Source organism: Glycine max, chromosome 3 (assembly GCF_000004515.6).
Source record: "Glycine max cultivar Williams 82 chromosome 3, Glycine_max_v4.0, whole genome shotgun sequence".
In the NCBI taxonomy this organism is placed as follows: domain Eukaryota; kingdom Viridiplantae; phylum Streptophyta; class Magnoliopsida; order Fabales; family Fabaceae; genus Glycine; species Glycine max.
The window spans coordinates 2,944-75,032 of record NC_016090.4 but is presented as its reverse complement, the minus strand read 5'-3'; the positions used below and the strand labels follow the sequence as shown (position 1 = coordinate 75,032).

At 36.2% G+C, this 72,089-nt stretch overlaps 3 protein-coding genes, 1 long non-coding RNA gene and 2 pseudogenes across 5 annotated transcripts in view; 4 read left to right on the top strand and 2 right to left on the bottom strand.

Annotated features, from left to right (window-relative positions):
* The window catches only part of LOC100791604 (bifunctional protein FolD 1, mitochondrial), a 5,063-nt gene extending 2,210 nt beyond the window's left edge, over positions 1-2,853 (bottom strand). The window contains exons 1-3 of one of the 2 annotated variants that reach the window (XM_006576212.3): positions 2,701-2,853; positions 1,741-1,968; positions 513-829 (exon numbers count right to left, since the gene is read on the bottom strand). In XM_006576212.3, the coding sequence (XP_006576275.1) occupies positions 513-829; positions 1,741-1,933 (510 nt within the window). In that variant the 5' untranslated portion in view covers positions 1,934-1,968; positions 2,701-2,853. The remainder of the gene's footprint in view (positions 1-512; positions 830-1,740; positions 1,969-2,700) is intronic. The other variant, XM_003521439.4, reaches the window with a different exon arrangement.
* Positions 2,854-20,695: 17,842 nt separating this feature from the next.
* Positions 20,696-21,347, bottom strand: LOC102670312 (uncharacterized). Its single transcript, XR_003266548.2, has 3 exons — positions 21,208-21,347; positions 20,995-21,060; positions 20,696-20,893 (listed from the first exon to the last, which is right to left on the bottom strand). It is a non-coding gene; the product is annotated as an uncharacterized lncRNA (long non-coding RNA).
* Positions 21,348-28,052: 6,705 nt separating this feature from the next.
* On the top strand, positions 28,053-29,008 carry LOC100775797 (probable E3 ubiquitin-protein ligase ZFP1). The gene is made up of 4 exons (XM_003521326.5): positions 28,053-28,184; positions 28,318-28,383; positions 28,505-28,672; positions 28,865-29,008. The coding sequence occupies exons 1-4, from the start codon at positions 28,053-28,055 to the stop codon at positions 29,006-29,008; spliced, it is 510 nt and encodes a 169-aa protein (XP_003521374.1).
* A 1,443-nt stretch (positions 29,009-30,451) lies between these two features.
* On the top strand, positions 30,452-38,459 carry LOC112997635 (pentatricopeptide repeat-containing protein At2g22070-like; annotated as a pseudogene).
* On the top strand, positions 38,020-44,648 carry LOC100802559 (ankyrin repeat-containing protein At5g02620-like; annotated as a pseudogene).
* A 1,307-nt stretch (positions 44,649-45,955) lies between these two features.
* On the top strand, positions 45,956-65,359 carry LOC100779006 (uncharacterized). Its single transcript, XM_003521165.5, has 8 exons — positions 45,956-46,207; positions 54,224-54,588; positions 54,654-54,827; positions 54,910-54,988; positions 55,074-55,133; positions 58,072-58,193; positions 64,858-64,929; positions 65,033-65,359. Exons 2-8 carry the CDS (start codon positions 54,284-54,286, stop codon positions 65,133-65,135), a joined length of 915 nt encoding a protein of 304 aa, XP_003521213.1. The 5' UTR covers positions 45,956-46,207; positions 54,224-54,283; the 3' UTR covers positions 65,136-65,359.
* Positions 65,360-72,089: the final 6,730 nt, after the last annotated feature.

The following is a 72,089-nucleotide window of genomic DNA, read 5'->3' as shown; positions in this document are numbered from 1 at the left end:
ATAGATTGAAAAGAAAAACAGAGGGTTGGCTTGCTTTGTTGGTGCAACAAATCAAATCAAAAGAAAAAAGTGTTAAACTATCACAGAAAGTTTTGAAGAAAATCGAATAAGGGAACAAATCAAGAAATATTATGAAATTTAAAAATCACAAAATAGAAATTATAAAAAAAATCTCTGCTATGACAAAATAAATACATCTTGAGATATCTTCTGATATTCTAACAAAAACAAAATCAAATTCTAAGATTTCTGTGAGTGTTATTTTGGAGTGTGCTTTTTTTTTTTTTTTTTACAATTCACACGATAAATTGGTAATTCAGAGGCTAAAGCCCTCTCCTTTCAGAGTAAACCAATTGTAATTATAGGTCCTAGCTCAAAAAATACTTCACTGGTTGACCATTTCCCAAAAAGAAAAAAGTTTGAAATAGTACGCCTTTTTCTTGAATATGAACACTCAGCAAATACTGAAGTCCATCTAATTTATTGTAAAAAGTCATAGATTCAGAAATTACTTGCGGTAGAGGAAGTTGCACAAGAATACCATGAATGGATGGATCTTTGTTAAATCTCATGATGGCATTTTGAACATCTGTTACTGCACAATCAGTGGGTAATTCAGTCACCAAAGACTTGATTCCAACTTCTTCACAGGCCATTATCTTGTTGCGAACGTAAGTTTGAGAATCCCTTCTTTGGCCCACTAAGATTACAGCTAATCCAGGAACTTTTCCTAGGCCTTTCTTCATTTGTCTTACCTTAGCAGCTATTTTTGATCTGATTTCCATGGATATCAACTTTCCATCAAGCACTACAGTAGTCTGCTCATTAACTGAGGCAAACATCAATCTCAATTCAGTATCTTACGGAATGAAATGGAAACAAGTAAGTTAAGAATGCATAATACAAGATAAAGAAAACAACGGAAATTTTAATAATCTATTCATAGGTATAAAAGCCAAAGAGTTTGAAGGACATTGTGTAAAGCTACACAGTTAATCTCATATTCATAGCTTTTATTGCAATCAATCAAGGCTGCTAATTACAAGGTAACATACAGAGCCTAACAGTTTGTTAGCACTTAGCATATGATTTGGAGAAACAAATTAAGAGGATTGTTACCAACACACTCTCTAATACACACCCTACTATTAAAATTTATTAAAAACTACAAAATCATGAGGTTCATTAAATAAGATGGGGGAACTACAAAATATTGTGATTTTCAATAAATTTCAACCAATAAAAGAGAGTGTGTTTAAAAGAGTGTATTCCAAGCATTTTTCATAAACTGATCCAGTAGAGCTTATTGTAATGTTGTATTCTTCTTAAGCATGTGAATCTTGCAGAGCCGTACTTCTAGCCACCATGTGGTTTATTTTGCTTTCCTTTCCTTCAAAGGTCTTAAGAGGACCATTTGTAGTTGTTGCCTTTCATTAAAGAAATGATTGTTACACACTGATGAAATTGAATAAACCTAGTAATCAAATATAGACCCTCTTGATCTGTCAATACTTGGAAAAAGAGAAGAGTGACTAGACATTTTACTTTGGAAGAGAATTGGAAGTAATACACATGTCTGGAGGAGTCTACAAATGACAGCAAAACCCAGGTTTTACTCAATTAAGTAAAAAAACTAAAGTTGAACAGCAGCAAAACATCTAAAGTTATAAAATTTAAGAACAAAACAAAAGTAAATAAAAGTATAGTCATTCCAAGGGAATAAGATACTTAGTTACGTACAGCTTTTATGTATTGCTGGAATACTCCGACATGAAGAAATAGGACTCCAGATGTCAGGAAGGTCCAGAGATGCAAGAGGTGGAGACATTAAAATTTGGCCTATTTGATTACCTTTCAAGGTATGAAGAAACCTTATTCTTAGTGGAATACGCTTTTTTAGATAATTTGTCCATGTAACAGTGACCAAGCCCATTATACTTATGAAGCTGTCATCAGCACCATTGCTGCCTGCAGCAAGTTTATCATGGAATCAATTATCTCTCTGTGTGTATTTTACTCTTTCTATACAAGGTTTAACAATAAACATAGGCGGTGGAATTGAAAAAAACAAGTACATGTGTGGAGGTCTTTTACACTGTAATTCAATCATAAACCTTGACTTTTATAATAATTGCTTAAAATTCATAGCAAGAATGATTTCTGATTGGCTTTGTACACTGACCATGCATACTATCAATCTTTATAACTTTAATTTAGGTAGTAGTTAAGAGTTAAACTGAATTGACATACGTTTAAACAAGGGAGAAAAGTTCAAATGACATGGTGAACCTATACAAGATCGTGGACAAATAAAAGTTACCCAAGGGCCAAAGCCTGAGATTCAAATTGACTGTAACTAGATAAGCAGACATACTGCCAGCCTACGACACTGATGCAAATTTTTTCAAGCATAGAAAAACATATAGAACCGTAAATGTATAATATCACGCAGCCTAGTCAAATTAAAACGTTTAAAGACTAAATATACGCCCTTCTTGATCCATTTGCTATGTGAAACACAGGTGAGATTGAGATGCATTTGTCGTTCTAACAGTATTACAATAATATGAACAGATGGTAGATTTAACTCAACCCTTTCAGTGATATGATAAATTAAACTTGAAACACCCTATGAATTACGAAATTAACTTAATTTGACGGCAAAGAAAAGCAATCAGAAAAAGGATGCTATGAAGGCACCTCAGTCACAGACCAGTTGGGTGTTGTGTTGTCGTCGTGATTTTCCGGGATAAGCAGTTTAAGACTGCTCGCCGCTGTGAAGCGACGAGGGCTTTAATTTGTATACGCTCTTCAATCTCCTCCTTTGAATTTCTTACTAATATATCTGACGGTTAAAAATGACCACTAAAGAAAAAGCCTCTTTAATGGGTTTGGCTAATACTTTAAGTAATTTTTGTTAGGGGTGTTTGCATTTTGTTTCCATTTTTTTTATCATGAACCAAAATTTAAAAAATATGCAATTTAGTTTGATCTAATTTTCATTTAAAATAAAATTTAAACTGAATCAAATCAATCTTTTACAATTTAGTTAGTTCGTTTTTTACAATTTTTGTCGCTATAAAATTGTTGACCATTTTATAATATAAATTTACTAAATAAAGCCTTCATACTTACTAACATATTCATATTTTCAAGTTTTCATATTTATAAATAGATGTCATATCTCATAGTAAAAATTATCATTGATGCCTTTATAACACTTTTTAAAAAGTCAAAATATTATATAGTACTAGCAATAAAGTGAACATAATACTTGTTTACCCAAGTCACCAAGAATGACATGAGTAAAGTAAAACAACCCAACTAAATAATTGTACTCTCCATGAATAAACAAAGGGTGTTGCTAGGTGCATCCAGCATTTTTTCAAAATGTTAAAACTGTCCCTCATTTGTGCTGGGTGTGCGTGAGAGGGTGGTTCGTAAAAGACTTACGAATCAAGTTGATTCATATGTTGATATTTTAAGCGTACGGATCAAGTTGATCCATATGCTGATATTTTAAACATACAGATCAACTTGATCCGTAAAATCTTTATGGATCAACTTGATCTGTAAGTCTTTTACGGATCAACTTGATCCATATGTTGATATTTTAAGCATACGGATCAACTTGATCCGTAAAATCCTTACGGATCAAGTTGATCTGTAAGCCTTTTACAGATCAAGTTGATCTGTATGTTGATATTTTAAGCATACAGATCAAGTTGATCCATAAAAAGATTATAGATCAAGTTGATCCATAAGCCTTTTATGGATCAAGTTGATCCGTATGTTGATATTTTAAGCATACGAATCAACTTGATCTGTAAAAGGCTTACGGATCAAGTTGATCCGTAAGCCTTTTATGGATCAAATTGATCCATATGTTGATATTTTAAGCATATGGATCAAGTTGATCCGTATATTGATATTTTAAGCATACAGATCAACTTGATCTATAAGCCTTTTAAGCAGGGACATTTTTGACTTTTACCATTAAGTGCTGGGTGCACCAACAATAATGTTGGGTGCACCTAGCAACACCCTAAAACTCCATGTAGGTGTCACACCCACATCCTTTGTTAATTAACTCAAAATCTCAAAACATATAATAGAACACTACACCATGTGTTACATGGACATAAAACCATAACAAATTAACAATAGTCAACAACCTAACACCCATCAATAGGTCTTGCCAATAGCTACATCATGTAAAAATTAAAACATCATCAATTAATAATTCATGGAGTTTTAGAAAGTAACATAAATAATTAAGTGATGAATCATACCATACTTCAACTCCAAGTGCAACATCTAATCAAACTTAATATCAAAGTTCTCTTCATCAAGTGGTGGAATTGGGTCATGTTCTAAAAATATATAAAATATAATAGTTAATATGAATACAAAATTAGATTTAAAAAAAACACCAATAAAAGTTTATAATACAACAAAAAATACATATTTTAATTCTTTCAATGTCGTCCACAAGCTCTTTAATATTAGTTGAACATGGAGAGGTACACACCAATTTTGTGTACAAATCAAAGTTTCAACGTTCTTTGGGGAGAGATAGCTCCTATAACAATTAAGTACTCTACCTCTCATACTAAGAGTAGACTCTTAAGCAATAGTAAACGACATGGGCAACAAATCTCTAGCAATTTGACTAAGAATAAAATATTTGCTAGAATTAACTTTCCACCACATCAAGATGTCGAAAGTAATACTTTTCTTCTCCAAATTCTCCACGAGATACAAATCTACTTCATTTTTATGATTATTTCAATTAAGATTCATGTCTTTCTCAAATTACATAGAAAAAAATTTCATGTACATCAAATTTATCAATTTCCATATCAAAAGAGGGTTGTGTAGAATTTTTCAGCTTGTTTCCTATTTCAAGTAGAAAGCACATACACACTACCCACTTCACCTAATTTAAATATCTGAGTTTTCAGGTTGAGAAAGAAGTAGTGCAGTAGTAATTTGAAAGTTGTAAACTAAGTTCAAAATTGGAGTAAACATATGTGGTTAAGATTTGTTTTGCTTACTTAAAATAAACAAATCCTTTCTCTGTGGATATGTTCTTTAATTTCTGTATGTAGTATGCTTATGTTTTACAAAACATTCTTTTAAATGTTAAAATTACTCTGTGCTTCTAATTTTGTTATAGTAAATGTTGGACTCCTATTAATTTGTAAATTGCTAATGAGATGTGTTTTGGACTCTCTGATAGCAATCCTTAGGAGGAACCTGAACTCACAACAGCGAGACCCACGAGGGTAGTTACCAGGCCCAAGTATCTACGTGATTACGCAACTTGAAGAAGACGCATGCAGCACGTGTAGATAGCTAACCATAGGCACATGTGTATTAGAAAAGGTCGTTAGAGTTGTTAGGTTCGTTATTACGGTTAAGGCCGTTGTGCATGTATTACTTGCAGTATATATATTATTGCATAATGACAAATAAAAGGCATGCAAACACTTAATACCCAGTCATTGTTTTCAGGAGGTGCCTTTCCTTGCCTCGAATAAAGGCTATACTTTCCTCTTCCTTCGTTCCTTTCCTTACTCACCCTCTGCCCACCTAACACTGGTCCAACCTGCTGCGGCCACCATCGCCATGGCCGACCACGCTACCAGAAAGACGACGACGGATAGACTTGAAGATGCAATCGCTCGTCTAACCAACAGTCAAGCTTTGCTCTCCGACAAGTACTCTGATCTCTCGGGGAAGGTTGATTCAATCCTCGATCACCTTTGACTAAGAGACACTAACCACAACCATGCAAGCTCCAGTGTTCAGTTCAGCCAACGCAGCCCTGTTAAGCTTGACATTCCAAGGTTCGATAGCCAGGATCCACTAGGATGGATATTCAAAATAACACAACTATTTGATTACCAAAACACACCGGAAGAAGAAAGGATTACTGTAGCTTCGTTCTATCTCGACGATGCCGCTTTGAGTTGGTACCAGTGGATGTTCCACAATGGATTCATCACGTCTTGGTCCGGCTTTCTGCAAGCTCTAGAGTCCATGTTCGCGCCGTCATTTTATGATGATCCAAAATGAGCTCTCTTCAAACTTTCATAGCGTGGATCTATTAACGATTACTTAACAGAATTTGAGAGGTTAGCTAATCGTGTGATAGGGCTTCCCCCTCCATTCCTGTTAAGTTGCTTTATCTTCGGACTCACACCGGAGATTCGATGGGAAGTCTTGGCACTTCAACCAATTTCTCTTCCTCAGGCAACCGCACTTGTGAAGCTTTAAGAAGACAAGTTGTGGGATCGACGATCGTCGACGTACCGCTCCAACAACTTTCAGCCACCATCATCCAACTCCACCATTCCCAACCCAAAACCGAAGCAACAGTTCATCCAACGAACCCCGAAGGAGATGGCTTTCAGGAGAGAGAAAGGTCTCTGTTACAATTGTGATGAAAAATGGAGTTCTAGTCATCGTTGCAAGGGAAGCATACTGCTCTTTTTCACGGATAGCCTTGAGTCAGAATCCACTAACCTAGAACCAGAGATTCCAACAGTTAGCGAAGAGGCAAACTCCGGCGTGCCTGAACCCACGGCAGATATCAACCTCCACGCTTTGTCTGGCCTTCCATCATCAGAAACCTTCCGCCTTTACGGTGTTATCAACCATGCACGTCTCACCATTCTCATTGATAGTGGGAGCACACACAATTTCCTTCAACCTCGCATCACGCAATTCCTCCACCTTCCCACCCAGTCCACATCTCCCCATTGAGTGCTAGTAGGTAACGGCTCCGTTTTCGATTGTAACCAGCTGTGTCCAAACACTCACCTTTCACTCCAAGGCCACCCCTTCGAAATCACCTTCCATCTGCTTCCGATAAGTGGCGTTGACGCAGTCCTCGGCATAGAATGGTTGAAGCAATTTGGGCACGTAACTACTGATTACACCACTTTCATCATGAAGTTCAGTCACCTGGGCCGCGATATTGAGTTACACGCAGATGTGGAGATTGGGCCAGAACCCGCTTTGGCACCCCAAGTTAAACGCCTTGTGCGAACCGGGTCAACCTCGGCCTTGTTCCATTTGTGCCTTTTACCTGTCAACCCAACTAAACCACCAACAACCCGTCTTCCTCACCCGATTCCAGCCATCGAACACTTACTCCACCAGTATCAACAACTTTTTTAGACTCCCACCCTCCCTCCTCCGCGAGAAGTAGCTCATCGCATTAATCTTCTCCCCGCCACTATGCCCGTGAAAGTACGACCCTACCGTTATCCACACTTCCAGAAAGTCGAGATCGAAAAGCAAGTTTCCGAACTTCTCGCCATTGGCCTGATACGTCCGAGCAGAAGCCCATACTCATCCCCCGTTCTCCTAGTAAAGAAGAAGGATGGAACGTGGCGACTATGTGTGGATTACCGTGCGTTGAACTCAGTCACCATCCATGACAGGTTTCCGATACCAACAATTGACGAGTTGCTTGATGAGTTAGGTCACGCATCGTGGTTCTCCAAGCTAGACCTCCGGTAGGGGTTTCATCAGATTCCTATGCGTGAGCTCGACGTCAAAAAGACGGCATTCAGGACACACAACGGGCATTATGAGTATCTCGTTATGCCCTTTGGGTTGTGTAACGCTCCCTCCACCTTTCAGGCCGCCATAAACAACCTGCTCAACCCCTTCTTGCGCCATTTTGTCGCTGTATTCTTCGATGACATTTTAGTATACAATGACTCGTTGTCATCCCATATCCAGCATATGGAAGTAATCTTCTAAGCATTATTGTGAGGTCAGTTTTACTTGAAGCAAGCCAAATGTTTGTTCGCACAAAAACAGTTGGAATACTTAGGGCATGTGGTCTCCGGCAAGGGAGTTGAGCCAGAACCTTCCAAGGTCCAAGCCATGGTCCGATGGCCTACACCGACCTCAGCCAAGGATCTTCGCATGTTCCTAGGACTCACTGGATTTTACCGAAAGTTCATTAAGAATTACGCATCCATTGCAGCTCCCCTCACCACCTTGCTTTGTAAGGATGCATTCGACTAGACTCTATCTTCGCAACCTGCATTTGACCAACTTAAACTGGAAATGACAAGTGCCCCAGTTTTGGCCCTTCCTAATTTCGCGGAACCCTTCGTCGTCGAGACAGATGCGTCCGCCACGGCCATGAGAGTAGTGCTTATGCAACATGGGCATCTGATAGCGTTCTTCAGCAAGCTCTTCGGACCTCGATTAATCCACGCTTCAACATACATAAGAGAGCTACACGTCATCGTCACAATAGTAAGGAAGTGGAGGCAGTACCTCCTAGGGAGGTCGTTCACCATTATGACAGACCATAAGAGCCTTCGGGAACTCATGACGTAGGTTATCCAAACCCCATAACAATACTACTACCTCTCTAAGTTGCTCGGGTTTGATTACAACATTCAGTACAAGGCTGGCACCACTAACACCGTCGTAGACGTGCTCTCTCGCATTCTGCCCAGTTTCGGCCAAATGCTCCTGCTCTCCATGCCCCCACCTTGACTTCATAGATGACCTTCGACAAACGTTGCAAACCAATCCTGAATTCCAAAAACTTCTTTCCTAGGTTCGCGCCAATCCTTCAACCTACCCTGAATATCGCATCCATAATGACCTGATATTATTCCAAGGGCGCATCTAGTTGAACAAGGGCAACCTTGGCATTCCATCTCTCCCACTTGAATACCACGCTACACCTTTAGGTGGGCATCGCGAAGACCACTCATCGTCTCGAGTCCGGTTTCTTCTGGTCAGGACTACGCCAAGACGTTAAAAGTTTTGTAAGGGAGTGCAAGGTTTGCCAACAAACCAAGGCCAGTACCAGACGACTGGCGGGGCTCCTACAACTTTTACCAATCCCAGAGGGAGTATGGGAAGACCTATCGATGGACTTCATTACTCGTCTATTGCCATCGCATGGATTCACCGTTATCCTCGTCGTCGTTGATCGATATTCGAAGGGAGTACATTTTGGTGCATTATCGACAAGCTTCTCAACCTTCAAGGTCACGTCTCTATTCCTGGACTTGGTTTGCAAACACCATGGTTTCCCTCGCAGCATCGTTTTCGATCGAGATCCGATAATCGTGAGCTCCTTCTGGCAGGAACTGTTCCGGCTTAGCGGCACCCGTCTGTGTATGAGCACAGCATACCATCCGCAGACCGACGACCAAACCGAGGTAATGAACCACATCTTAGAACAGTACCTGCGCTCCTTCGTCCATTCCCATCCGGTAAGCTGGTTTCGTTACCTGGCGTTAGCGGAATGGTCATATAACACTTCCCTTCATTCCAGCTTAAACCTCACTCTGTTCAAAGTGAAATATGGCAAACCACCTCCAGCGATGCCCCATTATCTTCAGGGGATGACCAACAACGAAGCAGTTGATTCTCTGGTAAGTTCTCGTCAATGAATCCATGCAAAGCTGCAACGCCGGCTAAAGAAAGCACAAGATACAATGAAACACTATGCAGACGCCAAGCACGAGGATGTCACGTTTACTATAGGTCAATGGGTTTATGTTAAGCTCAGACCTTTCTGGCAACGCTCAATCGCCGGGTTGACTCACTCAAAGCTGTCAAAACAGTTCTTCGGTCCCTTCCAAATCATAACACGAGTGGGAGAAGTCGCATATCGGCTCCAGTTACCGGAGGAATCACGAATCCACCCAATCTTTCATTGCTCCCTTCTACGTGCCCATAACGGCTCTGCACCGTCTTCCTCGGATTCCTGGCCTCTACAGGTTATCGGTTAGAAACCAGTGTCGCAACCCCTCTGCATTCTGGACTCGAAGCTTGATGCTTCAACATCTCCACCAACTCAATTGGTTCTTATTCAATGGATGGGACAGCCTCTGGAAGATACTTCCTAGGAGCCATGGCTCGAGGTACGCGATGCTTACCACCTTGAGGACAAGGTGGTGTTTGGAGAGGGGAGTATTGATAGCAATCCTTAGGAGGAACTTGAACTCACAACAGCGAGACCCACGAGGGTAGTTACCAGGCCCAAGTATCTACGTGATTACGCAACTTGAAGAAGACGCATGCAGCACGTGTAGATAGCTAACCATAGGCACGTGTGTATTAGCAAAGGTCGTTAGAGTTGTTAGGTTCGTTATTACGGTTAAGGCCGTTGTGCATGTATTACTCGCAGTATATATATTACTGCATAATGACAAATAAAAGGCATGCAAACACTTAATACCCAGTCATTGTTTTCAGGAGGTGCCTTGCCTTGCCTCGAATAAAGGCTATACTTTCCTCTTCCTTCGTTCCTTTCCTTACTCACTCTCTGCCCACCTAACACTCTCTTAACGTGTTCTTAATTGTCTTGCTTATGAAGTGTAAAACAGAAACTAACGATCTATCTAGTGTAAACTTGTTATTGCAGAACCAAACACAGGGGTCTATTTACTTTGCACACCCTAAGGGCTAAGATTGTTTCTGTTTGTCTAACTATTTCAATTGATTTATAGATTAGTTTATAAACTTGTTTTTTTTTTAATCTAACAAAATTATTTCAGCAATTGAAAATTACATTCCTTAGTTGTTCTGCCTCACACTCAAGATGCTTTTGCTTTTTAGTCTTGTTTAAATATCTTGATCACTACCAGCAGACTTGCATTCTTGGTCTTGCACAATAAGGTCTCAAACTGAAAATATTTGCCTACGTTACTTATCTCCAATCTATTTTATCTCTATTCTTGATATTTGATATATACTTCATAATGCAATTTTTATCTTCTTGAGAACTTTTAATTATCATGGTTTAAAAAGGGTTCTTTAGTAGCTTTTGCATAAGCTTTCTACTCTTCGATATTATTTATGTCATTTTTTATTAGATTATTATGTTAGGATTAGGGAAGATTTCATCATTGCAGTGATATCCAAGGAATATCCACCAAGAGAGTCTAGGGACTAGGAAGGAAAAAATTCTATCGTGAAAGGTTAGACGTTTTACTTTAGTATATTATTAGTTTCACTTTGTTAACTTGTGTATGCTCCTAGTGGGATTAGTTTGTTGTTGTTGTTAACTTGGGTGTGCTAATAAAAGTAATACATGTGTAAAATTTTGCATGCAGTATGGCAAACAACAAATATGAGTATGTCAAGTGTTTTGAAGTTGAGGATGAAGCCATGTTTCCCAATATCATCCTTGTTTGGATCAAGGCTAGTAAACTTCATAAACCTCATGATTCAAATGCCTTGAAATTGATGAACTCTTGTGCTGTTGAAGTTCTTGAAGAGTATGCAGATATAATCCTTGCATACGGGTTCAGTGATGAGTATACTTTTATTTTCAAGAAGACCTCCAAGTTCTACGAAAGGCGTGCAAGCAAAGTGCTATCCATCATTACTTCTTTTTTCTCATCTGTCTTTGTGAGAAAATGGGATGAATTCTTTCCACCCAAGGAACTAAAATGTCATCCTTCCTTACACAGGTGGTTCATAGCTTGGGCGTCCATAGAAGCTTTCCAAGCTTATCTTTTGTGGCGGCAGACTATTTGTCATTTGAGTAATCAACATGAGCAATGCCTTTGGCGTCTTGTTGAACATGGAATGAATGAGAAGGAAGCATGAGATTTCATCAAGGGTTCTCAAACCGTCAATAGAAATTTGGTAAATTTATCTTACTTTCTTCCTTTTTGTTTCCTTTAATTCTATTCTTTCATCTAAACAAATGGAAAATAAGTGTTTTTGGTTTTATTCTTCAATTGCACTTAAAATTTTACCTAAGTTACTTAATGCTAGCCTCCAATGCAAGTCTTTAATTTTTTTGGAATCCCCTTTATATAGTGGCACTGTATTAGTAGTTATTCAAAATTAAAAGAAAATAGTAGCACTGATAATTAACAAAGAGAACTCTCTTATTGTATTAATCAAAAATTTATTATGATAATGGATTAGACTAATGCAATTTGATCTCTCTCTCTTCTCTCTTTTTCTATATTAAATTATCAAAATATTTTTTTCTTGAGTTGGTTCTTCATGTGGGTTTAGGACCAACCCTTTTTTGGTCATATGAATTTTTTTTAGAATAAATTACACAAATATTTCCTGAGGTTTTGACGAAATTACATAGGTGATAAACCATAATTTGAGTGATATTTTATGTGGCTTTTTATGTTATTTCATGTATTTTATTGTCAGAACTCACGTTTGACATTAGTTTTTACCTTGCAAAAATATAATCGCTCAATCAAATAAAAAAGTTGAAAAATACACAATTTCATGAAGATCTGATGCTAACTTCACTTGATAATGGATGTGGTACATTGACCAGAACCATGGTCAACCAAGAAGATCATGGTCAATCATGAGGGCCCTCGTTATTTCACAATATCTCAAGTTTCAATGCCAGTATTTCGATAACAACAATGGTGGATATCACCATGACCATAGTGAGCTTAATTAAGGAAATTAGTTTTAGGTGTCTAATTAAAGTAATTATCTTTAGCGATCTAATCATAATATTTATTTATAGTGCACCTAATTAAAGTAATTATCTTTAGAGATCATATTAGAATATTTATCTATGATGTGTATAATTAAAGTAATTATCTTTAGATATCATATTAGAATATCTATGTATAGTGTGCCTAATTAAAATCATTATCTTTAGGAGTTTATAAATAAGAAGTTGGGGTCTGTACTTTGAGGATTCAAAATTCATCAAACATTTTACGAACAACAAGGGCTTTTGAGAGAAGATTTTCACGAAGAACAATTGGGGTTTAAATCTGTAAGAGTTTTCAATCTTTTTTATTTCTAATGTAATATTGTATGTTGTTTAGTTATTCTATTACCATGGTTGGCTAAACCCCTTAGAACTCAGATTATGATGTAGTTGTACTCATGCACTATAGTTCCTTTTTTTAATAAATTTCTTCGATGTTATTTAGTTAATGGTATATTTCCATCGCTTTCACTTCTATATTGGAATTGATCATTCTGATTATTAGTTATTTGCATGTTAGTGGCCATTTTTCATAATTAATTGACTTATAGAATGATAGGGTTCATAAAGCTTGCATGATCAAACTAGCGGCATGAATCCCTTTTTTACAAATCTCTCTTTTATTTACCCTTAAACTTAAATTAAATCTAAAATGACCGATGCAGGATTGATTAAGGAGAAAAAGTATTCTCAAACCTTGACCCTAGGCTGATAATTAAAATAAGAAGTATTAGGCAGTTAATTGGTAGTTGAGAGTTCTTAATTAAAATAGAAATTATGAGAAAAATGGTACATGTGAAATCATAATTCAAGAAACTTTTATTCATACATATCTCTTCTTTAATCAAGTTTCTAGCATTGTTGTCGGGGGACTGGTAGTGAAGTTCTCGGATAATTTAATTTGTGTAAATGAAATAAAAAGTTGTTCATATTTATTTTTTTATTCTATTTTATTTTTTATTCTATTTTTATTAGTTTAAATTCTGAATTTTTATTGCAATTTATTTTTTCCCTTTTTCTGCAAGTTGCGTTTTAATCCTTTTTCTTTGTTAGACAGTGTACATTAACTCAATCTCTGAGGGGTGAAATTGCTAAGTGTGATCCTGAGATCAAAAAAGCTTGTTGTAGGAACAACGTTGAAACAAGGAGAAGAAAAATGGCAGTTGGTGGAGAACAAGAACACACCTTGCAAGATTACCTCACCCCTTGTGTGATAATCACTACACATATACAACTCCCAAATCTGGGAGATCAAAATTGTAAGCTGAGGCATGTGTTGATCAACATGATTGAGAGAATACAGTTCCATGGTCTACCATCAGAAGATCCTATAGTCCATCTAAGGATGTTCTCGAGACTCATAGACACGGTGAAGAGCCTTGCCAATGCTCCTGACTACATTAGATTGACTACTTTTCCATTCTCATTAAGGGGAAGGGCTGAAGATTGGCTTAGTGATTTGTCAAGTCGGAGCATTACCACATGGGACCAATGCTCGTTAGCATTCCTGATGAAGTTCTTCCCAATGGCAAAGTCTGAATAGTTAATCCGATAGATTGAAAACTTTGCCTAGTTTGAGCAAGAGTCATTCTCTAAAGCATGGGAACATTTCAAGGGGCTGCAAAGAAACTACCTAGATGTTGTAGTAAGGGAGAACCTCATGCACAAAATGACAAATGTAGAAGTGGAGATCATTGAGGTTGTGGCTTCTAATGCTTATAATGACACAAGTTACATAAGAATTATCAAGAGATCATTTGCATCGGATGGAAGCCAATTCATCTAGCTCATTTCTTGAACAAAAGATGGACATGCTAGACAAACAAATAGAGCCTATGATTAAGGCTTAGGTACAGTTGATGACACTTACACCTCTACCTTCTATTTGTGAAGAGTGTGGGGAGACATGACATATGTTTGGAGACTACTCATACTCTCTAGCCTTGGAGGAAGTCAACTATGTTGGGGGGAAGAGTATTGGTTGTGACCCCTACTCTAATACCTACAACCAAAGCTCAAGAGATCATCCAAACTTCTCTTGGAAAAAGCAGGGAGATCAGAGGCCAAGATAAAGTTAGAACCAAAATGTGTACAGGCCCCATCACCTGCAAAATCAAAATTTAGAACATGTATAAAGGCCCTCAATATCATGATTAGAGGCCTAAGCAGAAGGAGAGAAGACCAACCTTCCAAGACATGGTGATGGAGCACATAACTAAGAATGATGAAAGGTTCAAATCCTTGGAATCCACCATGTCAAATCTTGTCACTCTTATGTCTAAAGAAATCCCGCCACACTTCCTTCCCAAACTGAAGCTAATCCTAAGAATGGGGAGGTGAATGTTGTGAGCACTAGGAGTGGAAAGTCTATGGTAGAACCGAAGAAGAAAGAAAAGGTCACTCCAACACTAGGAAAAAAAGGCTTACTGAGGAGAGTCATAAGACAGAAAAAATGGGTGAAAAAAAGGTTTTGACAACTCTCCAGGTAAGTGTTCCTTTTCCTAGAAGAGTAAAAAATGAGTAGAAGGATAAACAATTTTCAAAGTTTGTTGAAATGTCGAAGAAATTGCATGTTAACATTCCTTTTGATGAGGCAATTGATGAAATGGTAAAGTATGCCAAGTTTTTAAAGGAGATTATTTCAAATAAAAAGAAATTGAAAGACTTTACAATAGTTAGTCTCAACAAGGAATGTTTTGCTATTGTTCTAAAGAAACTGCCTCCTAAGCTTAAAACCCTTGTGCCATTGGTAACTTGTCCTTTGATAAAGCATTGTGTGACTTAGGTGCTAGCATTAATTTGATGCCTTACTCTATTTATAAGTTAGGGTTGCAAGAACCTCAACCTACTAACATTTTTATTCAGCTTGCAAATATGACTCTCCACTTCCCATAAGGGATAGTGGAAGACTTACTGATCAAGGTTGGCAAATACATTTTCCCTACGGACTTTATGATTTTGGATATAGAGGAGAATGAAGACACACCAATTATTTTGGGACAACTCTTCCTCAACACAAGAGGAACATTGATTGATGTCAAGGAAAGGAAATTGACTTGGTGGCTAGGTGATGAGGAGGAAGTATTTAAGGTATTTGGTACTGCAAAAAGCTCATTTTCTCCCCATTCCTGCAATTTTTGTGGAGGCCACTAACAAGATAAAAGTAACTGTGGCTAAGTCTGACCTAAGTATGGGGAAGAAAGACCCTCTTAGGAACAAAGTTATTCCAAAAGACCCTAGATGAAGTAAGAAAAAGGGACATGACATCACCATTCAAGCTTTTGGCTATGGAGTGGATGATTATAATAGAGGATTATTGAAAACACCATGTTCGAGGTTGGATGATTTTCTTCCCTTTTTCATCTGTCTGGCTCATGATGTTAAACAAGTGCTATCTAGGAGACAGCCAATGACTTGTATCTATTTATTTATGTTTGTTCACATAATTTCCTTTCATTTGTAAGTCAAACTGTCTGTTAGTGTGAGTGCCACACCCGTTTTACCATGACCCGTGCATTTATTGTCAGAATCAAGTACGACTGTGGTAAAATGACCATGGCCTAGATAGTTAGTGTCACTATCGAGCACAACAATGGTGAATTTACCATGACTGTGGTAAAAAAATAATTTTTCTTTTCTTTTCTTTTTCTTCCGCTTATTCCACCTCTATCTTAAGGAAGTTTATTTTCTATTTTTCTTAATTTTTTTAGGTTGTTTTTCATTTTCAGTTTTAGTCTTTATTTCTAGTTTTAGTCCGTCTTTTATTTTGTTTTACGCATTGAGGGCAATGCATGTATAAAATGTGGGGATGAGTATCATCACTCCCCGATTTTGAGTTTATATGTTATGTGATTTCTTGCATTATTTTGATTTCATCACCATGTAATTAATGTGTGTGTGTGTGTGTGTGTGTGTGTACTCTAAATGACCCTTTTGTCCTTAAGGTGTTTTGAATCTGGTCAAGCACTTGGTGCCCAGAAGAGATCTTACCTCCCACCTTCTTTGTCCTTAGCTGCTAATAATTCTATTAGATTGAAAGAGACCTTCATACATCTCATCTTGCCAACTCAGGCGAAATTGGATAATATATTTTGTGTTGGAATACTTTAATTGATTATACAAAAGGTATTACTTTAATTGGGTACTAGTCAGTAACTTGTGCATTCGTAGGATCACATGCACTGTTTGTACACATATTTAAAATCAATTCATGTGTATAATTATCTTCCTTAAAATAAATAATAGAGCATGTGAGACAAAATCAATCATTTATACTATAACCCAAACCATTTAAAACATCTACTTATATTTTAATTTTTTTTTAAAATAACATTAAAATGAAATGATTATATGATGGGTTAGGAAAAAGATTGTAATTTTGTCAATCCTATGTGGTGGGGAGGGACCACTATCAAAGAAAATTTTCTGTAATAAAAACTAATTCTTTCATTGAGACAAATATAATTATTTATTTTGTTTCCAAAAAAAAATATATAAAAGTGTTAACAAATTGACAAGTGTACTAATTTTATCACAAGTAGTAAAGATTAAACGGATGATCGAGTATCGAGTCCACATGGACTTTGTTTGTACTTGCATTGGTAAATACCCAATTTGTAAGCAATAGAAGAGGGAGTAAAAGGGAAGAAAAAAAAAATAAATTTAAAAAGGTAAGAATGATAAAATAAACAAGAAGAGAACAAACATGATTCAGAAGATGATATCAGAATACAATTATACTGAGGCCTAGCATGCCTAACTATCCTTGATGCAATATTAATATTTTTCTCTATTAAATATTTTCCCAATTTCCACCCACATCTATTAATATGCTCTCCCTTAATCCTTCATGACGAAGAACCTAATTTATGCATTCTTTTTCCCAAATCCCTTTGCAAAGATGGAATCATAAACAACATTAAGTATTAAGATGTATGCAGAGACACAACAAAGTCATTATATCCCTAGCAATACAATGTTGAGATGTCCTTTCTAGTTCTTTACACATTATCATTTTCCAATGAATAACCCCTAAAAACAATGCATGGATGGCCAAACCACACAATAACAATGAAAAACTGAAAAAACAATAGAAATTGAAATTGCATTAATAGATAAGAAAAATAGTTACATTACAAGGGCTTTGGTTGCTAGGTTCAAATATAGGGGGTTTAGTCTTTCATAGACATGAGAGACTTTACACTTCAGAGGCTAATAAAAGAAAGGGTTGGATGACTAGTAATAAGAAAAAAGGGAATAACTACGGAAAGAGGGTTTCCCCTTAGGGAGAGGCTTAAGCTTTGGATTTTTTCACTGGAGAGCTCTGAGACTCAGTGTGTCTTTTCCTTCTGATTCTTACTCCTTTTATAAGCCTGAGGTAGCTTACTTTTCATGTTGACTTCGTGCTTAGCGGGCATCTACGCATTGAGCATGCCCTGGGCTTTTCCTCGTGGGCCTTCTCGCGCTGAGCTTGACCTTCTCATAGATAGATGGGGAAGGGGAAGAAGAATGAATTTTAGAGGTGAAATCCCTTCAACCCTCTACATCCATCTCAATCCCACTTTCTGTTACCACTTAATAAAAACCAACATTGATGAAAGATAAGCAATAGGTAACAACAACAAAGGTCTATCACAAAGATAAGAGATAGAAGACACATAGACAAGGATATAGATGAAGGAGAAACTAAATTTAAGTGAAATAGGGAATAAGTGAGAATCTATTGTAGAATACTCTAACTAATAAGAAAATTAAGTTAAAGTGGGTATCTACCAACTTTGCCGATAACTGATTTTTATCGGAGAACCTAACTGATCACTGTTAGTAAGGTCTTTCCTCCTGAATACATTTTTTCATCCATAAGACTCAAATCCAAAACATTATTTAAAGCAACCAAGCTTAGTTTCCCTCATAATTGTAGTGAAGTGGGAAAGCATTTAGTAACACAGAAATTGCCTACAAAAATAATTAATGTGTCATGATTTAAGAATTGGTAGTAACAAGTCTTCAATGCTATAGGAGGATAAAAAAAATTATATTGATAGTAATTATTATATTGACAAAGAATTTGCTTTGAAGTTAAATAAAATCCAAAAGATTCAACAACAAAATAAATATGACACTGAAACTTATCACCTAAATCAACAATAAGTGAAACTTATTAAGGGTTTAACATCATTTTCATTACCGTAGTACATCTTATTGATCTTTTCCAATGATGTACATTAAATGATTCTTCTCCGAGATCATATTTAATAGCCATATCTTTACAATTTGTCGGTAGACATATTGAAGTTTTACTGATTTTTTTTTACCTTCTAATTGCTACATTACATTTAAATGTTTTTAAATTTGGATAGCATATTGTGAACAAAATTTGATGCTCTAAATAAAACATGTCTTCCTTCCTCTTTCTCAACATTCATTCTATTTGTGGTGCGAACATACAATAGTAAAATTGTTTCAAACATAACATTGCTATGACATATTGAAATAATAATTTTAGACATTGCTTGCACGCTTTAACAATTACTATAAAGCAATACATATCTTTATAAAGTATCTAATTGAAAGATTACATGATTTGAATATGAATTGAAATATATTTTTCCCAAATCCTACATATGTCCATAAAACATACATAGATATGTTTTGGAAAACTGTCTTAATTGCGGTCACTCTTAACTCATCATAATTATGGTGGGTAGTTCTGGGCAAAAGAAGATGTTGAAGTCTCACATCAGTTTGAGATAGTGTCGAGATAGATTATATAAGGGGGACATTACTTACCTGAAAAGTCAATTTTGTAAGGTTAGGCTCAAGCTCAAAATGTAACATGATATCAAAGCTTAGCTTAGATCCATTGGTGGGCCATTTGCATTTGTCACACTTTAGGTGGGTAGCCTTGAGTGGGAGGGAGAGTGTTGGATAGTCTCCTTAATTGCGATCACCCTTAGGCCACCTAGTGGTGGGTAGTCATGGGCAAAGGGGTGTGTGTTGAAGTTCCACTTCAGTAACAAATAGATCTGAGATAGAATATATAATAAGGAGTAATCTTCACCTTACAAGTTGATTTTGTAGGATTGAGTTAGGTCAAAACCCAAATTATAACAATATGAAAATCATATTTCTACGCTTTATGGTTTTTTTTCGTTGATAAACTCCAACAAGGCTTAAGTCACCTAATGATATTATTTTATATAGTTTTTTTAATCCACCACCTTTCATTACTATGTATGTTCGCTACCAAGCCATCTTTCATTTTCTAGTATTAGGAATTTTGTTACATTATTGATTCTTCAAACAAGAGAGGTTTTGTGCTTCATAGCTTTCAATCTGTTGTTATTCAGATATTGGTTAGCTTACACCTTTCCTGACCATTTATAAATAGAGGCTCAGCTCATTGTACTATTTAATTTTTCACATTTCAATAAAACTCAGAATTCTCTCTGTACTTTTTCTCTCAGCTCGCATCTTTTCTAATAATCTTCCTCAACTTATTGAACTTTATTATGGTATCAAAGCTGCTTTGTTCCTCGTGCCAGATTGTCCCTTCAATCTACTTTACGTTCCCTCTGTCCTATATGAAGACCCATCTGAGCATCCTCTGATAGTACAATCTCTTTAGACATATCAATGTCTCCTAAACCAACCAATGGCACTTATACCTATTCCTCTAGCTGAGGTCTAGACCATGATCAACCTTCCCCAGTGCAGACTTCTACCAGATCCAGGCTTGCAATTTGACCTTGAACTACCCATTGTCCTACGGAAAGGTGATCATTCTACCTGTAACCCATCTGATTATGTTACGTTAAGTTATCACCGTCTTTTTTCCAAAACTACCCTTCATTGGAACTTGATATCATGAATAAAAAAAAGTCAATAAAAATAGAATATCAGTTAGTTGAGAGGGTTTTAGGGATGGTGTCATTAAATAAGGTAAAAATAGCTAGAAAAAAATTATATTTTGTTCCATAACTCACAATTTTTTTTGCTCATATTTGACTCTAAAGAGTATATATATAGTAATAATTATTTAACATTTATGAAAATATTAGAATAGCGATCATCTCGCTATCTACTATCTCATTTTTCTGTGGCAGCCGCTCCACACCGCTATCCATATCTTGTATTAGAGCTATGAACTCTAACTCTATAAATACATTTACTAAGAAATTTAGCTTTTATCTAATCTTCAATTTCTTAACTGCCCAACGTTATTATAAAGCAAGACATTAATGTAAAGCAAGATACAAGACATGATATAACATGAAACTGATACCAACCTCACCATAACCAACACTTCCCTCTTCAAGCACTAAAGATAAAATAAATCCTTCTCTATAGAATTCCTTACAACTATCACTAACAAATGTTGATGTTGGCGGAGCTTCAAGTGCAATTCTGCCACACAACCAATACATCCAATCCAAGGAAAAGAATCAAAAGAAAGGAACATCCAAATAAATTAGAAATTAGAATCACTGTGCAATGTGAAAACTCACCTATATTTAGAACACTGTATTTCACGGATTTTGTATAAACAAAACTTGTCCTTTATAGAGCCTTGACTGAAAATCCATGACAGGAAACTTATGGTGTGTTAAGTAGTTTGGAGTTCAATTTTTTTCAAAATGCTGAGTCAAGAAATGAAGGTGTTGGCAAAGACTTGTTCATTAAGTCAACAAAATATTAAATAAGCAAAATGCAAATTAAACATGTGGAAATTGGCATTGGCATTAATGGAACTCTCAATCTCAACCATACAGTCCATTTGCTCATGTTGTGCTACACACATAGCTTCTTTAAGTTCTGCCTTTGTCTTCACATGCAAATGTTTGACGCTGCATGTATATTGATTTTTTCCTTAGGAAAGAAAAGGTAGCATTGGTATAACATGGTGTGAATATCAAAATAATTGGGAAAAATATTTAATTTCAAAGAAAATACAAAATTTAATATGTGTGTATGTAGATTAGATAAATAGATTACAACGCTTTTGCTTAATAGTTCTGCCTTTGTCTTCACATGCAAACCCTAATTAGTCAAATACTTGTAAACCCTAATATGTCAAGTAACAATAAACACTAATCTGTCAAATAACCCTAAATCATGATTAATCAAGTAACTCTAAATTGTCAAATAATCCTAAATCCTAATTGGTCAAGTAACACTAAACCATAATTTTTCAAATACCCATAAACCCTAATTAGTCAAGTAACCCTAATTTGTCAAATAACCCAAAACCCTAATTGGCCAAGTAACACTAAACCCTAATTACTCAACTACCCATAAATCTTCATTAGTCAAATACCCCTAAACCCGAATTTGTCAAGTAACCTAAACCTTTATTTGTCAAATATCCCTAAACCCAATTAGTTAAGCAACCATATTTTTTCAAATAACCATAAACCCTAATTGGTCAAGTAACACTAAACCCTAATAAGTCGAGTACAATAAACCCTAATTAGTCAAATATCTCTAAAGCTAATTTGTCAAGTAACCCGTGAATACTAAATTTTCAAATACCCGTAAACCCTAATAAATCAAATAACCGTAAATTGTCAAATAACCCTACACCCTAATTGGTCAAGTAACACAATATTTTAATTTGTCAAATAGCCCTAAATCCTAATTTGTCAAATAACCCTAATATCTAATTGGTCAAGTAACACTAAACTCTAATTACTCAACTGCACATAAATCCTCATTAGTCAAATACCCCTAAACCGTAAACACTAAGTTATCAAATACCCGTAAACCCTAATAAGTGAAGTATTCGTAAACCCCAAGCTTTTAAAATAGTCATAAACCCTAATTGGTCAACAAACAATATACCCTAATTAGTCATGTACCCATAACCCTAATTAGTGAAATACCCATAAATCCTAATTTGTCAAATACCCTTAAACCCCAACTAGTCAAGTAAACCTAAACCCTGATCTATCAAATACCGCAAAACCCTAATTAGTCATGTAACCATAAACCAAAATTTGTAAAATAACCCTAAACCATAATTGGTCAAGTAAAACTAAACCCTAATTAGTCAAGTATTCATAACCCTAAATAGTTAAACACCCATAAATCATAATTAGTCAAGTAATCCTAATTTGTCAAATAACCCTAAACCGTAATTAGTCAAGTGACCTTAATTTTTCAAATAACCCTACACCCTAATTGGTCAAGTAACACTAAACCCTAATTACTGAACTACACATAAACACTCATTTGTCAAATACCCCTAAACCCTAAGCACTAAGTTGTGAAATACCCGTAAACCCTAATTAGTGAAGTATCCGTAAACCCTAAGCTTTTAAAATAGGGTTATGGTTACATGACTAATTAGGATTTTGTGTTACTTAACTAATTAGGGTTCATGGTTATTTGACAAATTAGGCTTTAGGGTCATTATGCTAGCTATGGTTTAGGGGTATTTGAAAGATAAGGGTTTATGATTACTTGACTGATTGGGGTTTAATGTGTATTTGAAAAATTAGGGTTTGGGGTTTCTTTACAAATAAGCTTTTAGAGGTATTTGACTAATTATGGTTTATTGTACCCGACTTATTAGGGTTTAGTGTTACTTGACCAATTAGGGTTTATGGTTATTTGAAAAAATAGGGTTGCTTGACTAATTGGGTTTAGGGGTATTTGACAAATAAGGGTTTAGGGTTACTTGACAAATTCGGGTTTAGGGGTATTTGACTAATGAGGGTTTATGCGTAGTTGAATAATTAGGGTTTAATGTTACTTGGCCAATTAGGGTTTGGGTTATTTGAAAAAATAGGGTTGCTTGACTAATTGGGTTTAGGGGTATTTGACAAATAAAGGTTTAGGGTTACTTGAGAAATTCGAATTTAGGGGTATTTGACTAATAGAGTTACTTGATTAATTATGGTTTAGGGTTATTTGACAAATTAGTGTTTATTGTTACTTGACATATTAGGGTTTACATGTATTTGACTAATTAGGGTTTATGTATACTTGAGTAATTAGAGTTTAGTGTTACTTGACCAATTAGGGTTTATGATTATTTGACGAATTAGGGTTTATGATTACTTGACTAATTAGGATGTAGTGGTGTTTGACAAATTAGACTTTATGGTTACTTGAAAAATTAGGGTTTATTGGTACTCAACTATTAGGGTTTAGTGTTATTTGACCAATTAGACTTTGGGGTTATTTGACAAATTAGGGTTAACTTAGACTAAGTCAACACTGACGAAGTCCTGACATGGCCGACCTAGTCACTTTCCTAAGTGGCAATGGTGTGTATATATAGTAGGGGTATAAGCATTGGTTTTATTTTATTTCGGACTTCAAAAAAATAGGTTAGGCCCAACAATTTTGCAACATAAAATAGAAACAACTATTTGCAACATTTAATTCACACATGCACCTTCTTCATGTTGGGCCTTGTTCTTTTTTGCGATTTCTAAAAATAATAGAAACCACTTTTTACACTCACTTTTAAGGGATGCACCCTTTTCTAGTTTTCGACCTTGATTTTTGTGAAGTTTAAAATGAAATGAAAACAACTATTTGATTTGTGTGACCCTGACCCAATTACATTAGGTTTGATTTTCTCTTTTTCACTTTAAACTTTTCTTTTAAAATAACATATAAAGAAATATATTAGATAAGATAAAGATTTAATGATAAAAAAATATTTAAATTAAAAGATGATAAAGATAAAAAAAAAGATAAGATAAGAAAAGTAAAAGATAACAGAAATAAAAGATTAAGATAAAAAAAGATAAGTGATAACATGCTAAAAATCTTCTTTTTTGATATTTTCTCGATCTTTTTCTCTTTTAATCTATTCCTTTCACATCTGCAAGCCACAAATAATAAAAATATCAATTCTTATCATTTAAGCCAAAAGTAATTGTTAAATAAATATTTTTAAAGATATTTCACTATATTTTTATTATGTAAAATAGCTCATATCATATTTTGCAATTATCACTGCAGTAGGTCAACCACACAGTTACGCACGTGTGCAAGTTATACGACTCTTTCCCTTACAAAAAAAACAAAACGCGACTCACACTCACGCAGTCACGCGACACACCACAGCGACACAGCCTTGGCCCATCACCGTGCCACCACGCAAAGTACATCTCTTCTTTCTCTAGAATTTGTTTTTATCCTATTTTTGTTGGAGCTGATTCATTATTGTTGTACTCTTAAGCATCAAAATTACAACGGTGGCTTCCGAATCAGCATTTAGTATTGTCTCACGGGTGCTTAACAAATATCGAACTAGGCTTCTTGTTGACAACGTACAAGCCTTGATATGTACTAGAAATTGGTTACTAGGGTTTGATATGCAAGGTAAATAATGTGTAATAATTATTGTCTTTTAATCACTTAACTTGACTTTATTCTAATATTTATTATTATTTTGAGTTTTAGGAAAAGAAGATGAAGATGTGAAGAAGGAGAAGGCTCAAGCTACTTCAAATATGAAATCATTTGTTGTTGGAGATGTTTAAATTTTATATTTTAGATTTATTGCTTTTTGTTAAGATATTATTTATTTTATTGATGTAATTGACTAATTGTTGAGATTTTATTTACATTTATATTGAACTTAATTTGATTGTATTATATTTTTATTGAAATTGAAATTCTGTTAAAACTAGGCCCACAGATTAGTCCGTTTGACCCATGGGGTCCGTGGGGCGGGGGTGGACCAATTTATTTGGTCCGTGTAAGAAGCGGGGCGGATTGGCTCAGTCCGCTGCCAATGCGGGCTTATGAGAACGGACCTTACGCGGGGTGGGCCGACCCGCTTACCCACCCCTAGTTATACTGTGATAATCAGGTTGCTCTTCACATTGCTTCAAACCAAGTGTTCCATGAGAGGACCAAGCGCATAGAGATTGATTGTCACTTTATTCGGGAGAAGCTACTGTCCAAAGAAATTGTCACTGTGTTCATTAATTCTAACAATCAGGCAGCAGATATTTTGACTAAGTCCTTAAAGGGGTCTAGGATTCAGTTTATATGTTTCAAGCTTGGTGCATACGATTTATATGCTCCAGCTTGAGGGAGAGTGTTATAATTATGTGTATCTCTTGAGTAGATTTTCTGTTTAGCTTTTATGTTTATCTTGTTGTAGAAGACAACAGTGTGTCTTGTCTTGTCAAGCTGTCTCTCTCCTTATAGTGTATATATATGTGTTATTTGAATGTAATAAAGCAAGCTAGTAAGTGAAGTGTTCTTCCTCACAAAAGTCCCAGCTTCAACTGTGGACATATAACACCCTCGGAAGGATAGCATGTATATTGCTGAATTGTGTGATTTGTGAGTATTATATTTTATTAGTTGGTCAATTGGTGTTCTATTCTATGAAGCTGTGCTACTATATTCTAAATGAAGATTGAAGATTTAGTTACTCTTTATTATCATTATAATTACTTTGCTTCACAAACTAAGATGGAAAAGTAATGTTCTGTTTGTTTACATAGCAGGTACAAAATTTATTTTTGGAGGGGGACGAAATTGTATTAAATGTAGTGGGGTTGATTTGGTATGTTGGTGCAACTTAAATTAATTGCTCGAGAGCCTATAGTATCAAGAGAAAGTTGTTTTAGGCTTTTAGCAGGAAGTATCAAGGGAAATGAGGCTGTCAAATTTCCTTCGCAAGTGAATTTTATGCTCTCTGCTTTTTTACATGTGTTTGTTAATGCTTACGCATAAAATTCATCTTTCTTATACCCGTGTTCTTGATATTGCATGTTGTTCTCAGCTTGGAATCAGGTGGTGCTGCTAATATAGAATTCTTGACGTGATGATGATATCCATCAATTTTAGGCACTAATGATAGAAGTAAATCCTGAATTTGTTAGTTATGATGCTTATAAGCCATGTCCATGCCCCCCTCAAAGAAAAAAAGTTTTATTATAAGCCATTAACTGTTGTATTGATGAAGCGGTTTATAGTCTCTTGCTTAACAAGTAACATCATTAGTAGAATTTTTTTCGATGAGAAGCTCTTGCTTATTATCAAAATAGTCTATTTTTGTCTATTTAGTGGCAATTTCCCTTTTATATTTAGGTCTAAATTCATGTGGTTTCTTCTAGGCAAGTTGATGGTGAAAGACGTGTGGGTGTATTTGCTGCTTGTTCGATAGAAGCTGGAGAGCCGTTAACATATGATTACAGGTAAATGTGATCCTATCCTTTACAGGTAAATGTGGGGTTTAGAATTAGGGAGGAAAATTGAATATCACTTAACATTATGTGACTTAAAGCAAAGTTCGGTGAAAAAAGAGTCCATAAGCAAAAGCAAATGAGACAACAATACAATGTACTATAACTCATATTACCAAGATCCTATTGCCCCTAGGATACCAAAAAATTAATTTATATAACCAAAGGAAGTAAATTATGAAACAAAAAATCACACTAACAACAATATATCCATAGAATATCATTACTATTAATGTGATAAAATCAATACAAAATTCACATAAATGTACACACGATAAGTAAGATTACAATTATGTAAATTAAGAAAAAATTATATTTATTACAAAATTGACAATTTATACCATGCATAATTGTATAACTAATCGCACAAATTTACATCACTGTTTCAAGGATTATATATGAAAATTAAAATGTCACCGTTCCAAGGCTACTTGTTCTCCCTGCTACTTCCTCTTTCTTCAATTCTGGTTCTTGCCACAGTTTCTTTCACTAGTTGGTTCATAAATTTTGTATTTTTTTTTTAATCTTGGGTTTCCTGATTTTATGTAAAATTTGTTTTTTTTAATGATTTACCTTAAATTTAATACAAGAATCATTTTGACGATGTTGTAGTATGATTAATTTTGAACAAGAGGGTGTTTATTTTCCAGGTCTTATGGGTTCAGGGGTATAGTATTCTGGAAAATTAGAAAAAGGCAATCAAGAAGGAATGGTCTTTATGCATATTTTGTAGTATGATTAATTAGAGGAATAAACCGATTCTGTAATTGATTGAATAAAATATGGTATGATAGTAAGTACTGCATGTATTTATAACGTGAATGAACTAAACTATTAAGCACTCATACACTAACAGAACTAACTACTAACTGTAAACCAGTATATACCTATACTAACTGTAAATGTAGTTACATTCAAATTGCATTCTGTCAAAAGTCTTGTTTTCTTATGTATAAATCTATAGCTGGTTTATTCTTCCTTCTATAGTCTGCCTCTCACAGTGTTGACTCTAGAGCCAAACAGTGTAGTCATTTTCTTTCATGGTGAATAGATTTGGTATTTCTGACTGTTGCCACTATTCTCCAGCTTTCAGTGCTAATGGAAGTTCATCAGAGAATGCAAGAATTGGTCCACAGAGATATCATGATACAACTGGCAGCAGAAGTGGCCACAGATTTCCCCATCATCCTCCACAGTACCATAGCTTTCATCATCAAGTACAGCCTGCACAATTGATCAGAGGTCACTCCTTCAACATTCATCCTCCCCTAACTGCACCTTCGTATAGAGTTCCAACAAATCCTTCACACGGTTTTTCAATCCTCATGCATGATGCGTTTGAGATGGGTGCTAGGCGTCCTGGCTTTGCACCATTTGCAGGTGCTCGCATACACCTGTCTCATAGAGGCAACTTGCACGAGATGATAACTCTTATACATCAAAATCTTCCTCCTGCGGTCTTTTTTCCTGGTGATGTAATATTTCTTATTTCTCTTTGTACTGCTTTTGGTACTTCATAGTCCATAGGACTTCATGATAGAATCCTAGGTTTACTATATTTTATTGTATTTTAAAAAATACATATATTGATTGTCTTATCTTATGCAGGATGTTGCTTTACTGGTTGACCATCATACTGATATGCACTTGGACACTGAAGATATGTCTTATGAGGCAAGTATACTATGCATAGCCTGATATTGTATTTTGTTAAATGTGGATTTGATATGAAGTCTAGGATACTTAATGACTATGGAAAACTTTAATTTGTTAACTCTTTGGAATTGGACAACAGGAGCTTCTTGAATTAGGTGAGCAGATTGGCAATGCAAAATCGGGTTTATCAGAGAAAACAATTACTAGTCAAATGAAGACCAAAACTTATATACTACCTACTAATGCAACTAACTTGGAGGAGGCAGCTTATAAGGAACAGGAAACTGATCTCTGCATAATATGCCTGGTGTGAATTTAAGCATCATGTTTCTTTCAATACTTCATTTTTGTCATTGATCCATCAAATGCCATACTTTTTGGGATAATTTTTCATTTGACTTTGAGGTACTAGAAGAGGGCTTATTCATTCAAGTTTGATGTATTAAAGCACATTTCTCTTTCCCCTATTAATTGGAATGCTTGTGTATGTTTTTCACAGGAAGAATATAAGAACAAAGAGAATATTGGAATTCTTCGATGCGAGCACGAATATCACGCAGATTGTTTTAGGAGATGGTTACTTGAGAAAAATGTCTGCCCCATGTGCAAATCAGTAGCATTGACTCCTGGAGAAAAACAATGAGATTTACATGTCTCTCTGTTCCTACATGCATACTTCTTAGCTGCTACATTTTCTCAAACGAATTCATACTTTTTTGTTATCTATATGAACTTGTACATATACACAGTTTCACTGTCCAACTCAATTATTTGATGGTACCCCTGCACCAGAAGATTTATATGTATATCAAGCAGTACAGACTTCTGCTGATATGCTAACTTTAGGCAATTACAATTTGCTAGTTTTTTGTTTCATTTTTTTTTATGTGAATGGTTGAATGTGCCATGTCCAAGTATAGAATGAAACCTTTTTATTCATATAAATAAAATTTTGTTTTTATATAATTAAAGTTTATAATAAATAAATGTTTGTATATATAAACTGTATTTTTGGATTTACAATAAATAATTTAAATTATTATAAGATTATTTTTAACAATAAATAATTTCTTTTAAAAAATGCTTAGATTTAAATATATTTTGTCCCTGATAATTGTTTGAATTTTTTTCCCTAAAGTTTTTTTAGATAGTGCTTTAAAAATTAAAATGAAACAATTTAGATAGCACTTTAGGGATCAAAAGCAACAAAAAAAATATTAGATACCAAAAAGTTTAAATAAATTATTAAGACCAAAAACATATTTAAGTCTTAAAAATTAAAATTCAGATTAGAGATAAATAAAACATGATAGACGGAAAGAGATAGTGTTAAGACAAATTCCCTTAGGAAGCTAATATTTTAATGATTATAAACCATTGTGAAGCAAAACGGCAAGTGATTGAACTTAGTTACTAATGTTTCTTTTAAGTGTTCTTAGTTTGGACAAGACATATTTAGAAGCATGGTGCAAGAGTGAAGCATAGGTCTATAATGGAAGCTTTTCATGACAGATTTTGCAATCAAAAGTAGGACTAGAGAAGAGGAACTATTCAGAATAAGGAAATATGAGACGTTACACATGATTTAAGGATCATTAGAAGCTTTATTGCAAGTGAGTTAGTTATGCCAAATGTGTATAAGGATCATTAGAAGCTCTATTGCAAGTGGGTTAGTTATGACAAATGTGTATAACCAATTCAAGAGCACACTCAAGTCAGAACATGCATAGTGTTTGAACAAACGTTGACCCTGAAACTAAATTCCTTATTATTTTTTATGATTTCAATGAAAAGAACTCAATGAAACAATTATCCTCGTCAAAGAACCAACAATGTGTATGTTATTTTATATGACAAGTTTTAGTAAAATTTGAATTTCACTAAGTAATTATTTATTTTAAAAACAAATTGCGACATAAACATTACATATCCGTGACATTAATGAGAGAAACTATTTTTAATAATGACAAATTCTTTAATGAACTAAAACTTAATTAATCCTTGAATTTAAGGTTTAGTTGGTGTAATTTTAAATTTTAGTAAAAGACTCCTTAGTCCTATAGTTTTCTCATTCCGGCATCTGTTATTCCTGGTCTCACCTGTGAAGCAAAGTAGGACAAGGGACTTTTGAGTTATCCTGTTTTGGTTTTGGAAAGCAATTCATGAAGTGACAATCAGATCTGTTAAGATAGTTTTCAAGCATTCTATGAGTTAAGGAGGTGACTAAGCAAGCCCTATTGCAGTCCTAAGGAAGTCATAAGTAAACTCTCCTGGCCAGTTAGTTGAAAAGCCAGGAGTGAAGCTGTCTAGTTCTTATCCTTGTCATTCCTATCCTAATGCCTTAGCTTCCGCCTTCCCTTCTTAATCTCTTTCATTTCATGTCGATCCAGCCTCTCCTCGGTACCGGGCTAAGAATAGAAGCGAAACGTTTTAGTTATGCAATTCTGTTAACTACGAGTACGAGATTACAACAGAGTGAACAGACACTGCGCCGTGCTTGTGTTGATGCTAACACCAACCCCAAACCGTCCCTCCCATTCCGATGCATGCGTGTACCTTCTCCAATCTGCAATCAAATCACGAGACCCATTCATCGGAAGATGCATTCACGCTCGAATCATCAAACACGGCCTTTGCTACCGCGGCGGCTTCCTCACAAACAACCTCCTCAACCTCTACGTCAAAACCGGCTCCTCCTCCGACGCCCATCGCCTGTTCGATGAAATGCCCCTTAAGACCTCCTTCTCATGGAACTCCATTCTCTCCGCGCATGCCAAGGCTGGCAACTTGGACTCCGCGCGACGAGTGTTTAATGAAATTCCCCAACCAGATTCTGTGTCCTGGACCACCATGATAGTGGGGTATAACCACTTGGGTCTTTTCAAAAGCGCTGTTCACGCGTTTCTCCGAATGGTTTCCTCTGGAATTTCGCCGACCCAGTTAACGTTTACCAATGTTCTTGCCTCATGTGCTGCAGCTCAGGCTCTGGATGTTGGAAAGAAGGTTCATTCCTTTGTCGTAAAACTGGGGCAATCCGGGGTTGTTCCCGTGGCAAACTCACTGCTTAACATGTATGCAAAGTGTGGTGATTCTGTTATGGCAAAGGTTGTTTTTGACCGGATGAGGCTGAAGGATACATCAACTTGGAATACTATGTTTCTATGCATATGCAGTTTTGTCAATTTGACCTTGCACTTGCACTCTTTGATCAAATGACTGACCCAGATATTGTCTCTTGGAATTCCATCATCACTGGGTACTGTCATCAGGGGTATGACATCAAAGCCTTGGAAACATTTTCTTTTATGCTCAAGAGTTCGTCTTTGAAGCCGGATAAGTTCACCTTGGGAAGTGTTCTGTCAGCTTGTGCCAATCGTGAAAGCTTGAAACTTGGGAAACAAATCCATGCACATATTGTAAGAGCCGATGTTGACATCGCTGGGGCAGTGGGGAATGCCCTGATCTCAATGTATGCGAAATTGGGTGCTGTTGAAGTTGCTCATAGGATTGTAGAAATAACCAGTACTCCAAGTCTTAATGTTATAGCATTCACGTCACTGTTGGATGGCTATTTCAAAATTGGGGATATAGACCCTGCAAGAGCGATATTTGATTCATTGAAGCACCGTGATGTAGTTGCCTGGATTGCCGTGATTGTTGGTTATGCACAGAATGGCTTAATTAGTGATGCTTTGGTGCTGTTTAGGTTAATGATTAGAGAAGGTCCAAAGCCAAACAACTATACCCTGGCAGCGATATTAAGTGTCATTTCAAGTTTGGCTTCTCTGGATCATGGTAAGCAGCTTCATGCAGTTGCCATTAGATTGGAAGAAGTATGTAATGAATGTAACAGTAAAATGGACAAGGGAAAGTTGCACTTTATTGATGATAACTAACTCTGAGTTTTCAGTGTAAAAATTCAGAGTAAAGTACAAGAAGAAATTGCAGGAAAAGAAGTATCAGAGTAGAGAGAATAATCAGGGAGAAGGAGCAAATTCATACATCATACCTCATGCCTACTACATTCCACTATTGCTCTATTTATTCCCCTCATTCTGTTAGCTTCCAGCTTGGCCTCCTCACTCTCTTTCCACGTCCCAATTCCGCATCATCCGGAAGTTTGTTATTCATGCCTTCCACTATGCGTGACTCATCATCCTTGCTCTCATGCCCCGCACGTGCTCCACTAGCCGTTACATTACCTTCCCCTTTAAAATCAACCTTGTCCTCAAGGTTGAAAGTAGGATAGCTTGCCTTAATGTCCTCAATGTCTTCCCAGGTTGCTTCTTCCTGCACCCCGTTCTCCCACTGCACCAGTATCTGATCAATTTGAGTTGTGCCCCTTAATAATTTGCGATTTGCAAGTATCTGCACTGGTTGCATTACTGGCCCCATTTCAGTAACTGTCAAGGGCAATGGCAGGTAAGGTTCTGAAGAATTTCCTTTGAACAACTTGAGCTGAGACACATGAAAAACTGGATGAATTCTTGCTGTGTCTGGCAACTCCAGTTTATAAGCAACTGTGCCTATTTTGGCTATGATTTTGAAAGGACCAAAATATTTCATAGCTAGCTTCTGATTCTTTCTCAACACAGCAGAATGCTGTCTATATGGTTGCAGCTTAACCAATACGTGATCACCCACCTTCATAGATACTTCTTGTCTCTTCTTGTCAGCTTGCGTCTTCATGACTTGTTGTGCTCTGGCCAGATTGTTCTTGAGCTTAGCTAACAAGTTATCTCTGTTGATCAATTGTTCTCTTAACTCCACCGGATCTAAAGTAGTACAAGGCTGTCTGGTAAGTGTAGGAGGCTCTCTTCCATATAATGCTTTGAACGGAGTCAATCCCAAGCTAGTGTGGAATGCAGTGTTATACCAGAATTCTGACCATGGTAGAGCTTTGACCCATCCTTTGGGATTCTCATAAGTAAAACACCTAAGATACATCTCCAGGCATTTGTTCAGAATTTCAGATTGCCCATCTGTTTGTGGGTGATATGCTGATGACATAGCTAGTGTAGTGCCTTGTAATTTGAATAAATTCTGCCTAAAAGAACTAGTGAAAACTCTATCTCTATCAGACACGATGGATTTTGGAATGCCGTGCAGCTTCACTATATTGTTCATGAAAGTTTCAGCAACTGACTTACTACTGTAATCAGCTTTTAGAGGTAGGAAGTGAGCATATTTAGTGAGTCTATCCACTACCACCATAATGACAGAATAACCATTAACACTAGGCAAACCTGTGATAAAATCCATAGCTACATCTTCCCAAACTTGCTGTGGAATGGGCAAAGGCTGCAGTAGTCCTGAGGGCAGTGTGTTACTCACTTTTGCTTGTTGACAAATCACACAATTCTGTACATACTCTTTGACATGTTCCTGCATCTTGGGCCAGTAAAATTGAGCCTTCAATCTTGCTAGTGTTCTTGTAATCCCCGCATGGCCACCAATGGGTGAACTATGGTACTCTTGCAAAATTCTTTGAACCATCTCTTCTTCCACTGGAATGACTAGTCTGTCTTTCCAATACAATAACCCTTCTCTTACTGCATAATGACTGGCTTCATTAGAGGACCTGTAATCCTCCATTAACTGCTTGAGGTGAGGATTTGCAGTTAGTTTACTTCTTAGCTCTTCTAGGAACAGCGAATGGGGCTCAGACCAGGCTAACAGGAACATTCTGGATAAGGCATCAGCTGCTTGATTATCTCTACCAGGCTTGTATTCAATTTTGAAATCATACCCCAAAAATTTGTGTAACCATGCTTGTTGTTCAGGGGTTTGAAGAGACTGATCCATCAAGCTTTTCAAGCTTCTCTGATCTGTTCTAATGATAAACTTATTGCCTAATAAGTAGTGTCTGAACTTAGCCAATGCTTCTGTAATGGCTAGCAATTCCCTGGTGTAAGCAGATTGCTTTTGCATTCGAGGTGCTAATTTTTTTGAAAAATATGCTATAGGATGACCATTCTGACCCAACACTGCTCCTACTCCAATTCCCGATGCATCAGTCTCCAAAATGAATGGTTGTGTAAAATCAGGTAAGGCTAGCACTGGTGCTATAGTCATGGCATTTTTGAGCTTAAGGAAAGCTGCTTCTGCTTCAGAATTCCACACAAAATTATCTTTCTTTAACAAATCTGTTAAAGGTGCAGCAATGTGGGCATAGGCTTTGATGAATCTTCTATAGTATCCTGTCAAGCCAAGAAACCCTCTCAATTGTTTGACATTGGTAGGAGGAGGCCACTCCAAAACTGCCTGGACTTTAGTGCTTTCCATGGACACACCCTTGCCTGATACCTGGTGTCCCAAGTAATCAACCTCTGAAGCTCCAAAAGAACATTTTGACAATCTGGCATACAATTGATGTTGTTGTAATATTTGTAACACTGCCTCTAAGTGTTTGAGATGATCATGCCAAGAAGAGCTAAATACCAAAATATCATCAAAGAATACTAACACAAACTTCCTTAAGGCAGACTGAAATACCTTATTCATCAGAGATTGGAAAGTGGCTGGTGCATTAGTGAGCCCAAATGGCATTACCAACCATTCATAATGGCCATGGTGGGTTCTGAAGGCAGTTTTGGCTCTGTCCTCAGGTTTTACCATAATCTGATGGTAACCTGACCTCAAATCCAGCTTAGAAAAATATTGGGCTCCATATAACTCATCAAGTAATTCATCCACTGTTGGCATGGGAAAACTGTCTTTCACAGTAATGGCATTGAGAGCCCTATAGTCAGTACAAAATCTCCAACTCCCATCTTTCTTTTTGACCAACAGAATTGGTGAAGAGAAAGGGCTGGTACTTGGTTGTATGATGCCTTGATCAAGCATTTCTTGAACCATTTTTTCTATTTGTTCTTTCTGTGTGTGTGGATATCTGTAAGGTCTCACCTTAACAGGCTCTGATCCTTGCTTCAGTGGAATGGCATGATCCTGTTCTCTTGGGGGTGGTAGTGAAGAAGGCACTTTGAACACTTGAGCATAAGTGTGTAGTAATATGGCAATTTCAGGGTCCATATCTGTAGGTAACTCCAGCAATGTATCTCCAGGTACTTCATTTTGTAACCATTGAATTGCAAAACATTCTTCTATTGCATCAGTGTTATGCAATCTTCTGAAATGATGAAATTGGGCTGGACTGGGTTCCATAGTACCTTCCCCTTGCAGGGTAATGAAATGACCATTTTGAAAGAATTTAAGAGTCAATGCTGCATAATCAGCAACATGAGGGCCCAATGTTGCTAACCAAGTTGATCCTAAGATCACATCCGCACCAGAAATTTGTAATAGATACACAGGTACTTTAACTTCTTGACCCTGAATATGTAAGGGTAATTGCTGAATCATACCCTCTGCCTGTAACGTCTGACCATTGCCAACCAATACTCTGAGGTTGGGAGCTGGCTCAATTGGAAGCTTCAACACTTGAGCTACTCTTGGTTGAATGAAGTTATCCGAGCTGCCTCCATCCACTAAAATCTTGACCCTTATACTACCCACCTGGCCTGTAAATCTAATGGTGCCAACTCCATTAGACCCTTTCATAGCATTGAGTGACAGGTGGTGAGTTTCAGTTTCATTACTTCCTTCTTCACCTTCCTCTATAGTTGCCTGGTTTTGATCTGACTGTAGCTCTTCATCATCCTCAAGCTGGAGCAACATGACTTGTCTGTTGGGACATTTGTGAGCTGGAGAAAACTTTTCATCACAGAAATAGCACAAGTTTTTCTCCCTTCTCAGCTGGATTTCTGCTGGAGAGATTTTTTTGATGTTTTGGTTTCTAGGGTTAAAAGGTTTGATCTGAGGAGTGGGTAAGAGAGGTGGAAGGTTGGGCTTAGTGGTGTGATCAAATTTTTGGGAATTTTGGTTGTTTTTGTGGTTGAATGAAGTGTTTTGGCTATAATTTCTGGCTAAGTTGGTCATTTGGTTAGGTTTTTTGTTGGCTATATATTTTTCTTCAAATAATTTGGCTAAGGCCACTGCTTTGCTCAGGGTCCTAGGTTCCATGGCTTTCACATCCCTTCTAATTTCATCTTGCAAGCCACTAATAAAGCAATCAAGAATAGCTGCTGGGCTTAAACCATCGACTCTATTCATTAACGCAGTAAATTGTATATAAAATTCATTCACAGATGCAGACTGAGCTAGTTTGAACAAGGTAGCTCGAGGACAGTCATAAGCGGATGGGCCAAAATCAAGTTCTAGAGCTCGAGTAAGAGCTTGCCATGACAGCAATGGATCAGTTTTTTGCATCATTTGATACCAAGGTACCACATCATGATCTAAGTGCACAGACGCTATGAGTAATCTATCAGCATCAGGAGTAGCATAGTAATCGAAAAACTATTCTGCCTTAAATATCCAGTCCATTACGTTATTTCCATCAAATCGAGGAAAATCCAGTTTGACAGATCTCACCTGAAAAGGAGTCCTCGTTTGTTCTTTGTTTGAGTTCGATGCACCATGGGAAGACACCGGAATGGATTGTAGTCGTTGCAGGATTTGCGTCATAGCAGAATTGAGCTGTGTAATCTGTGACTCATTTGCTATCTGAATCGCTTCCATCCTTTCCATATGAGCGTGGTTAGCACCTTCCAAACGCTCGATCTGACGATGGAAGTCCTCACTGACACGCGTAATGGCATCAGCATTTTTTTCAATTCTGCATAGATCTCTTTCATGCGTGTGTTGTCTGCCATGATGAGATGAAAGCACCAATGTAATGAATGTAACAGTAAAATGGACAAGGGAAAGTTGCACTTTATTGATGATAACTAACTCTAAGTTTTCAGTGTAAAAATTCAGAGTAAAGTACAAGAAGAAATTGCAGGAAAAGAAGTATCAGAGTAGAGAGAATAATCAGGGAGAAGGAGCAAATTCATACATCATACCTCATGCCTACTACATTCCACTATTGCTCTATTTATTCCCCTCATTCTATTAGCTTCCAGCTTGGCCTCCTCACTCTCTTTCCACGTCCCAATTCCGCATCATCCGGAAGTTTGTTATTCATGCCTTCCACTATGCGTGACTCATCATCCTTGCTCTCATGCCCCGCACGTGCTCCACTAGCCATTACAAAGTATCATCAGTTTCTGTGGGTAATGCTTTGATTACCATGTACTCTAGATCTGGTAGCATCAAAGATGCTAGAAAAATATTCAATCACATATGCTCCTACAGGGATACATTGACTTGGACTTCCATGATTTTAGCTCTAGCTCAACATGGTCTTGGAAATGAGGCCATAGAACTGTTTGAAAAGATGCTGAGAATTAACCTAAAGCCTGATCACATTACTTATGTTGGTGTGTTGTCTGCTTGCACGCATGTGGGATTGGTAGAACAGGGTAAAAGTTACTTTAATTTGATGAAAAATGTTCATAACATTGAACCCACTTCTAGCCACTATGCATGCATGATTGACCTGCTTGGACGTGCTGGATTGCTTGAAGAAGCATATAATTTTATTAGAAATATGCCTATTGAGGGCGAGCCCTGGTGCAGCGGTAAAGTTGTGCCTTGGTGACTTGTTGGTCATGGGTTCGAATCCGGAAACAGCCTTTTTGCATATGCAAGGGTAAGGCTGCGTACAACATCCCTCCCCCATACCTTCGCATAGCGAAGAGCCTCAGGGCAATGGGGTACGAAGTTTTTATGCCTATTGAACCAGATGTTGTAGCTTGGGGTTCGTTTTTGTCTTCGTGTAGGGTTCATAAATATGTTGATTTGGCTAAAGTGGCTGCTGAAAAATTGCTTCTTATTGATCCCAATAATAGTGGGGCTTACTCAGCGCTTGCTAATACACTTTCAGCCTGTGGTAAATGGGAGGATGCTGCTAAGGTTAGGAAGTCAATGAAGGACAAAGCAGTAAAGAAAGAACAAGGATTCAGTTGGGTTCAAATCAAGAACAATGTCCATATTTTTGGGGTTGAGGATGCTCTTCACCCGCAAAGAGATGCAATCTACCGTATGATTTCCAAAATATGGAAGGAGATAAAGAAAATGGGCTTCATTCCTGAATATTAAAAATAGTCTCTCTCATTAATGTCACGGATATGTAATGTCTTATTAATAACAAGGAATCACCTGGGAAACGTGGTGACTTATCAATTCATTTAGCAGCTCGGGCAGGGAACTTGAGTAGAGTGAAAGAGATAATTCAAAACTATTCTAATTATGAGACAAAAGATTTGTTGGCAAAGCAGAACCTAGAGGGGGAGACCCCTCTTTATGTTGCTTCAGCGAACGGACATGCTTTGGTTATTCGTGAGATACTGAAGTACTTGGACCTGCAAACTGTTTCTATTGCAGCCAAAAATGGCTATGATCCATTCCATATTGCTGCAAAGCAGGGCCATCTTGGTAAGATACAACATGGCATTATGTTTGGGCCTAAGGTCCCTATAATTTTTTCTTTTCTTTCCTTTGTTTTTGATTTTGTGAACAATTTTACTATGTAAATGAATGGAGCTTAGTACCCTAAAAAGATTGTGCCTGGGTGTGATATCTCACTTATTGCTTCTTAGTTAATTAAGATGTAAACCAAGACCCAAAATCCATACTGTTCTTTCAGTCTTTTTCCATAAATTTGTATGAGTAAGCAGCAAGTTGGATTTGTCAACATTTGACTTGTTTAAGAAAGTTGTTTTTCATTTGTGTTTCCTAGTTAAAGAAACAATCAGTGTCCAGGAATTATTCTATCCTTCCCTCCATCCTCACCCCAGCCTGTGCAATTCTCCCTCTTTATCCATATTGAAAATGAAGGAAAAAAATGAAGTTAGAGAAGGCAGAAAGATAGTTGTATCATTGTGGCTTCTCAGTTAATTGACATGAAGATCTGGTTAAGATTATAGTTTATTATTTACTACTGTATATTTGGCTTCAATGGTTTTACTGTGTTTCCTTTCAGATAGTGTAAGTTTCAGATAAACTACCATGGGTGAGAAGCCAGGGTATGGAGAACCAAAGATATTTTTCACAAATAGTATGCCTGTTACTCCATTCTCTGTTTATATCTCCGACTAAGAAAAAAAAAAATCTTGCAGAGGTGCTGAGAGAACTACTGCACTCCTTTCCCAACTTGGCCATGACCACAGATTTGTCCAACTCAACTGCTTTACACACAGCTGCGACTCAAGGTCATATTGATGTGGTTAATCTTCTTCTGGAATCAGATTCTAACCTTGCTAAAATAGCCAGGAATAATGGTAAAACTGTCCTCCACTCTGCAGCTAGAATGGGGCATTTGGAAGTTGTGAAAGCTTTACTAAACAAGGATTGAAGCACTGGATTTAGGACTGATAAGAAAGGTCAAACTGCACTACACATGGCTGTGAAAGGGCAAAATGAAGAAATTTTGATGGAATTGGTAAAACCTGACCCAGCAGTTTTGAGTCTGGAAGATAATAAAGGAAATACAGCATTGCACATTGCCACAAAGAAGGGCCGTACTCAGGTGATTCTTTATTCTTTTCTTATTCGTTCTGTATAAAGCTTATTAGCCATGATAAACTAATTATGTAGACAGTCTTTATTTCTGTTCAGCGATGAATGTGCATCCTTCCTTGTCTGTCATCTGATACTTGTTTTTGTGGATTAGAAATTAACATAAAATAGAGAAGTAAGCCACATTTTGGCTAATGCATGACTGTTAGCGGCCATATTGGCCCCTAAACAAAACAAAAGGTTTTAAATTGCAGATGCAGTTTCATTGTGGTCCTTGATATTGCAGACGAATGTGGCTGATGCAGGTGCAATGTGGTTATTGAGACCCCAAAAACCTTGACATTTTAGCCGAAATCACAGTTGCAGATTGATTTTTAGTACCTTGAAACAAAAATGAGCAGTAGCTTACTTGTTACTTTTATTTTTTCTTGTTTGCTCAATGATGTACTAGGACCCATTAGGGGACCTCAGTTTCAAGGTCAGAGCTATGGGTTTTGACTTGAGGGTTCCATGGACTAATTTTACATTTTGAGGGGCCATTCATTAAATTAATGGAAAACTTCCATCGGTAAAAAATATAAAATCCTAACCCTAATCTTTGTTAGTTTTATAGTTTTCTGCATGGTATATGCTTAAGCATCCAAATTTACATGGTCTCTGTCTTATGAATCCTCAACAAGGCTTTAGTTAAAGCTTTTTTTTTTACCATCCTACCAGGCTACCACCCTATTATCCGACCTTTAGAACTCCTCTTGGTACCCAGTAGCCATGCAGTGTCCCCATTAGTAAAATTATTTGATGGAATTGTCTTAATCCTTTCCACCAGGACCAAATATTGTCAGCAGATCACTCTCAAATACTTCTCATGTTGCTCCATATTAAACACAATCCTCTATGGCCCTTTATTGGCCTCCCCTTCCATGTGAAAGAAAGTGGTTAGAGGCACTTCTTGATCTATTGGTATTCCTTGCATTGAAGGAATTGCTTCATGTGTGGAGCCATTCAGTGGGTTCAACCCTCTCTTCTTGGGAAATTCTTTCATGTGTGAACATAAATGCCACCAAGATGAGTTCAATTCTGAAGATGCGCCATCAACAACTAATAAGAACCTTGGGAGAGCCACGCCACAAAAGCTAGCTTTTGTAGTTGGTGTCTTGGAGAGCCTAAGGCCTATAAACCTCACATTAGATTCCCATACCCAATGTGGGACTCAAGTCCCAAACCTTGGAAGTTGGAATTGGATCCTAGCACCACCACCCTTTTATTGGAGTTTACTAGCTTCTGGCCTTCTTCCATGAAAGTTTTTACTTTGCTTTTTGTTGATTTCTACTTCTGACATGGTGGTTTGCTTCATTTCCCTAGTTGCTAGGACAGTTTACTACGATATTTGTTTACTTTCTTTGAGCTGATCATGTTGAGATAACTTCTCGTCAAGCCTCTGTACCTATGTCTCCAACATCTTCAATTTCTGAGTGGCCATTTGGAACTGATACAACTTGTGATATGTTGTGATATGTATAAAAAATAAGAACTCAAGTTTGAGTATTATTCAGAATAACGATAGTTTGCTATTTGGGGTTGAACTTTGGATTAACTTATTTTGAACTCCAAAGCTTTTTGGTCGGAAATTGTTTCTTGAACATTTTAATTATAAGATATTCTGAAAGCAAACTAAGATAACCCAAAAGCGCTGTATTTACATTTGTGTAGTGTAGAGCATTAGTTTGTTTTCAGATGCATGCACCTACTGGCATGCAGACGAGTAAAATTTTCTAAACAAGTGTGAAAGTTGCGACTCTAATTGGTTTATGACAATCATCATTCAGTTTTATTCATACCTTGAAGGACCACAAACCTACCCCAGGATCAATAACTATTAACTAAGTTATACACAAGCTCAACTAACAAGTAATGATCCATCAAGATAAGAAATAAGAAAATAACATTGACTAGAAGATATTGTAACTCATCTACTGATTAACACCTGTATATTAAGTACCATGCTGGCCTCTTATTCCAAGTATATTGATTAGTTCCTTCAAGTCCTAGTAGTCGTGTTATGAGTTATGACAATGTATAGGAAAAATTAGTTCAATCCTCCTAAGTTATCCAAAATCAAATAAATAACCACCCGTGGCATGACAATTACAAATTTGACTTATCCCACAACTTTTAAGCCGTGTTTTCTTCTTCATATTCCTATATATGATAGACAGTAGAATCACTAGAGTTTTTCTCCTTTTATTTATTTACTCATTCATGATTTATTGTTAACAACATTCTTTTTCTACAAGTTTTGATGGTACACATATTTCAACAACTAGTATTTTAGCTCGTGCATTGCACGGACCAATTTTAATATCTTAATTTTATGATTGTAATTAATTATTTAAAAAAAATTATTAACATCATATAATTAAAATGAATAATAATCAATATATAGATTATAAGGACAAATATTTATGTCATAAAGAAATTCAAATTATAATTAAAACTATACTCTTGCATATTTAAATCACAGAATAGATCTTTATATACATTGATAGATATTTACAATGTTATGATCTCTAAAGTTAACATTATCACTACCCTACCTAAAAAAAAACATTACCAGTACCCTGTTTTTTATAGTCAATTGAGAGAAATGTAAAATTCTTCTGTTATTTGAAATTTGAGAAGACATAATGAGAATTTGAAAAGAGATAAAGAAATAATGACACTTTGAAGAAGATAAATGAACATGGTACTAAAATATTTTAAGAAGATAGTATTTTAAATTTGAATATACATACATATTACATATATATATATATATATATATATATATATATTCAAAATTGGTTTATGATATTCAGTTACAGCTTGTTAAACCGTTCAATTATTATTAAAAGCAGCATAAGAGGATGTATCATATGTATATTAGGAGAGTATTTTATTTTGAAAAAAAAAAACATTTAAATAGATTTTTTATATCAGTTACAACCTTTTAAACTTGTCAGTTGATGTTAAAAATATAAAAGGATATACCATACCGCCTCATGTAATAAGAGTATTCAAATGAAAGTGAATGTAAGGGAAAGAGAGGAGAGTGGATGCCTAAAGAAGCAGATGATTTTACATGTTTATATATAGGAAGGGATATGACTATTGGCGGTCACTTACACATTAAAACACCGTTGCTACAGTAGCATGAAGTATCCCATTTATGGTGATCTGAAGTCTGAACAACAGCCCAGTGAATAATTGACCCCCTTTGTCTTGCATCACCCAAGCCACAAGATAAGACAACTTTGTGATTTTGTTAAAATTCCATTTACACAAACTCCCCTTGCTTTTATTACTCCTGATTGTTGTTTTTCTGGTTTTGCCTTCGTGATCTACCAGCATTGAATTTGATGGAGGCAGTTTTGTGCGTGCACACACAATTGAAACTTAAGGGAAGAATGTAAACTCAAAGGAAACATATGTAATATAAATTTATGACTTACGAACAGGCAGCATGATTCCAAGACTAAGTTTCAAGCATCTGACCTCTTTGTGATTTTTTCAATGTCTATCCTAAACTAGTCATTATTAATTGCAGAATGTACGCTGCTTGTTATCAATGGAGGGTATCAACATCAATGCTACAAACAAGGCTGGAGAGACTCCTCTTGATAAAAAAAAAAAAACTTCGTACCCCATTGCCCAGAGGCTCTTCGCTATGCGGAGGTATGGGGGAGGGATGTTGTACGCAGCCTTACCCTTGCATATGCAAAGAGGCTGTTTCCGGATTCGAACCCATGACCAACAAGTCACCAAGGCACAACTTTACCGCTGCACCAGGGCTCGCCCTCCGTATTGAGGGATGCTGGGGCTGCCAATTCTACTGATCAAAGGAAACCTCCAAATGCATCTAAGCAACTCAAGCAGACTGTCAGTGACATAAAGCATGATGTACAATCCCAACTCCAGCAGACACGTCAGAATGGCATGAGGGTCCAGAAAATTGCAAAGAAGCTGAAAAAGCTCCACATTAGTGGCTTGAACAACGTGATAACCTCTGCTACTGTTGTTGCCGTTCTTATTGCTACAGTTGCTTTTGCAGCCATCTTCACAGTCCCCGGTCAATACGTTGAAGGCAAAACACATGGATTTTCACTTGGGCAAGCAAATATAGCAAACAATGCAGCTTTCCTAATATTTTTTGTGTTTGACAGCATGGCATTGTTCATCTCTCTAGCAGTAGTGGTGGTTCAAACTTCTGTCGTTGTGATTGAGCAAAAGACAAAGAAGCAGCTTGTTTTTGTCATTAACAAGCTCATGTGGATGGCTTGCCTTTTCATTTCCATTGCCTTCATTTCTCTTACATACGTCGTGGTGGGATCACACTCCAGATGGCTTGCAATATATGCTACAGTGATTGGAAGCTTGATAATGCTCTCTACAATTGGCTCCATGTGCTATTGTGTAATTTTGCACAGGATGGAGGAGACAAAATTGAGAGCCGAGAGTCGATCGTTCTCCATGTCTCATGCATCAGACCAAGAGATTTTGAACAGTGAATACAAGAGAATGTACGCACTGTAGTCTGTAGTGTAGTTGATATATCTGAATGGAATGGCTTGTATTTCCATATTGTTGAAGTGATAATAGGTAGTTTATACTATCGGCATCAGATTACGAAATTAGACTTCAGATACCGTGAGAAAAGAGGGAAAGGAAGAAAATGGGTGGGGAATTCTCGTCACATTCACTCGTAAGTATAAAGGATGTTGTCAAATTTAGCATGACGTCAGTGAAATGATTATGGTGTTGAAGAATGAAAACTTGAGATGATATATCCATTTGTATTTACTCTTCTGTTTTATTATTAACTTGACTTGGCACCCGTATATAAGCTGAGAGTTAGAAATCCAATATCATTGTCTTTAGTAGCTCAAATATAATTCTTTTTTAGAAAACTTTCCCAACGTCAATTTATGATCCACATATGTTACGATAAGAAAAATATATAGCATGACACATAACATTGAATCCGTTTCAACTTCAGAACAATTAGTTCGGTACATATCATTGTGAAATAGTCAGGCCCAAAAACATTATAGTGGGATGACCCATGTTTTAATGTTATTTATAATAAATATTTTACTATTAGTTTTATATATTAATTAAATATTAGGATTTGGAAAACTTTAACAGATTTTACAATGTTTTAGGATATATTTTATGATAAAAGATTTAAACATTTATTAAAATAGGAAAAATATCACATCATTTAAATAATTTTTATTTGATACTAAACAATAATTAGAAAATATCTCTATTTAAATTCGATTAGAAAATAAAACTTGATTATAATGCATCTAAATTTGAATTTTGAGTAAAAAAGGTAAGAAAGTTATACAAATAAGGGTCTAATAGTTAAAATTGACAGTCCAAAAAACAATTTTAAAACTGACGGTCTAAGTCCAAATAAAATTTGTATTGGAAATAAAACACTAGAGTGAAAATAGCCAAAAAACAAAGATTGTGTCATTTAGAGTTAGGGTTGTAAATTGAGTATCTCTCTTTTTTGACCCACTAACACTGAGTACAGCCATGAGAGCAAACAGTCAATAGAAATTGCAGAACTGCATTATAGCACGATTTCCCCACTCTGACCACCATTTTGACTGTGAAAAGCATCGTTCCAACCACAACGCCCAGGTGGGATATGATGATGCTTGGAGAAGAAGTAGGGTGCCATGTGTGACGCTCGGGTACAATAGCATCAATATTGCGCACAATTAACTACCATGCTAGGTAATAAATTAAAAAATCTTGCTTCTATGTTTTTTATGATATACCAGAGTCCTAATAGTTGTAGTCTTTATGAAATTGTGATAACTAATAAGACTAAATATATATTTGTTTTTTATAGAGCAGTTCCCTTAGCTTATGCTTATGTCCATAAGGCCCATGATATTGATACTTGTTTGATCTTGGCACCCTCACCTTTATTTTTTTTTGATAAAAATGTCTTTAACGGAAACTATTATATAAAATTAAACAACAAAATTTATGGAAACTAATTTTACAAAAAGCTAAAGAAGTAGAGGGTGAGAAGAAGAAAAAAATGTATGTTAGACATGGGCCTGTCCATATGGGTTATATTTTCAGCTCACATCCCACAGCACAACCTAATCCGGTTTACCTATTACCAACCCCGAGTGCTAGCATCCCAAATTTTAGAATCAAACATCAGTACCAAGAACCTATGCCTTGACAAACCTCAGTACCAAGAACCCCGGTTTGTTCGCACTTCAATCTCCAAGTCATAAGTACACTCTTCTCTCCCCATTCACTGGCATTGGCTTTTGGTAGTTGAAGTCTTCCTTTGTTGTCAAATTCAGACCAGGTTTTCCTTTTTCCCTCTCTCTTGTTATCTTATCGATTTTGGTTCATGCCATGCCTCTGTAACTTTGTTTGTTTGTTTCTTTCTTTCTTCGTGTAATCCCTGCAGCAAGAATTTTGTTTCTGTACTTTATAAACCACCCATTAAAACTTACAAGTCATCTGTACAAGTAATTAAAGCGGGTCAATTGATATATCCTGGGAGTAACTTTTTACATTATCACTTGTATTATTAAATTTTCTCTGGTGCATCTACTGTGAACACCTTAAAAAATGACAATGTATTTGAGATTGTACTAAGCACTACATTTTAGCCAAATGCGCCATACATGTTTAGCAAACTTCTTCCTCATACATGCTGGTTTTTTTATTTCTCTTTTAAACTTGAGTCTGTCTATTATTGTTTCTGTACTTTATAAACCACCCATTAAAACTTACAAGTCATCTGTACAAGTAATTAAAGCAGGTCAATTGATATATCCTGGGAGTAACTTTTTACATTATCACTTGTATTATTAAATTTTCTCTAGTGCATCTACTGTGAACACCTTAAAAAATGACAATGTATTTGAGATTGTACTAAGCACTACATTTTAGCCAAATGCGCCATACATGTTTAGCAAACTTCTTCCTCATACATGCTGGTTTTTTCTTTCTCTTTTAAACTTGAGTCTGTCTATTATTGTATAAGCACTTAGATATCATATAATCTATTTTTATAATTGAAGAAATCAGTTTAAACTATTTTCACATTAGATATAAGTTGTTTTCATCATTTATCCTAGAATGCTTATTGAAATAAGTTGAAAACAACTTATGGACATATCATAAGCTATTTTCATAAGTTTTTGCAAACACTTAGAGAAGGGCAGATAAGCCCAAGTAAACTTTAAATAAGCTCTTCTAAACATACCTTAATTTGATCATTGTTTAGGAATGTGAATGCGTGGTTCCAGCTTGAATATATTTAAAATGCTGAGAAATGTGATTATTTTTTTTTTTTGGTCAGCAAAATTAATATATATTGATATATGAGGGAGTATCAGAGGTACTATAGATACAAGAGTATGTAAGTAAGGCTAGTAAATCCTCAAATCAGGCTGAATACAGACTGATAGGAGCTTACTAGCCTACTAATAAGCGACAAAAATTACAAAACCACAGCTGGTGTCACCCTAGTTTACAGAAAACCAGCTGGTAGATTGCTAGACCAATAGTTGAAATGGATTGTAAAGTTTTGCTCCATTGCTCTGAACCATGTCCATGCCAAAAACAGTGCATCTTCCAGCAACTTACTGCCATTGAATGGAGCATTCATGAAAATAACCTTATTCCTATGCTTATGATTGTTGAGACCACATTGAAACTCATCAAATTTGCTTCTAAAATAGTCAAGCTAATAGAAATGGTTAAATACGTGTATGGGCATCCATGTAGTTATCTATTTGCTTTTTTTTTTTTTTTGATCAGCAAAGATAAATTATATTTATATATATTGTGAGTACCAGAGGTACAAAACAGTACATGTAATTAGATTGACTTGCCAGCAACATGGTTCCAGGCTCAGACTGAGGTCAGTCTCGCAAGGAACCATAGCTAGGTATTACAAAGATCTACTGCTCCCACTGTCTATGATTTCTACCCCCCTGAAAAGACAAATCCTGATGCTATGTTAGACGACCAATAGCTGTAGGTGAAAGCAAAGTCCTTCTCAAAGCTCTTCAGCCATGTCCACAGTGTAAAAATAGCATCCTCCATTAACTTGTTACCATCAAAAGTTTCATTTGAGAAGATGATTTTATTCCGGTGTTGCCACACTGTCCATGTGAGGGCCAACCACCAACTTCTCCATCTGTTAACACGAATTCTGTTAGGCAAACAGAACGCGTGCTGGGAAAAGTGCTGCCACGGTTTCTGCGGAAAAGCTCCATGAATGTTGACCCATGTCATAGATTTCCACCATAAAGGAAGTATTCTATCACATATAAAAAATACATGTGCTTCGTTCTCCTCTGAATTCCCACAGAATGGGCATAATGTGTCACTAATTGCCACCCTTCTCCTCCTCAAGCTTGTCTTTGTTTGTAGTCTCTCCTTTAATAACCTCCATGCAAAAATAGTAATTTTAGTTGGGACTCGTATCTTCCATAACTCCTCAAACATCCACACATTATCCTCCTCAACATCCACTCCTTTGAGCATATTATAGGCGCTTCTTACCGAATATTGTCCACTAGGTTCTGTTTTCCAGATCCACTCATCTTTTTTGTGGATCTGAATACAGCTGCCAGCAACATCATTAAGGAAGCAATCTGCCATTTCAAGCTCTCTGTCAAACAAGTGTCTTCTCCATTTAAAGTTCCACTCCCACCCATTGTCCGTCTGCTGACCCATCTCCTGAATATTCTTGTTCTGTTGGTCTGAAATTAGGTACAATTTGGGGTATTTTTCCATGTTATCTATTTGCTTTTATTAGTACCCATTCAACTTTTTATCACAAGGATAAAACTGAAAAAAAAAATAAAGAACTCATAACTCTCATAGTTATTAGTACTGGCTTATAGTGGTGCTATCATGATGGAGCAGTTGAGAGCATGTCTCAACTGCTTTCAAAAGCTAGTTGTATTTCATGTATGTTTGTGGCTGGCTAAATTGGCATCTAAATCGTAGCATCACAACCTGGATAGCTGGAATGACTGCTACGCTCTAGATATTGAAAAATTTGAAATATCTTCTTTGCCCATCCCTAATTGTACCTTATTTACTCGTTAAGAGGATTTTTGGTGTCCTATACCCATCCATGCATTGAGGCATTTTAGGATTAGCAGCCTCTGTTCTTTATTACACAAACTCATCACACATTGTGAGCCATAGGAATTTCAAGCCTACTCTTCTCATAAACACAAGGAAATTGCATAGCCCACCCCCTGCTACAGCATATTGCCACTACTTCACCCTTGTTTTTGCATCGTGAAGCCGCATATGCCTGTTTCTCACTCTGTGCACTTTGCTCTCTCAAGTTTCCAGCAGCAAAACATCTGTTCATGCTTTGTTTGTCTTTGTACCCTTTGCATTTTCCTGTCCCTCCACCTCTCTTTCATCCTTTTCCAACCAAGCCCAACACTGTTTCTCCAGTTTTGATTTGAGTACTTTAGTTTTGAGCATGTTATACAGAAACTATTTGCTTTGGTATAGTAGCTGCTTTGCTGTACCATTATAGCATATAGGGGTCAGGTACTGCTCTATAATGTGCGGTTATTTAACTACTTTGACTACACGACCAAGGTATTTAGCTTTTACTCTCTATAGTATTTGAAAATACAATCAAGCATTCAAGCCTTTGCTTTTGGATAAATTTACGTGTTCAACTACAAATCAATTAGAAATCCTTCAATATTACATTCACTCCCACAAACCCAATATTACATTCAATCCTTGGCTAATGACAACTCAAGGATTTCACGTACTATATCATTTACTTTATAAAAAGCCGATCAAAAAAAAAAATTACTTTATAAAAAAATTATGCCTCATTATTCAACTTCAAGTATTATTTGACAAGCATATATAAACTTAATATTCAAAGTATTATTTTTCAAACCTCTTTAGGCTTCAATCTTTAGATTCTTAAAAAAAATCTACTTAAAGATATTCAAGGTTGGTTCAATGATAACTAATAAATGTGAAGAATGTGTCTTAGTTGTACAATGAATGAAAGAATAAAAGTTTTGAAATAAATAAGAAGTTTGTTCTTTTTTAGAAGAGTTAGAAATATTTAGGGATTACATTCTAAGAAAAAACGTAGAGTCAAAAGATCAGAAAAATGAAAGAGGTTTCTAGGGAGAGAAAAAACGCTTACTCAACTATCACCAGCCAACACATTTATTTTCGTTTTGTGACAAGGTGTTAGGAAAGAATGATCATGTTCAAAGAAGAGAGAAGACTGATCTCATTGGTCATAACTTGTTTAAGATTGAGTACGTGGATGGCAATAAACTGAAGTCACATTGTTATATTATTGAAAATATGGTGTAATCACTTAGAGCGACTAGTCAAGATGCAATCATCATGAAACTTCTAGGAATATCAGTGGGACTCATTATTTCCTTACCATTAAGGTCAAGTTGAAGTTTGTACGAAAGTTAGTGGGAGGATTCAATATCATGTATATTGGGCGTGGCTTTGTTTAGTCAAGCTCGATTTGCCAACTGATTGAGAAAAGGCAACTTCTGAAGGCCCATGGTTAAATTTTTTGTCATTACTTAGCAGTACGAGAATGGTTTACAAACTTCATTTCACTAGAGGTAAAAATTGATATAAAAAACTTTATCTAGATTCACTTTCCCAGTCTAGGAATGGAATACTATGATGATAGTGTCTTTTTAGCCTTGGCAATAGTAGTGGGTAGACTGGTAAAGGTGGACTTGAGGACAATTGATGTGCCAAGAGGAAAGTTTGCAAGGATACTGTAGAGATAAATTTAGATGAATAAGTGGTGGGGAAATTTTGGTTCAAAGAGCATTGGTTCAAAGTGGAATATAAATGTTTGCATTTGTTGTGTGTGAGTTGCGGTGGCTATGGGCATGCTGTTTCATCTTGCTGAAAGGTAGTCCATGCAAATCTAGCGATCTAGGCAGCTTCGCCGCCACCAACGGCAGAGGCAAAAATGGAGCATGAAATGAACCAACAACTTGACCAAAAACCTAATGCAATTAATACGGGCGAAAACATTGGGGGATATGCTTCATGAAGAGTGGTTAACGGTGCAAAATATAAAGAATGTTATGAAAAATAATGGCATAAATCCTACTAAAGAAAAAAGCCAAGGAGATCTAGCGGGAAAAGAGAAAGAATATCAAACATAATCAATATCATATATTACATGATATTTATTTCTAGATTGATAAGGGTCGAAATATTGTAATTGTAGGAGAGAATATTTATTTATGTGAAGAATCCCATAATCATGGGAAGATGATTAAAGCACCAGAGGGTCCACAATGCAAGGATGGAGACAAGAAATATAAACGCCTTAGACATATTCAAAGATTGTATGATAATCAAAAGGAATGTTGGGGGCATCGCTGGCAAAAGAAACTAGTGTCACCTTCATAAGATAGTTTGAAGGTATTCACTTGATCTTTTTTTTTTTTAAGTTTGCACATAGTTTGCTAGTGTGTTTCGAGGTTTTGGGAACACATAGAGCATGTGCACTTAAAGATTCAATAGGCTCTAGGCCATTCTGGAGGGTTTTGGGCTCTCAAAAGGTAATATTTCCCACTCATGTTCCAAGTGGCGGACTTTGTAAAATAGGTCATATCTTTGTTGCTATCTTTTGGAGGTAGGACTTGGATTTGTCCAAGAGTATATGCTCATCATAATATGATAGAAAGAAGCGTTTTTTAGCAGCATTTGAAAATCTTGAGGACTACTTTCATCACCCATGGCTGTTGATGGCTGATTTCAATGACATCATGGTTTTGTCAGAAAAGACAGAGTGCCTTCTCTCTCATAATCGAGCCTCTATGGTTGCTACCAATATAGATGACTATAATCTCATTACTTTGGACTAGGTTGGAGGGAAGTTCAAATAGAACATAACCAAATTAAGGGGAATTAACATCCATAAGCAGCTTGATCACACTTTAAGGGACCTAGCTTGGTGGCTCCAATTCCTATAGGCAGTTGTTGAAATTCTCCCTCTTCACTTCAACCATAACCCTCTTCTTCTCTGGTGTAGAGGATTTCCTCATTATAAAGGTGATAAACCCTTTTGTTTTGATGCTACCTAATATACTTATAAAAAGTACCCAACTTTGGTTAAGACTGCATGTACTCATAACCAGGGTGCTATTCTAAAGGCTCTTATTAATGCTAAGGAGGACTCTTTGGTATTTAACCAAAAATTTTGGGAGAATTGGAAGAAAGAAGAGAGTGACTAAGGTAAAAACTCGATTGAAAAACATATAGAGAATTTTAGACATTATTGATTTTATTGGTCTTTTCTATCTTTATCTAAAATTGCTCAATGAGTATGAAATTATTCTTTTTTTAGTATATAATTTATAGTTTTCCATCATTCAAAAGTAAATATTCAAATTAATTATAATATATATAAAAATAAATGCATAAGATTTTTCTATAATATAAATTTCTATAATATAAGATATGAGAATTGAAAATAAGAAAATAAATCATTTGATGCGAGATTTTTTTTATTATTTATTTTCATTTTAATGTTAAAATGTTCTTTTATTTTTAAAATAAATTTTGTATTATCAATTTTTCTCTCCCCACCTTGTTGCCTAGCAACTCAACGCTGCCTCTGTACTCCAAATCTTTTGCAAGATCAACCCTTACGTGACAAGAACGTTGTTATTGCCGTCTTCGTCTTCCTTTTCCATGGCCATCTTCATCTTCCTTGTTGACGGCAAAGGAGAGAGAATGGGAGAATGGTGCTTGCTGCGGTAGTGGAAGAAAAGAAAAGAAAAAAGGGAAGGAATGATAGAACCCCCGTTCTCGATCCCATTTCGGTTTCTGAAAGAGAGTCCCCTCTTTGTCTGATTGAACATGTTTCAGTTTCAGGTTTTCTCGATCCCATTTTGATTTGTGATTTCTGATTTGTTTGCGAAATTATCATCTTTTAACCAAAGGGATAGATCAATATTTTTGTATTTGGTTTTGCCTTTAGTTTTTGGTTGTTTTGCTTTGGATCGAACGAATTGCAATGACAGATGAATGTAACATAATATTTGAACGAAGCTGAGTCTCGCAGCAGCCGTGATGATGGTGTGGTTTGCAGCGAAAGGGGAGGGTGTTGTGGCTTCTAAATTCTAACTGAAGAAAATGTAGAAGGAGGGGTAAACCAGGTAAAAGGGAGAAAAATGAAAAAATCTTGGCCATTAATTTAAAAGCAAAGATATCTAACATTCTTAATTAACTTTCCCATGGTGGGCACACTAGCCTGTTGGTGCGTTCTCCCTTCTTCCTTAAGCTTTTCGTTGCTATTCTACATGGTGTGCATGTGCTCTGTCCTATACAAGTTGACCTAAGAATCTATTATGTAGTTCTTGTTAAATTATGTGTATGCATGCTTGCTTCTATTTTCTTGTTGTCGTGTGTTGAGTGTGTGAGAGCAGGTGGGATTCGATGGAACCTATATTTATAGTAGATGAGCAAGGGTACAAGTCCTTGTTTGTAAGGGGAGATAATTCATGGCTTATAGATAATAACCAATAGCTTAAAGATAATGTTAGAGATTATTATTTGAATTACAGATAAAGGTAAACTATGATATTCGTACCTTGTAGATAATATGACGTTATAGATAATTTAACATTTGTTAATAGACAAGATATTCAAATATATTTGAATAATAGTTAGGTTAAATATAACCTATTTGTTGGGAAGCTTGACTACTAAGGGTCAAGCGTCTGCGCTCCTACAGTAGGGCTGACGTGGAGGATAAATATGTGTCTTTGAGTATCACGTGGGATGACATGTAATATTTGTGGGTCTTGGACAATACAGGGGGCGGGCACTCATTGGCTTGGGTAGCTTGAGAATCCAATCACATCAAAATTTATCGCTTAATTTTGGATGGTAGACTATTGATGGATAAAAAATTTTCAATTTTGACAAGGTTGATGACTAAATATGTAATTAAATTTTTATAGGAACCATAAGTGAATTTAAGCCAAGAAGATTATTAGAATCAGAATATGAAAAAAATTGTCTCCACAAGATTTTTTTTACATGAATATAATTAATAAATACATTTTTAAAATATAAAAATATATAAATAACAATTATAATTTATAAAAATATAGGTATTTTGATTCTTCCCTATGATTTATGATTTGATATATTTTGTAAAAAATGATATTTTTATAAAAAATATATTTTTTTTAACACTAAATAAAATTTCTGATTGGTAGCCGAATGTAACAGTATAATATTTTTACTGTTAATATAGCAGTATTGAATCTAATAAAAATAAATTGTCCATTGGATATGTTAGTATTTGAAAAATAGACAAGAAGAGCAAGAAAATAAAGCAGCAGAAGGGGTGAAGATAGGGATGGCGGGCATGTCTGGATATAGTTGCTGCTGGCAGTGGGCGGAGGTGAAATCCATGGGAATGGGCTATTGGTTCCCTTCCTCAACTACCAAAAGGAGTTTCCGGCCTGTGCTTGTTTCTGTTTCTGCTATCTCCGATGATAACTCTCACTCTTACACTAGCAGTAGCAGCAATGGAAGAAAGCTAGAAGAAGAAGGCATCAAAGGGTCAGGAACTACCGCCAGAGATCGCAGGTTGCTTAGAATTCGCCAAGAGAAACGACAGCGAGAATACGACCGTCTTAACAACTACCCTGCTTGGGCAAAGTAAGTAAGTTGATGCATCAATTGAATGAATGCTTCTATGAATCTAACTAAATAAATGGTTGCAGAGTCCTAGAAAACGCTTGCAAAGACGATGCTGAACTTCGTGCCGTTCTCGGAGATAGCATTGGCAACCCAGAACTCATGAGGAAACGAGTCGAAGATAGGGTTAGAAAGAAGGGTAGAGACTTTCAAAAGTCTAAAACAGGATCCGTCCTTGCTTTCAAAGTCACCTTCAGAGAGTATTATTCCTTTTCTCTTCTCTCACTATATAAATATTGCTATGGATCTATCATTTCATCTCATCATATATTACTCTTACAGCTTCAATCCACTTGATTCATATATCTGGTTTGAATTGTTTGGATCACCATCAGATCGGGATGTTAATCTAATTGGTAATGTAAGTGTGTTTCACTTACATTTTTTACTTTTAATATTTATTTATAAAATCTTTCTGTTTTATTCATATACGATAGAATATGCAGGTTATTCAATCATGGTATGTCATGGGTCGTCTTGGTGCCTTTAATTCTTCAAATTTGCAGGTTAGGCCATGCTCACTTCTCCTTCCCTTTATTTATTTATTCCATGGTTATTTTCTCTTTTCCATCACTATTTGTTATATCTTTAGTTTTCGTTGGCATCCAATACCTTAACACATGTTACATTTACCGATATGTTTCTTATAATGAAATCATATAATAAATATTTCGAGTCTGTTGAGTGTTGACTTGAAATCCTTTATGTTCTGGCTCCATTTTTATATTTATCCCTTGCACGGGAGGAAGTGTACTGAGATTCTGAAAACCTGTGGTTTAAGTTTATTTATTTATATTATGGGAAAAAACAAGCCTCTTATCAGCTAGAGATAATGCAAAGATAGAGTATATAAGTGGGGGGGGGGGGGGGGGACATCCCTCATCCATACATACTAATACTAAAATATTTGTCATTTTGTTAACATTCTTACCAGAATAAGTATTACATTGGTCTTATGATCACATATCATATCATTATCTATTCTCTCATTCTGCTTTTTTTCTCAATAATTTCAATGTAGTATTGGAGCCTGATTTCATCCAGCATGACCAGCATCCACTGGGTTATGTTCTCTAAGATATAAAATTCACTTTTGTTTGTATGTCCTCCTTGTCATGGTATCTCTGTCCCATGACTATATGAATTCCACAAACTATGCATTAACCTTGGCCATGGCTACCATGCTTGGGGCTGTACTGTCCAAACTGCCACTGAAGTGGGTGCCTGCACCAAGAGATTCTCCTCCCTTGAATCAGTCCATAACTAGAACAATGTCCTTAACCTTGTTGCACACACCTTGTGCAGCCTGAAGTATCTGTTGATGTTGCACCTTGATCTGCACTTGTAAGAGCATCACCTTGGCCTAGTGTTCTTCAATAATTTCCTAATTTGACCTTTCCAACCAAGCTCAAGCCTATTTGTTCCCTCTTCTCCTGGGAATCTTACAGTTTTGATTTCAACCATTCATGTTTTGCCAATGTTTATTGACTTTTTATTTATTCAAAAAGGGATATCACTGTCACATCCAGAGGTTGCGAATAAATAGGCTTGCGAATTAGTTAGGAGATGGAAGACTGTTCCTGGAAACCCATTGGAAATAGGAGTTTTTTTAGTGTAAATAAGAACACTTTTAATGTTGTTTTTCTTTTCTTCCCAAATAGCCTAAATACTTTGTATAGCTAGGTTCAATGCATATTAGGAAGTAGTGATACCTTAATTGCTATCTTGTAAATTGTAGTTAGCATTGAATTGATTATCTATGTAGTACTAATGAATAAAAATAAATTAGTCAGCTGAGTGGTAAAACTTATTCAGCTAGTTTTAAAGCCATCAATGTTTGGTTGTACTTGCATGCTTTACTGTATTATCAATCCAGTATGACACTAACTCTCTGTTCTAGCTTATTCTATTCTTGCTTTAGTTTTTGTGTTTACCTCGGATTAGCTTTTGTCTGTGTGGGTTATTGTATTTCAACACATTTATATTTTGTTTTCCTATTTGAATTGGTTTTATCTTGTGTTTTGTTGTGTTCTAGTCTGTCCGCAAGCCATTATGTGATGGATTATTTTCATATTCTAGACATGTTTCTCAGTCTTCTTGGACCGCATGTATAAACTTGATGGTAATGTTGATTGAATCTTCCAAATGTCATTGTCGATGAATTTGGAGAAAAATTTCCATAGATAATTCTAGGCAGTGACTGTTAGTACCAATGTCTTTCTTTCTTCCTACAACGAATCTTTTTAATTGTGTTACTGTGTCTACTCTTCGGCTATGCAACATTTCACGTTGCTCTTCTAGTTGTGTACCTTTTCTCCCACCATTCCAATGAATTTTTTTAGTTGTATCTACTGCCATGATGGGCTTTCTTGTAAATCTTCATATAGCAGGTCCCAAAATAAAAGTTGAGGATTGTGTTAGGCCGTCAATAACCAATGTAAGTCTTTGTCGAATGTTGAATCTCTATCACATGAGTGAATGGGTGAGATTGTTAATGTTAGGCTGCTTGGAATCAATGCATTGTATGACTCAAGTCCAATGTCAAATGAGCAAGAGGTATTGCATCACTTGCTGGATGTAGTGAAAAGTAAACAAGGGTTCCCACTTCAGTAGTGAATGAGTGTGGATAAAGAAGTTAAAAGGACGAGAATTTGTTTTGGAACATGAAATGTAAACACATGCACATTATGATAATTTTTTTGTTAGATTTAGGCTTCTGAATATGCATAGTCGCATGTTAGCAGTATTTGACTTGAATATTAGTGCTTGGATATCTATTGGCAACAATACTATGTTCTAGGATTATTTTCTTTTTATGTTTCCAAAACAACTAGGAATTAAAAGGAATATTAATAATATGGTTTTGTTAATCAGTATCCTTAAGACATTGATTAAGGAATTGATTAAGGAATTAAAAGAAAAAAATATTAATTATGAAAATTATAAGGGAAGGTAAAAAAGTTATGAACAACACAAATTTTTGCATTTCAATAATTTTTTTTATCCTTTTAGTTCCTTAATCGATGTCCAAAAGACATTGATTAGCATTTATCTTAGTAACATATTTCCTAAGACCCTAAAACACAATTATTGGTTAAATCTATTGAAAACTAAGAAATCACCAGACTCATTAAACTAAGAGTAATACCCATATTATTTTGTGATTCTCAATAAATTTTAGGTAATAGTAAAGAGTGCATTTAAAAGAGTATCAAAGTATATTACTAACATCGCTCTAAATTATATTGACTTAATCCTGACAACAAAAATAATTTTAATTGATTTTTGTGTTTGGAAATATTGTCCATTTTAGCTTAGTGCTAGATGCTATAACCATGATATGCCTGGATTAGCTTTGAGTCGTGACATTGTATTCTATTTCTAGTTTCTTACTTGTAGTCGTTACCTTTTAACAAGCATTGAAGTATCTTGAATTTATGACAGCTGGCTAATTCATCAGTGGAGTATGATCCTTTATATGATGCAGATAAAGGTTTCAAAGTGATGCCGTCATCTTTCCATGATATCAGTGATATTGAGTTCCAGGAAAATTGGGGACGTGTTTGGTATTAGCTCTAGAACTCGACTCTTTAAAACTAAAATAAAAAACTTGTTTTATGACCTTAAAATGCACGGGGGTTAAAAATATTTACTGATAAAGATAAATTTAAACTATAATAAGCTTTTTTAAAATAAGTTTATGCAATTAAAATTCAATATTAAAAGTATTAAATTCGCTGTAAAACTCATCTAATTAGATATTGAAAAGTTGAGAAGTTTTCTTTAATCTCACGAAGCTTTTAGTATCTAAAAGGCCGTGGCATCTTTTAAAGAAGAGTATAGACTTTGTTGGGTATCCTTGTATTTTATCTATATTAGGTAGTTTTGTTAGTAAGCTTTTCAGAAGGGCAGCAGTGAGTTGTCACTGTCACTGCCCTTCTCTCTCCATCTTGTACTCTATATATATGTCTTTTTTGAAATAAAAAAGCTGAGAGAAAAAGGAGGGAATTTCTCCTTTAGTTTCAAGTTGGTACCAGAGCTGGTTCCGACCGTCGTCTTCCGTCGCCGTTCGCCGTCGCCGGCCGCCGTCTCCGACGGATTTTTCCGGCGAGACCAGGATTCGGATCGCCCATACCTTCGCATAGCGAAGAGCCTCCGGGCAATGGGGTACGAAGTTTTACCAGGATTCGGATCGCCTCGAAAAGCGTGATCCACCCCTGGAACTTGCGCCGCCATCGGACGCTCCACGCGCCGCCACACGCCGCTTCTTCCTCGCGCGTTTTCCGACGCGTGCAGCTCACGCGCCGCCGTGCCGGCGTCGGAAGCTGCCCCTTCCGGTCTCGGCAGCTTCGTTGTCGCCTCCTGGGTGCGTTTCAGGCCTCACCTCCTTCTTCCGGCAAGTTGTTTGGTCAGCTCTTGTGTGTTTTCCTCTCTTGTGTGTTAGGATTTGCTGTTTGGCTCTTAAATGGCCTCCTCTGGACCTGTTTTTTCATTCTCCGGGACCCCAACCATCACCACTGCAAAGCTGAACTGGAAAAACTACCCTTCGTGGTCTGCTTCCGTGGAGTTGTGGTTCCTTGGTCAAGGACACCATGACCACTTGGAGAAAACCTCAGATTCTGTTTCAGATGATAAAAGATCTGAATGGGAGAAGCTTGATTATCAATTGTGTGCCGTGTTATGGCAATCAGTTGAGCCGGATATCTTGGAAATCCTTCGATCATTTAAATCATGTCGTTCCTTTTGGAAGAAAGCCCAAGCAATCTTTGCCTATGATATCCAAAGTTTGTTTGATGCAACCATGAAAGTTACAGCCCTTAAGCAAACCAGTCATGACATGATCGCTCATGTGGGTAAGGCTTCGAGCTGCCGTGGAAGAACTGAGAAAGTTCCTTGTAGCTGATTCATTAGAAGAAGTGAATAGGAAACTTGACAAGTTCTACATGGTTCTTATTTTGAGAAGCTTGCATTCAGACTTTGATCATGTGCTTGATCAAGTACTTGCTGGAGACCAGATTCCATCGATGGATTCCCTCATCACTAGGCTTCTCCGCGTGCCTTATTTATTGAAGGATGAGAATCCTACTAATGGAGTGGGGACGTCAGCCATGGTTGCGTCTCGAGGAAGAGGGAGTAGCCGCAACAACAGAGGAGGTCGCAGTGGAAGGGGTGGACGTCCTCATTGCACTTATTGCAAGAGGATGGGTCACACCCAAGAGAATTGTTATTCGTTGCATGGGTTTCCCGACAAGGTCGCACAGGTCTCTTGTTCAGAGAAAGCAGAGTCTAGATTTTCTGATGAGGAGTATCAGGAGTATTTGAAGCTTAAATTCGAGAAACCCAGCAACCAAGCTCAATCCTCATCTGTACCATGTGTTTCAATAGCCTGTATCTCTCAATCCATTGAAGGTTCTAGTCCTTGGATACTCGACTCAGGTGCCTCTGATCATATTTCTGGTAACAAATCCTCCTTTTCATCCTTCTCTTTTCTAAAAATTTCTCACCACGTTACTGTAGCCAATGGTTCCAAGGTTGTGTCTCAAGGAAGTGGTCAAGTTTCATTATCTCCTTCTCTGAAATTGAATTCTGTGTTATTCATTCCTCAGTGTCCCTATAATTTAATTTCATTAAGTCAGTTAACGCGTTCGTTAAATTGTTCAGTAACCTTTACAGCTAATTCGTTTGTTATTCAGGAACATGGGACGGGGCGACTGATTGGAGAAGGACATGAATCACAAGGACTTTACTACTTGGAATCCAGTCCACCTGGGGCTTGTTTTGCAATCTCAAAGCCCAAACTTTTGCATGATCGTCTAGGTCACCCAAGTTTACCAAAATTGAAGATGATGGTTCCTAGTCTCAAGAATCTTCGAGTCTTAGATTGTGAGTCTTGTCAACTAGGAAAACATGTCAGGTCGTCATTTCCTCAAACTGTACAAAGATGTAACTCGGCTTTCTCTACCATTCATTCTGACATTTGGGGACCAAGTCGTGTTACATCTTTTGATTTTCGATATTTTGTAACCTTCATTGATGAATTCTCCAGATGTACTTGGGTTTATTTAATGAAAGACAGATCTGAACTTTTGCCTATATTCGTGTCTTTTTATCATGAGATTGAGAATCAGTTTGGAAAAACAATTAAAATTTTCAGGAGTGACAATGCTAAAGAATATTTCTCTCATGATCTTTCTTCTTTTTTGTCTTCCAAGGGTATTCTACATCAGTCTACATGTCCTCACACACCACAACAAAATGGCATAGCAGAAAGGAAGAATCGTCATCTTCTTGAAACTGCAGGCTCCCTAATGTTAAATTCAAATGTTCCTACACATTATTGGGGAGATCCAGTGCTTACTGTTTGTTTCCTAATCAATAGGATGCCCTTTTCTTCTCTTGAAAACCAAATCCCTCACTCAATCGTCTTCCCTCATGATCCACTATTTCATGTCTCTCCTAAAGTGTTTGGTTGTACTTGTTTTGTCCATGATTTGTCTCCTGGTTTAGACAAACTCTCTGCTAGGTCAGTTAAATGCGTCTTCTTGGGTTATTCTCGTCTTCAAAAAGGTTACAAATGTTATTCTCCGACCCTGAGAAGATACTACATGTATGCAGATGTAACCTTCTTTGAAGACACACCATTCTTCTCACCTTCCGAAGACCATTCTTCATCTCTTCAGGAAGTTCTCCCTATTCCTTCTCCTTATCCTCTAGATGACTCCGACCAAAATGTCATTGTTGGTCCCTCTTCCTCACCGGATTCACCTGAAGTTGTATCTTCACCTCTGATTACAGATCAACCCAGGACAACGCAGATTGGATTTCCAGTACCTGAAGCTTCTCCCCATGATTTTCGTTCTTCTTCAACCAGTCCTCCGCTCATGGCTCCTTCCACCTCTTCTTCTCATTCTGACACACATTGGCCCATTGCCATCAGGAAAGGTATTCGCTCTACTCGTAATCCTCATCCTATTTATAATTTCTTAAGTTACCATCGTCTGTCTCCTTCATATAGTTCCTTTGTTTTCTCATTGGCCTCCATTACTATTCCTTCCACTGTCCGTGAGGCACTTGATCATCTTGGCTGGAGACAGGCTATGGTTGATGAGATGCAGGCTCTTGAAGATAATGGTACTTGGGAGCTTGTTCCTCTTCCTCCTGGTAAGACCACTGTGGGTTGTAGATGGGTCTACACTGTTAAAGTTGGGCCCAATGGTAAGGTTGATCGGCTTAAGGCTCGCTTGGTGGCTAAGGGCTACACACAGGTATATGGCATTGATTACTGTGATACTTTCTCTCCTGTCGCCAAACTCACCACTGTTCGTCTGTTTCTTGCTATGGCTGCTATCCGTCACTGGCCCCTCCATCAGCTTGATATTAAGAATGCCTTTCTCCATGGTGATCTTGAGGAGGATATTTATATGGAGCAACCTCCTGGGTTTGTTGCTCAGGGGGAGTACGGTCTTGTTTGTAAGCTTCACCGATCTCTCTATGGGTTGAAGCAATCTCCTCGCGCTTGGTTTGGTAAATTTAGTCATGTTGTCCGCATGTTTGGACTGAAACGAAGTGAAGCTGATCATTCTGTATTTTATTGTCATACATCCCCTGAAAAATGTGTTTATCTAATTGTCTATGTTGATGATATAGTGATTACAGGGAATGATACTACTAAGATCACCCAGCTAAAAGAGCACTTATTCAGTCATTTTCAGACCAAAGATTTGGGTCCTTTGAAGTATTTCCTTGGTATTGAAGTAGCTCAATCAGGAGATGGTGTTGTGATCTCTCAGAGAAAGTATGCTCTTGACATTTTAGAAGAAACAGGTATGCAGAATTGTGAACCTGTTGAAAGTCCTATGGATCCAAACCTGAAGCTCATGGCAGATCAAAGTGAAGTTTATCCTGATCCTGAGAGATATCGGAGGCTTGTGGGAAAACTCATTTACCTTACCATTACCAGACCTGATATCTCCTTTGCTGTGGGAGTGGTTAGCCAGTTTATGCAGAATCCTCATTTGGACCATTGGAATGCTGTCATGCGTATTCTGAGATATATTAAAAAAGCTCCTGGTCAAGGGTTATTGTATGAAGACAAGGGTAATACACAACTATCGGGATATTGTGATGCTGATTGGGCTGGTTGTCCCATGGATAGAAGGTCTACATCAGACTATTGTGTCTTCATTGGAGGAAATCTTATTTCTTGGAAAAGCAAGAAACAGACAGTTGTCGCTCGGTCCAGTGCAGAAGCTGAATATCGATCTATGGCTATGGTTACTTGTGAGCTCATGTGGATTAAACAGTTTCTGCAGGAATTGAGGTTTTGTGAAGAGCTGCCAATGAAGTTGTATTGTGATAATCAGACTGTTCTTCATATTGCCTCAAACCCAGTTTTTCATGAAAGAACTAAGCACATAGAAATTGATTGTCATTTCATTCGAGAGAAGCTTCTGTCCAAGGAGATTGTCACTGAGTTCATTGGTTCTAATGATCAGCCAGTAGATATTTTGACTAAGTCCTTAAGAGGACCTAAAATTCAGATTGTATGTTCCAAGCTTGGTGCATATGATTTATATGCTCCAGCTTGAGGGGGAGTGTTGGGTATCCTTGTATTTTATCTATATTAGATAGCTTTGTTAGTAAGCTTTTCAGAAGGGCAGCAGTGAGTTGTCACTGTCACTGCCCTTCTCTCTCCATCTTGTACTCTATATATATGTCTTTTTTGAAATAAAAAAGCTGAGAGAAAAAGGAGGGAATTTCTCCTTTAGTTTCAAGTGACTTAATAAGTTTCTATACGCACAATTAATAACTAATAAACAATGCCATTTACTTGAATAAATAAATGTAGAAGAATATAAAATCATAATAGGGTATATATTTTTTAAATAAAAATTCTCTACTAATTTGATATATTGTAGAATATTCACCGTATACTTTATAAGCTGTCATTAAAAAATGGTTAATTTCTCATGTTGAGAATTATGATAAATTCACAAAAAATAATACGAATTTGCATAAACTCTAAACAATCCAAATGTTTTCCAGCAAAATTTCTATCAAAAGATAAAGTTCGAAATTAGTTACATAATCTTTTATTGATTTCAGTTAATCACAAGGAGTTACTCTTCACAATTTTATAGCAAATAATGGGTCGCAAAACTTAAAGTTGTAAACAGAATTAAATTAAATGCACAGAGCTCATTAAAAAATTACCCCCCCCCCCCCCCCCCCCCCACCACAAAAAAAAGGTGATGTATACTCAAACAAAACTAATTAAAAAAACAGTAACATGAATTAATTTTTTTTGAAACTCAGTAACATGAATTATATTTATCGTGAAATGAACCAAGATAAGAAATTAAATTTTAGTAAAACAAACAATAGATAAATAACTGTTAACTTGATTCTCCAAGGCACTTCTTAGGATTTATTTGGATTGCATGATTGAGACCGAGACACAAACCAGAAGAGAGATAAAGAAGAAACATTCCAAATGTTTTTCAGAATAAGTAAAGACTAGGTCCCTTGTTATTCCTTTCAACCATTCTTTCCAGGATTCTAGCATTTTCTTGTTGGAGGTGTTTAATACTTTTGCTAAGGATAAATAGAACAAGAAAAAAAGGTTAAATTACTTCGCAAGTTTCTGAACTATTTGATAATTTGTTATTAGGTCTTTGCACTATTTTTTTTCCTTTTCAATTGAGTCCTTGAATTTATATTTTTTAATTGGGTTTTCCCCTCAGGAACCTAAGTAGTCCATTAATGTATTATTATCACCTCTGCATGTCTACACTAAGTATTCTTACCTTTTCATGTCAGTCACGTGGTTGAGAATATTGGATTCAAAACCTGTATAAAAAGAATATTGGCTTAAAGATGTAAGAATACTGGCCTGGAGATGTAAAAATATACGGTGCAAAATTGTTGCAAAGGTGACAATATTAGATTCCGGGACTAACTAGGTCATTGTGGATCTGTGGTTAATTCTCTATCATGGCAAATAGACAGAAAGGCTCGGTTAAAAAATAAATATAAGCTCCTGAAAAAAAATTGAGACAAAAAGATAATGATGAAGAAAGGGGAAGGAAGAGAAGTCTTGAAAAATATTTGGAGAAAATGAAGATTAATTTGGGTTGGTAAAATAATAACTAAAGTTTAGGTTGGCGAAGAAGTTAGAACATTGTGATAAAGACACACTAATACTTTTAGCTTTATATACATATCTTACAGGGTGGACTTGGGTACATCTGATTATTTTGCAATTGATGTGCTCCTCAACTGCCTAACTGCCCTGAGCTCGGAGTAAGTTCGAATACCAAACTTCATGTTACAAAGTAGAGATGCTTGTCTTGTTAGTTATTTTGGAAAAGCAATTGTGATTGACCTCTATCTGAAATGGCGGCAGATATCTTGGAATCCAACAAATTGTTTTTGGTGGTCGCCGCATGGGTGATTGGGAAGAGGGGATGACAAGCCCTGAGTATGGTTACAAATATTTCAAGATTTAAACTGGGACTTGTTGCAGCTGATTTCATTTCATGCATTGTACTTTCCATTTTGTTCAAAAAGGGTTGTAGTGCATTTGTGCATACGAAAAGGTAAACTTTTTGGGCCATGGCCATTCCTTTTATTTCGTATTGTTGTCATTTGGAGAAAAAATTGTAGGAAGGAATAAAAATTGCATAAATAGAACAGAAACCTATAAATCGAAATCAAAAGTAAATGGCAAGAATATAAAGGACTTGACTGTGGATGAAAACATGTATATTCTTCATTAACTTGTATTGCGACGTGCGTGGTGTTACAAAGATTTGTACAAGTATTTCAAAAATAAATAAATGGCTTTGCAGTTCCCTATTCAAATAACAAATGTGTACAATTGCCTAAATTGACCACCTACGATGTTGTCAATTGTCTGGGTACGTGCCCTCTTGACAACCACTTGAGACTGTTTATCAGAATCATGCGTGATTCTCCCCAGGTGTTTGAGGATTGGATTGATTTTGAAAAGAAAAGAAAAAAAAAAGAATCATCCGATCGATTCACTTTACTTTTTTAAATTCATTATTTAATCAGTTTCTTCTAAACATTAAGGGGATGTTTAGTGTGACTGTTTTCTGTTTTCATTTTTACTGAAAACATGAAACAGTGATGAAAACGTGTTTGATTGAATTTTTTAAAAAAAATTCAGTGAAAATAAAAATAAGAAATAACAAAAAAATAAAAATAATAAAATCTCATTTTAAGTGTTTTTAGTTAAAGATAGGAACCTTATTTTGTGTAAAATCAAAATGTTTTTAGTGATTTTAGTGTTTTCATTTCCTGAAAATAGAAAACAAGATGTTAAACCAAACATGTTTTCAGAATTTTAATATTTTGAAAATGAAAAAAGTTTTTAAAAAATGAAAATAGAAAATCCAAACCAAATATATCCTAATCTAATCTGATCTTGATTTGGATTGGATTGTTTTTTTTTTAATCTTTTATTTTTTTTCCAGATAATATTAAAGAAATGATGATATTTATAATAAATATAACAAAAAAACAATTTAAAATATCAAATATTTTATGTTATTATATAATTAATAGTAGTATAATTTTTAAATATATTAAAATAAAAAATATATATTCTCTATCACAAATAAATTTATACTATTTGAAATTATATTTATATTTATGAATCTTAACTCAAATAGTTAATAAAAATAATCTTTGATTAAATACATTTTTTATAAATAAATATAGACTATGATGATTTTATAAATATAAAAAAATATAAATACATGTGATATTATCAAATTATGAATAAATATATAAATACATATAATTTTAGTTTGAATTAGATGAGATCAATTTATATCTTTAATTTAAAATCTGATCCAATCCAATTAAAAAATTATGTTTTTCAAATTTTTTATCCATTCAATTTTTATTTATTCTTTAGTTTTTTAATCAGTTTTTTCAGTTCTCATTGAATCAATCAATTTATGAATATCCCCGTAAAATTTCATGTTTTTTTTAGCGCTTTTTACTTTTTTGACTGACTTCCATATTCAAAGTGTCCTCAAATATTTCCGTACTATTTTTCTCTTGGTTTGGCCATCTAAACTTGAGTCTTGCCTTCAAAAGAATTGTGCTGCTAGGTGCACCCAACAAAATTCATAAATGGAAAAAATGCCCCTGGCCTATTTTTTCATTATAAAAGCTATTTTTTTTTTCAGAAATGCACATAGGCTCCATTTTTGTCCGCTTTTTTTTCTCTATTTTTGTGGTTTTTGTGCGGCATTGTGTCGGGTTCGTTGGTTCGCTGTGAAAGGTTAGGTGCGGTGAAGGTGAAGGTGCGTTGCGGTGGTCAGCGACGACAAACAAGGTACGCAGATGGTGATTCGACTGTCGTGGGCGTACGGATCACTTCCGGATCAAGTTGATCCGTAAGTCTATTATTTTTGGTATTTTTTATTTTTGAATTTATTTTCCTTTTTTTCTTTTAAATTACTAATTTTTTTGTATGGCCATTTTTTGTTTGACTTGGTTAGATGGACGAAGATGAGTGGATGTATGAAATAATGTCTGAACGAGCGGATATGAATTATGAAAATGTAGAAGCATGTGGTGCGAATGAACCACATGTTGATTGTTCGGATTCGTTCAACACTTCTCAAGTTATAATGTTAATGTTTGTCACAGATTTAATAAAATGAATACTGGTAGAAAACTTAAATTATGTGGATTTCTTTGTAGGTGTTTGAGTGCCGAGAGGATGTTTTGCGGTGGGCTCGATCCGTGGCTCATGAAAATGGATTTGTGGCGGTGATTTTAAGGTCGGACACAAACACAGGTAGTAGAGGAAGGACTACGTTTGTATTAATTGGCTGTGAAAGGAGGGACGAGTATAGGTGTAGGAAAAAAAATTTACCAGAAGAGACACTGGGACTAAGAAATATGGGTGTTCCTTCAAGCTTCGTTGTAAGCTAGCGGTTGGAGGAGAAGGCTGGATGGTGAAGTTGATTTGTGGAGTGCATAATATTGAATTGACCAAGTCATTAGTTGGACATCCATATGCAGGGCGATTGACTAAAGTTGAAAAAACACTTATTGCTGATATGACGAAGTCCATGGTGAAGCCAAGAAACATTCTGCTAACTTTGAAGGAACACAATGCCAATAGCTGTACGATCATTAAACAGATATACAATGCAAGAAGCGCATTCCGTTCTTCCATAAGAGGAAGCGATCTTGAAATGCAACATCTGATGAAGCTTCTTGAACGTGATCAGTATATTCATTGGCACAGAATAAAGGATGAAGACGTGGTTCGTGATATCTTTTGGTGTCACCCTGATTCAGTGAAGTTAGTCAACGCATGTAATTTGGTATTTTTGATAGACAACACCTACAAAACAAACCGGTACAGACTCCCATTACTCGATTTTGTTGGGGTGACACCAACTGGGATGACATTCTCTGCCGGTTTTGCATATGTGGAGGGTGAGCGCGCTAATAATTTGGTATGGGCTTTACAAAGCTTCCGAGGCCTTTTTTTAAAGCGTGATGCCCTCCCTGGAGTTATTGTCACTAACAGAGACCAAGCATTGATGAATGCAGTGAAGGATGTATTCCTTGAATGCACAAATTTGTTGTGCAGCTTTCACATAAACAAGAATATAAAGGTCAAATGTAAATCACTAATTGCGCAAAAAAATGCTTAGGATTATGTCATGGATTGCTGGGGATCTCTGACTGATTGTCCTTCAGAACAACAGTTTGATGAATGCCTGAAGAAGTTCGAAATGGCTTGCGCACCCTGGCCAATGTTTGTTGACTATGTCAAGAAAACATGGATAATACCACACAAGGAAAAATTTGTTTCTGCCTGAACTAATAAGGTGATGCACTTAGGAAACACAACAACAAACAGGTATGAAACTGTTCAACTATTTCTATTAACGTTGACGAATTTATGGAATTGTATTATTGTATATGTTTATTTTTATTTGTGTATTTGAAATGTAGGGTTGAATCTGCTCACTCATCTTTAAAAAGACTGTTACAAAATAGAATTGGAGACTTATGCAGTGTGTGGGATGCCATGAACAACATGATTACGTTGCAACACACGGAGATTAAAGCATCATTTGAAACAAGTACACATGTCGTTGGACATGTGTTCAAAAAAACCTTATACAAGAGGCTACTTGGAATGGTTTCAAGTTATGCTTTAAATCAGATTGCTGCTGAATTAGAGCGTGTTGACTATGCTGGCAAGAATCCCTCAAGTTGTGGTTGCGTGGTGAGAACCACGCTTGGTCTTCCTTGTGCTTGTGAGCTATCCAAATATGTTGGTGGTTGCATCCCATTGGATTCAATCCATATGTTCTGGAGGAGACTCAGTTTTTCAGACCAAGGGTTATCTGAGCCCGAGGTGGGCATCAAGGACGTAATGGAAACAATATACAAAAAATTCGAAGAACTTGATGTTTGTGGCAAGTTTACTCTAAGGACTAAACTTTGGGAAATTGCATACCCTGATCAGAATTCGATGTGTCCTCCTCCAACAAAGGTTAACACAAAGGGGGCACCGAAGAAAACTACGAGCAGGAACCCAAGGTCAACAAAGCGCGATCCATCTTACTGGGAGTATGTAGATGCCTTTGAATCTATGCAAAATAGAAATTCGTCGGTGAGGCGTACTGCATCATCCTCTGAGCAACCGAATCGAAGACCGATGATGCCCATGTTGGACCAGTTTCAGTCATTTATGCACGACTTCATTGATAAGATTGTTGATGTCAAACCTGATGGTAACTGTGGATATCGGTCGGTTGCCGGTTTATTAGGTATGGGTGAAGACTCTTGGTCGGTGGTCCGCAACCATCTTCTTAAAGAACTTGCCAATTTCTTAGAAGACTATATCAAGCTCTTTGGTGGCACCGAGAGATTTGAGGAATTAAGGATGTCACTACTTGTTGATGGGTTAACCAAGGTATGTAATTTATGTATTTGATTTTTAAGACTTTACTTTGGAATTAAGTTTGACGTGTATATTTGTCTCATTCAGGTGACAACGGATAAGTGGATGAATATAACGGACATGGTACATGTCATTGCATCAAGGTATAACGTAATCGTTGTATCCTTGTCTAAACAACAAAACATAACATTCTTTTCTCTTAGAAGTCAACCGGTGGCAAATTCTTCATTGCATAGTATAATTTGTATCGGTCATGTGTATGACAATCATTTTGTTGAGGTACATTGTAGATATGAAGTGTTTTTTTTTTATATTTATGCAATGAGTTTTGTAGGATTGAGTTAACATTTTTTTCGCATGTACAACAGGTTTATTTAAAAGAACGTTGTCTCTTATCGCCTGTAGCATTGTTATGGTCTAGCAATTGTCATCTGTAGGCGAAGTCGTGGCCAAATCCATATATTAGCAGAATGCAGCATTACAAGAGCTTCGTGATGTTCAAGAGAGACTATGTTGACATAAATGATGATTGAACATGTAATTTATAATGACTGATCGTTTTAAACATGTAATTTATTTGTTACGTCCACAACAAAATTATTACTTAATTCTAAAAAAGCATGTATGATATATCGTTGTCTGAGTTGACAACACATTATGAAAAACCGTGTATGATAAATTGTTGTCTGTATTAACATAAAGCGCGTGAAAGGACCCTGCACAGAATGACTACACATGCAGATCTGATGCAAGCTAAAACATGTCACGTCATTGGTGTAGTTGACAACACATACAGAAAGCATGTGCATGCATATTTTTAATCTTTAAAAAATGCAGCACTGATATTAAAAGTCATCTATATATATGTCACACCCTAACACTGTAAGAAACCACAAGTTTTAGTCTCAACCCAAGTCTTACAAAAAACTATGGCATTCTTGGGAGAGACAAGCAGTCAGACAGTTGTGAACTCCATATTAGGTTTTATTTTTCCAAATGGATCCATTGTTCACAACGACAGTGGTGTTTCCTTTCAAGCTTCCACTCCAGTTCCCATTCAAGTACCTAACAGGTGTGATTTTCAAATGTTAAAAACTAGAATACACAATACCCTTAACCTAACCGACAAGCAATTTTTGGATGAAATTTACTACCGGCAGCCTTTCACGTATGCAGGTAATCAATTTCGGTTTCAATGTATGCAACTGAAAGATGATGCTGATGTTAACACAATGTTAATGTGTAATCATGAATTTTCGTTTGTTGGTCCGATTGAGTTATTATGTAGCTTTGCTAGAACCACAGATGGTATTTTAAACTTACTTGAAGCTACTATGACCCCTACTCATAATGCCCTGCTATATTACAATGGGAGGTGGAACATGTCACGACAAAATGAGTTTGTTGGTTACTCGTTCACAGGAAAAACTCCCAAAAAATTTGACATTCCCACCGGATGTACCATGGATGAACTGAAGGATTTGATAAAGCAAGTTGCGCCTCATGGGATTCCCCCTTATGGTATTGATGAAACACAAATGGTAAGGCGATTGTTTTTTCAGAAACCAAGTCACCATGAGTATTAAGAAAAAGTTATAAAATTCGAAATAATTGAACTCAAAAACCAACGAGGACGTGATGAAGGTGCTCATTGAGTCTAACTACTGGAAAAAGATTGGGCCAATAGAAATTTTAGTTGTTTTCAGTAAACCTGTACCACAAATGGAAGACGAGTTGTCCTTGTCGCAAAATTAGCAAGAGTTAGTTGTAGTATTTGATGCGAATTTAATTTCGTTCGACTATGTTGAAGTTAATGTATTGTTTGAATTCATGTATTGCGTAATCATTTTTAATGTACTGTTTGAAATAAAGAAGTTGAAAAGGGTGTAGACATATGGAGGACTTTCAGTCAAAATACACATATGTAACGGATAATAAATATGCCCCTCGAGTCAATCCAAAACCCCACATTTCTTACTTTGCTCAAAATAATCTAAATAACTTGCAATTACTAACCCACCACCGCTTTCCAATGAAACCCTACAACACACCCTTTCTTCACTTTCAAACCCCCCACCCCATATTTATTCCTCCAACAAGCTCTTCCATTAGAATAATTCAACACTTATTTCTTTCCCCTCTCTTCACCCTCCCATTAATATTTTGCGATAAAATCAAATCAAATAATTTAGGTCGAACGAAGAGAATAGTTTTTTTATTTTATTTTTACTTTGAGGAGACTGTTAACGGTTGTTCGGACAAGTCTATTGGGAAAGTCGTAGGGTTCCATGGCGTTGAGTGCTGCATCCATTCACGATTCAGGGTTTAGGATTTAGGGTTTATGGTTTTAGGGTTTAGGGTTTAGGGTTTTAGTGTTTAGGTTTTAGGGTTTATGGTTTAAGGTTTGGTTTTAGGGTTTAGGGTTTAGGGTTTAGGTTTTTAGGGTTTACATTTTAGGGTTTATGGTGTAGGGCTTAAGGTTTAGGGTTTA

Excerpts from the sequence above, each read along its gene's own strand:
- LOC100775797 (XM_003521326.5), top strand. The coding sequence starts at position 28,053 with ATGGGTGCTAGGCGTCCTGGCTTTGCACCATTTGCAGGTGCTCGCATA. Across the intron at positions 28,384-28,504 it reads CTGAAGATATGTCTTATGAG|GAGCTTCTTGAATTAGGTGA; the intron begins GCAAGTATACTA and ends ATTGGACAACAG. Across the intron at positions 28,673-28,864 it reads ATCTCTGCATAATATGCCTG|GAAGAATATAAGAACAAAGA; the intron begins GTGTGAATTTAA and ends TGTTTTTCACAG.
- LOC100779006 (XM_003521165.5), top strand. The coding sequence starts at position 54,284 with ATGGCGGGCATGTCTGGATATAGTTGCTGCTGGCAGTGGGCGGAGGTG. Across the intron at positions 54,989-55,073 it reads ATGTTAATCTAATTGGTAAT|GTTATTCAATCATGGTATGT; the intron begins GTAAGTGTGTTT and ends TAGAATATGCAG. Across the intron at positions 58,194-64,857 it reads GAAAATTGGGGACGTGTTTG|GGTGGACTTGGGTACATCTG; the intron begins GTATTAGCTCTA and ends CATATCTTACAG.